At 43.5% G+C, this 70,432-nt stretch overlaps 4 protein-coding genes across 8 annotated transcripts in view; all 4 read left to right on the forward strand.

Moving 5' to 3' along the window:
- LOC112312916 (zinc finger protein 256) overlaps window positions 1–7,562 on the forward strand; it is a 9,845-nt gene extending 2,283 nt beyond the window's left edge. Inside the window, exon 3 of the mRNA XM_024569502.3 lies at window positions 3,963–7,562. Coding sequence (XP_024425270.3) covers window positions 3,963–5,848 — 1,886 coding nt within the window. The 3' untranslated portion in view covers window positions 5,849–7,562. The remainder of the gene's footprint in view (window positions 1–3,962) is intronic.
- A 14,799-nt stretch (window positions 7,563–22,361) lies between these two features.
- Window positions 22,362–38,137, forward strand: LOC112312816 (zinc finger protein 418). 2 transcript variants are annotated; one of them, XM_053914485.1, is made up of 3 exons: window positions 22,362–22,841; window positions 23,714–23,840; window positions 28,762–38,137. In XM_053914485.1, exons 1-3 carry the CDS (start codon window positions 22,644–22,646, stop codon window positions 30,750–30,752), a joined length of 2,316 nt encoding a protein of 771 aa, XP_053770460.1. In that variant the 5' UTR covers window positions 22,362–22,643; the 3' UTR covers window positions 30,753–38,137. The 2 variants fall into 2 exon arrangements, with proteins under 2 accessions (XP_053770460.1, XP_053770461.1); XM_053914486.1 differs by having other exon boundaries at window positions 22,817–22,938.
- A 3,972-nt stretch (window positions 38,138–42,109) lies between these two features.
- LOC112312815 (zinc finger protein 256) lies at window positions 42,110–55,484 on the forward strand. 2 transcript variants are annotated; one of them, XM_053914488.2, is made up of 4 exons: window positions 42,110–42,409; window positions 43,176–43,302; window positions 47,531–47,620; window positions 48,927–49,036. In XM_053914488.2, exons 1-3 carry the CDS (start codon window positions 42,323–42,325, stop codon window positions 47,554–47,556), a joined length of 240 nt encoding a protein of 79 aa, XP_053770463.2. In that variant the 5' UTR covers window positions 42,110–42,322; the 3' UTR covers window positions 47,557–47,620; window positions 48,927–49,036. The 2 variants fall into 2 exon arrangements, with proteins under 2 accessions (XP_053770463.2, XP_024425152.3); XM_024569384.3 differs by lacking the exon at window positions 47,531–47,620 and having other exon boundaries at window positions 48,927–55,484.
- Window positions 55,485–61,655: 6,171 nt separating this feature from the next.
- The window catches only part of LOC112312841 (zinc finger protein 418-like), a 14,207-nt gene continuing 5,430 nt past the window's right edge, over window positions 61,656–70,432 (forward strand). Inside the window, exons 1-4 of one of the 3 annotated variants that reach the window (XM_053914487.1) lie at window positions 62,749–62,869; window positions 63,957–64,057; window positions 67,774–67,862; window positions 69,207–70,432. The exon at window positions 69,207–70,432 is cut by the window's right edge and continues 5,430 nt beyond it. In XM_053914487.1, coding sequence (XP_053770462.1) covers window positions 63,963–64,057; window positions 67,774–67,862; window positions 69,207–70,432 — 1,410 coding nt within the window. In that variant the 5' untranslated portion in view covers window positions 62,749–62,869; window positions 63,957–63,962. Of the gene's footprint in view, window positions 61,917–62,742; window positions 62,870–63,956; window positions 64,058–67,773; window positions 67,863–69,206 lie in introns of those variants that run through there. The other 2 variants (XM_045202895.3, XM_045202854.2) reach the window with 2 other exon arrangements.

Below are 70,432 nucleotides of genomic sequence, written 5' to 3' on the forward strand. Positions count from 1 at the left end.
CATCTGTCCTAGTGCAGTCTGTTTACATTTGCTTTTTTGCCTAGTGGTGGTTTTCACATTTAAAAGATTATTTCAAAAACAAATCTTCAGCCCTGACTGCTGTGGCTGAGTCCTGCAAACTGGAAGGTCGCCTGTTGGATTCGAGGTCAGGGCACATGTTGGGTTGCAGTCCGGGATCCCAGTTGTTTGCGTGTGGGAGGCAACAGATTGATTTTTCTTTCTCACATTGGTGTTTCTCTCCCTCTTTCTATCTCTCTTCCCTTCTTTTGAGAAGGAAAGTTAGTAAAAATCTTTTAAAAAATAATTTTTGATTTTAAAAAAGCAAATGTCTAAAACTTCTCTAGGTTGTTTGAAGAAGTTTTAAGTTTCAGGACTGACATTGAATTTTCCATGAAGTTTGAGCTCCTTCTTACCAGTGGTGTCCAGTTTTGTTGTTTTACATGTGAATGTCCGTTTTTCCCAACACTATTTACTAAGCACACTGTTTTTTCTTTCTCATATGTCTTGCGTTTTTTTCTCAAAAATTACTTGAACGTCAGTGCCTGTGTTTAGTTCTGTGTTCCTGTTCTATTGGTCTTTGTTCATTTTAATAACACACGGTTGGATGTCTGTGGCTTTGTTGTAGACTGAAGTCAGGAATTGTTATGGCACCGAAATTTGCTTTTGCTATTTGAAGTCTTTTGATGGTCATATACATTTCAAGATTCTTTTGTTATTTCTGTGTAAAATGCCTTTGGAATTCTCACCAAAATTGTGTTTCATCTGTAGATCGATTTGGGTCGTACAAACATGGTAATGATATTAAACTTTAAAATCCAAGAACACTGACTGTCTTAGCACTCATGGGACTTTTCTTCCTTTTCTTTTATGCCTGACTCATAGTGTTCAGGTGCATCCATTTCTCCCTATTGATTGAATCTATTTGTACATATTTTGATGCTATTATAAAGTGGTCTGCCTTCTTCATTCCTTTGTTTACTTTTGAATCCTGACCTGAGGATATTTATATTGACTGTAGAGAGAGAGGGAAAAAGAGTCAGAGAGAGAGAATCATGGATGTGAGAGAAAATTGCTTTGTTGCCTCCTATATACACCCTAAACTTGCACCGAACCAGCAACCTACTTGTGTGCTCTGACCTGGAATGAAACCCACAATCTTTTGGATATTCAGGATGATGTTCCAAGTGACTGAGCCACCTGGTTATGACTCTTCATTTCTTTTTTCTTTTTTCCAATTAAAGGTTTTATTTATTTAGTTATAGAGAGAGGCGAAGGGAGGGAGAAAGAGAGAGAGAAACATCAATATGTGGTTGCCTCTCACATGGCCCCCACTGGGGAGCTGGCCCTCAACCCAGGCGTGTGCCCTGACTAGGAATCCAATTGACAACCTTTCAGCACACAGGCCAGCATTCAATCCACTAAGCCACACCCATCACTGCTGTTTCATTATTTAAATTTTTCCTGTACCTGATATTCTCCTATTGTTCTCATGCCCATTTCTTCTTTAAGGTGGTTCCCTTTGTATTCTCTGGTGGCTCATGGATGTTTTTGAAAGTAAATATTTTGTATTCCTTATCAGGCTGTACTTTGAAATCCATTTTTTCGTTATCAATTATGGGAAATTGTTATGCTGTGTTGGTAATGTCCTTGTTTTTACTATTTCTTTTAATCCTCTATTAATGTGTATGCATTTGATGAAGGAGTAACTCCTTTCAATTTTATGGACCAATTCTGGCCAGAGAGATAGATTCACCTACATGTGGATTTCAGGGTGGGCTGAGTCTGTGTTGTGTCTCAGTCTTGAGACAAGTCCCACCAACCTAGTCTCCTTGGTGCTACATGACTCTGAGGTCAGAGTATCAAAAAAATGGGCAGGTCAACCGTTGCTTTGGCAGCATTTCTTTTCAGTGACAGTAAAGGATTTTGAAGTCTTTGGTGGCACTGAATTTTTGGTTCTTCCTGGAGTAGGTTGTGGACAAAGGGATGTGTTTTGGGTTTTCTGCTGAGAAGCTCTGTAGGGTCCTCTGATTTGTAAAGCAGGGGGAGTTCACAGATGTCACAGAGGCTTCTCTGGTTCTTCAGAACAAAAATTTCCAGTGTCTTTCACAGAACAGTCCACTAAGGCCAACCTGGTGCAATCACAGCAGTTGATAGGAGTAACTGTGACCCTTGTTTTTGACCCTTGCTATCTTCAAACTTGTTTGGTAACCCATCCTCCCTGTGTCTTTTCTGTGCTATTCTATGTTTTTTGCACATCTCTTTGCTGCTTGTCTTATGTGTTTGTTTTTTTGTTTATTAATTGATTTTAGAGTGACTAGGGAAAGGGAGAAAGAGGGAAAATCATCACTTTGTTGTTCCACTTATTTATGCATTCACTGGTTGCTTCTTATATGTGCCTTGACCAGGGATCAAACCCACAATCTTGGCTTAGGCGGTCGATGCACTAGCCCAGCAGTCTCCAACCTTTTTTGCACCTGGAACCTTTTTACCAGAAGGTGGGGTGTGTGGCATGGCAGTGGAGGGGAACTGGGATGTGCAGCTCAAGTGAGCTTCTTGCTCACCCACTGTGGAAGGGATGCGGAGGAGACAGGAGGCCGAGCTCAGGGGAGCTTCACTTGCAGCCCAGTTCCTAACAGGCTGCTGAGTGGTATAGGTCTGTGGCCCCAGTTTGGGACCACTGCTCTAACCAACTGAACTACCTGGTCAAGGCTGATTTTCTATTTGTCTTAATTAGATTTATATTCCACTCCTACAGGATTGATTTTGTTTGTGGATATCCGTCTACTTGTGGAAGAAGGGAGAATTCTCTTAGGTCTTTATTCATCCATTTTGCTGAAGTCACTAACATAGACCTTTTCTCTGTGGTCTCTTATGCTTTCTTGTTCTACCACAATGTAGGCCATCCATCTCTTCAGTTTTTGTCTTTGAATTTGTATCTTCTGTATTGCATGTAATGGCTCCTGTGGGATTTAAGGGGACGTTTCATTTGAGCATTCGAGGAGAAACACAACTGTTTCCATGAGAGAGTGGACGCAGAGCTGTCACGTTTTGGTGAAGGACTATTGGAGAGGGTTTGGTGCATGGGCTTTGTTAAAGTCATAACTAGGAGCCCATTTTGTTCATTAGTATTGTGTTACCATTGCCAGTTCTTCACCCCATTCTACTTATGCTTGTTTATTGTTGACACAGTGTCAACCATTCAATTCTGAGTTATCATTTCTACTCAGATTTCCAGCCCACAGGTAATCTTCACCTATCTAAACTTTGCTCCTCAACCATTTGTTTTTTTAAGATTCTATTTATTTTTAGAGAGAGGGGAAAAAGAGAGAGAGAAATATGTGAAATGTGAGAGCTACATTGATGTTGCCTCTCATGCGCCCGCACCGGGCCCTGGCCCACAACCCAGGCATGTGACCTGATTAGGAATCAAATCATTGACCTTTTGGTTAGCCATCTGGGGCTCGGTCCATTGAGCCACACCAGCCAGTGCCTCAATTCTGTCTATTACAGGGTTTGTTTTATTTTATTTTTTTACTTCACTCTAACTTTGGCCAATTCTTATGGACCCATGGAGTGGACACACATCATTACATTGACCTTGAACATTACAGGCTCTCGTACAACTGATCTAGTTGAGGTTGAGCTCCTTCAAATTATTCTACACAGCCTCACCTCACTAGTGGGAAAGGTCCTACAGGAAGCCATTTGTGGAAGAATAGCAGTACACCCTATCTTCTTCGTGTTTCATCTTATACTTGTGTCTCTTCTTTGTTGAGGTCACCAACACTGCCATACTTTTTGGCCAAGTAATGTATAAAAGCCACTTCTTCAGGGTGTAACTCACATCTCTTGAAAATGATTCCATTGCATCTTGCCTAGATGTGAGAGCTGGCCATTTGTGATGAAGATATTCCTTCTTCCTAAGGTCAACATATACTTCACCAATGTTTCCTTTTGTTCAGGTTGCTGCTGTGGAGCAGATGACGTGGAAGAACTGATTGAACAAAACATTTCTGTAAGAGTGGTACAGACAGAGAATCCCAAGGTGGCTTTGTGTTCCTGGAAGAGTCACCCATGTGAGAGGTGTGGGCCAGTGCTGAGATACATTTTCCACTTGACTGAGGAGCAGGAAACACAACACAGCCAGAAACTGTTGCGGTGTGGGGCATGTGCAAAACGATTTTACTTCAATACAAAGTGTCACCAGCAGCAAGAGCACCACGGGAGAGAGAAGCCTTTCAGAAGAGGTGTGGACAGGATCCTACTTGCTGAGGCCTATAATGTCAGTGTGTCCCAGGAGCTTTTTACCTGTGGGGAGGTTGGACCAGACATCCTTACCAGGTCAGAACATCTCCAACGAGAGGCTACTCACACCAGGGACAGGCCAAATGAGATCTCACCATCTGGAGAGACTATCCAAAGCAGAGAAAATTACTTCACCCTGAGTGAATACGGAAAAGCCATTGACTGCAACCACACATATGTTCAAAAGCAGGGTGGAAGACAGTGTTTTGTGTGCCGTGGTGGTGGAAAACATTTCTCCAGAGTTTCTAGCTATTGTTATTGTCAGAGAGTTCCCAGTGGAGAAAAGCCACATCAGTGCACTGAATGTGGGAAATCTTTTAAAAAACTGTCTCAACTTCGTTGTCATCAGAGAGTTCACACTGGAGAAAGGCCCTATCAGTGCATCATATGTGGGAAGTCTTTTAAAACAAGAAGTAGCCTTTATTTACATGAGAAAATTCACACTGGAGAAAGGTCTTATCAATGTAGTGAATGTGGGAAATCTTTTACTGATAGCACTCGCTTCCATTGTCATCAGAGAGTTCACACAGGGGAAAGGCCTTATGCGTGCAGTGAATGTGGGAAATCTTTTACCAGAAGTGATATCCTTCTTTCTCATCAGAGACTTCACACTGGAGAAAGGCCTTATGAGTGCAGTGAATGTGGGAAATCTTTCTTCCGAAGGAATTCACTTCATTGTCATCAGAGAGTTCACACTGGGGAAAGGCCTTATGAATGTGGTGAATGCGGGAAATCTTATCGCAGTAAACCTGGTCTTCGCTCTCATCAGAGTTTTCATACAGGAGAAAGGCCTTTTGAGTGTAATGAATGTGGGAAAGCCTTCTTCCGAAAGAATGCGCTTCATTGTCATCAGAGACTTCATACTGGAGAAAGATCTTATGAATGCAGTGAATGTGGGAAATCTTTCACCAAAGGCACTCACTTCCATTATCATCAGAGAGTTCACACAGGAGAAAGGCCTTATGTGTGCAGCGAATGTGGGAAATCTTTTACCAGAAGCGATCACCTTCTTTCTCATCAGAGAGTTCACACTGGAGAAACACCTTATGAGTGCAGTGAATGTGGGAAATCTTACCAGAGTAAAACTGGCCTTCGCTCTCATACGAGTCTTCACACTGGAGAGAGGCCTTATGAGTGCAGCGAATGTGGGAAATCTTTCTTCCGAAAGAATGCACTTCTTTGTCATCAGAGAGTTCATACTGGAGAAAGGCCTTATGAGTGCAGTGAATGTGGGAAATCCTTTTTCCAAAAGAGTGCACTTCGCTCTCATCAGAGACTTCACACTGGAGAAAGGCCTTATGAATGTAGTGACTGTGGGAAATCTTTCTTCCGGAGGAATGAACTTCGTTGTCATCAGAATATTCACACAGGAGAAAAGCCTTATGAGTGCAGTGAATGTGGGAAATCTTATCACAGTAAAACTGGCCTTCGTTGTCATCAGAGTTTTCACACAGGAGAGAGGCCTTATGAATGCAGTAAATGTGGGAAATCTTACCGTAGTCGTGCTGGCCTAAATTATCATCAGAATACTCACACAGAGTAAAAGCCTTATGAGTGCAGTGAATGTGGGAAATCTTATCACAGTAAAATTGTCCTGTGCTCTCATGAGAGATTTCACACAGGAGAAAGGCCTTATTAGTACAGTGAATGTGCAGAAGGTCTTAGATGTTAGGACATGTACAGTATTTTTCTTTCATGTTAACTATAGCAGGGAATTCTGTGAAGCTTTGTCTGAATCAAATCTCATACAGCCAAGCATCAACAGTAAGGAGGTTCCCATGATTACCTTTCATATGTGAAACATGTGTGTCCATGTTGCACTTTCTTGATTTACCCAAGTGGTTTGCCAGATTCATGTCACTGCATATTTCTGTTGAAGGTATATCCTGTGCACCACTTGTAAGGTTCCAAGAGATTCCATGAGTCATAATGCTTGATGTGCACAGAAAAGGTAACTTCTGTGATTTGTTGGAGGAAATTAGGAGTAGCCTTTCTTTTTAGGTCTTTTATCCTTGCACTCTCACTACTTGGCACATTGACTTGACTCAATTTTGGCCCAGGAAACATCATCTGAATTCAGCTTGTAGGAGGACTACACTTTTGAGGGACGTGCTTTCTGCACATAACCAATGATCATTTTTGAGTGTCCAAATCACCAATGCTGGAATTGCCAAGCTGATCTCCCTTGGTTTGCTAATATAATCGAGGACTTTTTCTCAAGTCTTATTTAATCTTGGGTGCTCTACTTATTGTGTGGGGGGAGTTAATAAGCAGTTTGGGTCCCATGAGCATCAAGACCTGAAGAATTTCTATGTGTGTGTCAACTTTCTCTGCCTCCGTGGGGACAGTTTGGTGCAGAAATCAACTCAGTGGTGTTTGCCAGACTTGCATTCCTGCTCGTGTCCCCGAGGCAGGACTGTGGGCTTTGTAGTTGTTATGAGAAGCTTCAATGCTGTGAGTGTCAGGAGACATGGAGATCACTGCAAGGAGGGGGTCACTATGACAACCTCAGTATGTCTGGGAGCAGCATGAATTTTTTTCTTGTAAAGGATGGCAGTATTTTTGCAGGGAATCTCTGGCCCAGGCCTTGCAAAGGGCCATGTGCCATAATGTCTGCAATTCCCTGGGGGATGGTCAAGTGGTAGCACCCTAGAGGGGAGGGAAACTGTGATCGCAAGAGAAACACTGCTGTGACAGGTGCTGGAGGAGACTGAGGCAACAAGATGGAATGTGCATTTTCTCTGCATGCATCCAGACACGTTTCTGAGAAAAAGACCGCAGGATAGGTGTGTACACAAACACAGATCATGATGTGTCATGGTGTGTTCCTCCTTGGGTTCAATTTTTTTGGAACTCTCTGAGCTTCCTGGACTTCCTGGAAGTCTCTTTCCTTGGTCACATTGGGGACATTTTCCTTCACGACTTTTTCCAAACACAGGATCTGCAGGAATATTTATCTCTGTTGACTCAGTCACTGCCATTGAATATAATCAAAAGGTTTTGTGGCCCTGGCCAGGTAACTCATTTGGTTAGAGTATCATCTTGACACGTCAAGGTTCTGATTTCAATTCTTGGTCAGGACACGGACAAGAAACAACAAATGAATGCACATGTAAGTGGAACTACAAATCCATATTTCTTATTCTCTCTCCCCCTCCCTCCCTCTCTCTGTTTGCCTGACTCTTTTCTCCCTCTCCTCTGTCTCACCCACTTTCTGTTTCTCTCTAAAATGAATAAAAAATTTTAAATTGTTTGGATTTCTGTCATCTGTCAGATGTTCATGTCAGAGCCACTGGTCCCCTGGTAGAAAGAAAAATTAGGGAAAATGAATCTGTATTCAGGGATGCAGGTACTTTGATGCAGCAGTGCTATTGCTTTCAGGGAGTTTTTCATTTTTTTCTTTATTTGCTGTTACGGAGGCAAAGCATCACCCAGAGCACATGAGAACGTGGATGGAGCATAGAGTTGCTAAACCTATTTTCAAAATGAGTTGCGTGTACACATTTTAAAAATCTTGATCCACTTTTAAAATGTTAAAGTTAGTAAACATATTTCAAGTATAGTAATTGATCAGTCGTAGTACTGACCACTACTGTCACTGGAAATTTTTGTCATGGCCATTTTAATCTGTCCTGCCCTACACAGCTCTGGAAGTAAACAATGATTAACATTCCATTCTAATAGATAACTTAGCAATATATTAGATTTAGATGATGTGAATAAAATTACTTCTGCTTTCATATACATTGCATTTATATTTGGAGATTTATTAATGATATATTAGTACCTCATCTGTTTTTGCTGAGAAATAATTCTTTTTTTAAAGTATATTTTATTGATTATGCTATTACTGTTGTCCCATTTTTTACTCCCCTTTCTCCCCCTCTGTCCTGCACCCCACTCTCACCAGCATTCCCTCTCCCCCTTAGATCATGTCCATGGGTCGTACATATAAGTTCTTTGACTTCTCCATTTCCTATACTATTCTTAGTCTCCTTCTGTGTGTCTATTTTGTACCTAGCATTTAGCCGCCTTCTTCCCTGTACCTTTCCCCCCATTCTGCTCCCTCCCCTTCCCTGCTGATAACCCTACATGTGAACTCCATTTCTGTAATTCTGTTCCTGTTCTCGGTGTTTGCTTAGTTTTTGTTTTTAGGTTCAGTTGGTGATAGTTGTGAGTCTGTTGTCATTTCACTGTTCATAGTTTTGATCTTTTTTTCTTAGATAAGTCCCTTTAACATTTCATATAATAAGGGCTTGGTGATGATGAAGTCCTTTAACATGACCTTATCTGAGAAGCACTTTGTCTGCCCTTCCATTCTAAATAATAGCTTTGCTGGATAGAGTACTCTTGGGTATAGGTCCTTGCCTTTCATGACTTTGAATATTTCCTTCCAGCCCTTTCTTACCTGCAAAGTTTGTTTTGAGAAATCAGCTGATAGTCTTCTGGGAACTTCTCTGTAGGTAAGTTTTTGCTTTTCTCTTGCTGCTTTGAGGATTCTCTTCTTATCTTTAATCTTGGATAATTTAATTATGATGTGTCATGGTGTGTTCCTCCTTGGGTTCAATTTTTTTGGAACTCTCTGAGCTTCCTGGACTTCCTGGAAGTCTCTTTCCTTGGTCACATTGGGGACATTTTCCTTCACGACTTTTTCCAATAAGTTTTCAATTTCTTTCTGTTTCTCTTCTTGCACCCCTATAATTCAGAGAGTGGGACATTTAAAGTTGTCCCAGAGCCTCTTCCTCATTTTTTTGAATCCTGTTTTTTCCTCCTGTTACAGTTGAATGTTTATTTTTTCCTTCTGTTTCAAATCATTTCGTTTGAGTCCCAGTTTCCTTCCCCTCACTGTTGGTTCCCTGCATGTCTTTCTTTATTTCACTTTTCTTAGGCTTCACTTCTTTCTTTTGCGACCATACTCAGTCTCTTCTGTGAGCATCCTGATTACCAGTGTTTTAAACTCTGAAACTTGTGGATTAGCTATGTCCTCATCGCTTAGTTCTTTTCTGAAGCTTTGATGTGTTCCTTCATTGGCGCTATATTTCTTTGTCTTGGCCCCAGTGTTACATGGTAAGGGTCAGGGCCTTAGGTATTCACCAGGGCAGAGTAACCCACTTCACCATGTTGTAAGTGCTGTCTATGAGGGAGGGGTTGAGAGTGAACAATGTGGCCTGCTTGACTCTCCTTCCACTTTCAGTCACTTATCCCACTACCCACCAGAGAATTGGGCCCTTATGGTGCTGACTCCCAGGTGGGTGGGTTTGTGTTCATCCTAGGGCATCATGCATCCCTCCATTGGACTCTCCTGTGAGACTGGGAGTTACTCCCGCCATTGCAACATGCACAGTTTTCTACAGCTGGAGTTCTTGAGATTTTAGGCCCATATTGGAGCCCTTGATTGTGCTGTGTGTCGCCCTGCAGTTGCTCTTCCTGGTTTATCTGCACATGAATGCTGGACCTTCATTCTGCCAATTTCAGCCTGCCCGCACCGTCTCCAACTGCCTTACTGGGCATCCTTTCTGCCCCAGCTTTCCGTCTCTGCCCTTCCTACCAGTCTGGATGAATGTTTCTTTAACTCCTTGGTCGTGAGAACTCCATACAGTTCGATATTTGACAGTTCTGATTATTTATTTGTTTTTATATTTGTTGTCCTTACATTTGTGTGAGGAAGCAAAATGTATCTACCTACGCCTGTATCTTGGCCAGAAATTGTGGGGAACTGTTTCAAGTGTGGGAAATGTGGCTCAGCCCCCACTTGGAAAAGCCAGTGGGGAGGGAGGTTGGCAGGTAGGACCCACATCCATGGATAAGTTCTCCAGTGGGAAATCAGGCCTGCATTGTACCTAGACTGCTATGAGACTTGCTCTTGCTAAAACTCCCTCACCCTGAGGCAAGCAAATGTTTACTGAGTATCTTTATCTTCTTAAAATCTGGGCTAGACCTTCCAGGTAGGGAACCTAGCCCTTTGGACCACTTCTCCCTTTACATTGCAAATATCCTCCTTTGATGTATTCAGCGACACCCTCTCCTGTGTCTGCAAAGATAACCACCCAAAACAAACCTTTGCATAGTAAAGGATGACCTTCTTTGATGAAAGGGGCCTAGAAAAAAAATAAAAGCCTGTCAAGGCAAGGGTCAGTGCCCTCCCTTCTTGAGGGAGTGGCCGAGGTGCTCAGGGGCACTCTCCTCTTGAGAGAGTGGCCACGCCGTCCCTTTTCCCCCACAGGACCTCTGTAGTCCGTGTGTATTTGAATGCTGCTACCACAATGGATCCTGCGGGCCAGGATCCGCGTCAAGAAATCAGAAATATTCTTATCTTTGTAGATAGCACTATGCATTTATCCATTCAATTTGGTTATTTCTTATTTTTGACTATTCAAAACTAAGCTGGTATAAATATTTGTTACAATTCTTTATATAGACATAACTTTAGTCTACCTTTGTCCGTAACTCAGTGCACAGTCTGAGTCATAGGGCAGGTCAGTGCTTAACTTAAAGAGATAAGCAGTTTTTGATCTAAACTGATTGTACCTTTTTGCATTCTTCCAGCAGTGTGTGAGAGATTCTATTCCTCCACGTCCTAGAGAGTATTTGGTTTGGTCAGTCATGTTTTGATGTAAACTTTCTTTCTTTCTTTCTTTCTTTTTTTTTTTGACATTGTACTGCTATCTCACTGTTGTTTCCTAATTATGTTTCTAAGGATTCATGATGAGCCCTTTCTCAGATGTGCGTTTGCTGTCTGTATCCTGCTAAATGTCTGACCCTATGTTCTAGCTAATGTGATAGGAGTTTCAGCAGTTTTCTATAACAGAAGGACAGAGAAACAACAAAGATGCATGATGGAATTTCACTCATTTCTGACCTTTCTTGCTTTATGAAATAAAACTTTTTTTGTATTGGAATCAAGTTTTAATGTTTTTTCTCTATATTTTGTACAATGCATTGGACACTTTTCATTTTAGCCTTCAGTATTAACATTCTTTATCAGGTGAAACAGTCCAGTCATTTGATAAAGCAATCAGCCCTTGTGTTGCAGTGTGATGTAATCCCATCTTTCTGGTCTCCTATCGTGGGGGCTCTTTGGATGGAACAGGTTTCTGAAGGAGACCCGATGGCATCAGGATGGGCAGGGTGTTTTGGAATCTGGCCACTCAGTGCACAGTGAAACAGGTGGGCAGTGATCAGACTTCCCATGGCCCGGGTGAGGCACCTTGCATTTGAATCCCTGATTCTCAAATGGTACCCACAGTCACCTTGTTACAGGAGGGAACCCACATGGAGCGTGTCCCCCTGAGGCAGCCTGTAGTGTGTGGGGCTTTGACTTTGTGCAGGAAAGATTTCACAACATGAGTCCGGGTGATTTTCAGAGTATGTTTATGAAGGCTGAGGACAGTGCAACCAAGGAAGGACTTAGGGTAGAGGATGTAACAGGAGAGTAGGTGGTGCTCTACTTTGGCTCCTTTGAAAAGTTGTAAGAATGGGGTGATCCACAGCAATGCTGCTTTTAGCTTGCAGGGAAGTCAGAGAAAAGGAAGCTTTGCAGACAGATTCAGAGGGTAGTTTAAAGTCAAGGTGTCACTGGCTGCAAATCTTGTGCAGACATGTAGTGATTAGGAGGAAGTACGAAGTTCATACCAGGGAATGGGCATGATGTGCTCCAGAACCAGCCAGCCCTGAGCCTTTGTCCTAAGAGCTTTTTATTTCTCTTTGCTCTGTGACAATCTTAGGAGAACGTTTGGGAATATGTTTTGGTGTGCTATAGAGAACTGATCCACGTGTGGGACATTTAGCCCAGCTCCCACTCGGAAAAGCCAGTGGGACCGAGGTCTGGCAGGCAGAACCCACGCCCATGGACAGGTTCTCCCGTGGGGAATCAGGCCTGCATTGTACGTAGGCTGCTATGAGACTTGCTTTGGCTGAAACTCCCTCACCCTGGATTGAGGCAGCAAATGTTTACTGAGTACCTTTAACTTCCTGAAGTCTGTGCTAAACCATCCAAGTATGGAGTGTAACCAGTTCAACCACTTTCACCCTGGAGCTGTAACATCCTTCTCTTTGAAGTCGTTAGCAGCATTCTCTCCTTAGTTATCTGTAAAAAGTAATCACCTGCAGTGAACCTGTGCATAGAACATGAGGACCTCCCCAATGTAATGTGCCCAGAAAAGCAATAAAAGCCTGTCCGGGGAAGGGGTCAGGCTTTCTCGGGGGCTCTCTCTGGCCCTCACGCCCTCTCTCACTTAGAGAGTGGCCATGCCGTCCCTTCTCTGCACAGGATTTATGTAGTCCGTGTGTATTGGTCTATTGCCACCGTAGCACCCGGATCCCATGGGCCGAGATCCGCATCAGTGTGCTAGGGTGTTTTCCTTTATCTTGAAAGTGTCTGGCTTCAATGGATTTTTTGTTATTCCCCTGACTTCATCTGTCCTTGGGTAGCTGGCACAAATGACAATTGGATCTCTGTTCTCTGTTTTCCGGATAGGGATATTGAAGCTGTGTATTCTCAGGTCAGGGAGGGGAGATACAAACCATTTGTGCTCAAGTGTCCTTGGTTAGGGGAGATGGGGTCTTGTGGTTCACCCGCTGGCTGTAAGTTGCTCAAACTGTTTGACTGTTTCATTTTCTTGTCTCAGTTTTCCTAGTCCACTGGCTCTGGAGTTTTCCTAGCTCCTTACCACATAGAAAAAGGAATATATATGCGAATAATTCTTTACCAGCCTCCCTATTTGCTGCTTCCCTCAGAGGTGACATGTTAGGGTTTGGGTGATAATGATTTCTGCTCCCGGAGTGGCAGGTCTGTAAACAGGGGCAGGCATGGACAGATCTGCTTCAGAGGAGCAGAAATTAAACAGCTGCTGCTGCTGTTTGGGGAGCAGCAGGGGAGTGACCCGGGTAGCAGGCTGTCTGCACTCGCCATGGGTTTTGTTTGATCCTCTAGAGACATAGGCCGGTCTCATACCAGGGCTGCGAGCAAGGTGTTCTCTCAGTCATCTCTCTTTGTGGCAACACACATTCTACAAGACTTCCTTAATCCCTGTCTTGTGAAGGGCCATGGACATCTGAGTATAAGGTATTTCTTCCATTGCCTTCCTTTTTGCAAAACAAATCTAGTTGGAGATTAGTGTTACAAATCAGAGATCCAATTACAGGCCTGACTTTTCTGTCCTTGAGTTTATAATGAGGCCAGTGGCATTGAAAGGAAAATGAGGCATTTTTTCTCCTGATCCTTGCCCTTAAGTTCGACCAATTGTCAAGGAGACACCTTGAGGAGCAGGGAATCTCAGGGGATGCTTTGGCGCTGCCCATTTCGTCTCTGTTTTGCCTGGTGGGTGCAGCTGATGACTGAGACTCCCTGTGCCAGGACTGGCAGCAGATGCAGGGCCTGTTCAGTCATTGCTTAGAGTTCTATAAACTTGTCCTGTTCAAGGGTATGATCTGAAATTTTATTTTTAGAAAATGTGATTTGGAATAGGTCAGAGCTGTTCTGTGGATTTGTAAACGTGAGACTTATTTGTAAACGGATCAGAACAAAACAGTGACTGGTTTTAGATGACAAAAAATGAATGACCCGCTCACAGGTCTGATCCCAATGGGTTCTTATGGATCCCCCTCCTTTGCACACGACACCATATCCAAGGCATCTTCCGAATGTAGATGAATGTGTGTCAGCAGTGGTGTAGACTCTTGGAGACTTTTACACACCCTCTAGAATGTTCACTTTAGTAATAAATATATGTCTGTACAAGTAGAACCTAGTTAATCTCTCTTTAATTAGCAACGCTTTTCATGTGCTATAAGCATATGAAATACACCCAATTTATCCAAAGTTTCTCTTTTGTAAGGAGAAAGAATAAATCCTTGAGATATTTCAGGGGCCGTCTGAAGCATTTCCCAAGACATTTCTAGGTTAAGAAGAACTCTTTTAAAATTTCAATTTTGAGATGATTGTCAAACATATTTGACCTAAGGATTATATCTTGATATGAAATAATATTTGATTGTATAGTTAAGGTGATAATATGTATGAAACATTAATAAATGATTGGAAGTTTCATGGAGAGAAATGATTTTCTTGCAATTTGATCAAGTGTTATATGACCACAATGTGACACATAAATGTTCTAATAAAACAGAATCTGACCTTTCTAGGCAGATACAAGAACTTTTTCCCACTTAACATACTGAAATAGAGCCATACAAATTCTGTTTTAGTTACTTTTGATATTTAGATTCATTTACCTAATTGAATTCATTATTAAGCTTATGTATATAATTTCCAGATCTCTTTATAAACCTCCTTTAACTTATATAAACCATGTTCCACTTACACAGTCCTTTTGCTGTGTTTCTTCTTTGGTCATCGAGAAATAACCAACTTTATAACCAATTCTTTCTCTTCCTTCAACAAGTACTCTGACATTTTGTCTCTTTTATTGCCAAACCATATGTTACTCAGGAGTCCAACCAGGCAGCTACACCGCACTTGTGTTTGTGATATTCTGAGAAACACCTCCCGGAGGAGCAGCACAGGTGAACGTGCTGTGGACATGACATTTGTTACTCACAGTACAGGGGAGCTCACCGATGGGGCAGATGGTTGCAAGATGGGCTGAACCCTGCATCCAGCTGTGGTGCTACTTAGAGGTCTAGAAAGGGAGCAGTGGCAGCAGGGAGGGAGCCACGGTAGCCTGTGAGAACGCTACAGGGTTGGGATAAACACAGGGGCCTTCAGAGGCTGGGAGATCCAGACTGTTGTCCCTGCTCCTTATGGCTGCTGGCCAGGCAGCCTCCTCTTCTCTGAGGTGAAGGGACCATATCTTGAGCTACCCCACACACCACACAGACATTACCCCTCCACCTCACAATCTTTGCATTAGCTGTTTTGGAGGAGAAGTCCCTGGGTGGTGAGAGCATCAGTGTGTTGAATCGACCTCCTACAAGTACAGTACCAGCTATACCCCAAGAGGAGCAGAAGAAGGCAAATGCTGAGAAAGCCAAGGAGGACATGGCTTTTGTCTTTCCCTGACCAGACAATGCCCAAGATTTTGACAAAGAAACCAGGTCCCTGCCTGTGTAGGGCACTGAAGTCTCCCTGCCTCAAGGAAGGGAGACAAGGGAATGGGATCTGAGACTGGAACAGAGCGACTGTTAGCTGATTCTCCCAAAGGAGGGGTAGGCTGGAATCCCCAAAGCACCATCACCTTGATAGGGAATTTTTGTGTCCAGCCCAACCATCTTGTCGTGACAAGTGCATTCAGGCAAACAATTGAGTCTCACTTCAGGAGGTGGAGCTGCAGACAGGCTTCTAAAGTGAGTGCTGTGTTGTGTAAACAAGCATTCTTTAGGTTGGCAAATATATTTCAGAACTTCTAGAAACTCAGGGTCCTCCATTGGCAAAAACATTTATAATTTTAAGACAAATATTTCACTCTTTAAAAATATTTCATTTATTTGTTTTTAAAGAGAAGGGAAGGGAGGGAGAGAAATATCGGTGTGTCGTTGCCTCTCATGCACTCCCTACTGGGGACCTGGCCCACAACTGAGGCATGTATCCTGACTGGGAATCCAGCCTGCGACACCTTGGTTCCCAGGCTGGCACTCTGTCCACTGAGCCACACCAGCCAGGGCAGAGACATATTACTAATAAAGAAGAAGACATTGATTGACAGCCTCAAACTTATTTTCTTCTTTCTCTGTAATAAAAAGTTAAAAGTAGGTGAACTGAAGACTTGCCTAGGAATTAACATGTTGGTATTTATGTTAATAACTTTGAAAGATATTAGCCAAACGTAAACCAGCTTCAGTATCAAATATTCTCCCAGACCACAGGGTCATGAAAAAGACTTTGAGATAGTTGTTTATTCTTTACCATACCCATAAACAGTATTATTAATGATTGTAGAAAAAATCGATTTTTTCTCCTTTTTATGTGTCCTTGCCAACTTTAAGGAGGCTGCAGAAGAGGAAGACAGGGGAGCTATCAAGCTTGGGGGTATTTCAGCTGCTTCAGTTTTAAAATTTGCCTGTCTTTTCTCTCCCATTGGAGGGAGGGGCAATCACCTCTGCTGCTTCCACAGCCTGTACAGGGTTTGGGGTGTTTAAAAGACTCACTATATATTTTTATTCAATTGCCCAGTAGGAAGATTTGTTAAGACTCTCAATGAAAGTTTTAAAGGTCATGAATGAGTTGTGGAAACAAAAAAAGTCTTGGCCTAATTTAAGCAATTACAGATGTAACATCGCTAAAAGCATTCAAGTGGGAGAAAGAGAAACCCAGCAACAAGAGATGAGATGTGTCGTGAGTGGAATGAGGTTGTCAAAATTGGTGCAATAAACTCTTTAGCTAGAGGACTGTGAGTTATAGAACAAGTAGAGAGATGTGCTGTGGGCGTGGCTACCCCGTGCCCTCAGGTGGCCTCACCAATGACCTTGGCTAGATTATCTGGGGATGATATTCCCCACTCAGACAGAGGACTCAACCCCACACTGGCAGATAAAGAAATACAAGGAGAAAGTGCGTGGTAGTCTCATGGACCTGTCTAAGTCGTGCCCTGAAAGTGGTTTTCCCATCAACCGGGACATTGGCTAGATGCCCCAGGAATGGATTCACCCCACTCAGGCAGGAGCATCAATTCCAGAAGGGCACAGAGAAGAACACAAATAGAAAGCACGTCCGCCCTGTGGTCATGTGTACTACGAATCCTATACTGCACGCAGGCCAGCACAGAGAATGGTAAGGGACCCCTTTGGACTTCAGGGGTGATCAGCTCCTGGCTCATGGGACCCCTTCTCCCAGGTGTCACCTGAGGGCAGTGATGTGGTGACATGACTCCATGTCCAGAGGGCAGCCTTACCTTCAGTCTCAGCATTGACTTTTTTGATGAGGGACTTCCTCTGCAGCTGACAGGTAGGTTTCCTCCACAACGAGGATGAGAAGAGCCAGGAGGATAAATTGAAGTGGGAGAGAGAGAAAATAAAGAAAACACCACCAGTGCCCTACATTGGACACCAGAATGTTACTGTAGGGGAACCGGCCCAGAGCTGGTCTGTCTCAAACAAACTAGCACGTAGTGTGTGGATTCTTGACTTTGAGTAGGAAAGATTTCACATCACGAGTCCAGGTGGTTTTGAGAGTACGTTTGGTGGTTTTGAGGCTGGTAAACGAAGGAAGGCCTTAGAGTAGAAAAACTAACAGGAAAGAGGCCAGGTGGTGCTTTGCTTTTGCTCCCTGGAAACATTATAGGAAAGTAGTGAGCTAAAGCTGCTGTTGGCTCACTGGGAAGTCAGAGAAAATGGGGCCATGGAGACAGCATCAGTGGGTAAGCCTGGGTTGAGCTGCTACTCTTTGCTTCTACCTGGGCTGCAAGCTTGTGGGAACCCTGAGAATTTAGCAGGAAGTAAAAAGTTCATGCCTGGAAGGGCCATGGGCATGCTCTGGACTGAGCTGGCTCTGAGTTCTGTCCTGTTGTAACAGAACCACTGGGTTCTATTGCTCTGGGTTCTGTTGCCTGCCGCCCATAAGAACCATGACTCCCAATACCAGAATCTTATGAAAAGGAATGGAGCTATTTGTTTAAAAGTTATACAAGTTTAGAATAATAGCGGAATTCTGCTGTTATATCTCACTCCTTTAATATTTTTAAAAGACTTTATTTATTTTTAGAGAGGGGGGAATGGAGGGAGAAAGACAGGGAAAGAAACACCAATATGTGGTTGCCTCTCATGTGCCCACCACATGGGACTGGGCCTACAACTCTGACTGGGTATTGAACTGGCCATCCTTTGGTTCACAGGCCAGTGCTCTATCCACAGAGCCACACCAGCCAGGACTCACTCCCTTTAGAAACAAAGAAACACCCACAAGGTCATAGTCCTGCCCCCACTCCACATCCCCTCCACCCGCTGCCACAGTCACAGCTGGGCAGTCACAGGTCCCGTATCTCAGGAAGACAAACAGAGACTAGCTTAGCTGGGCAGATTCCTATCTGTATTCCAGCTCCGTATAGTCATCCATGCTCGACCAGGCTCCTACTCTTAATCCATAATCACATCCTCATGGTAGGCTCCGGGAATTCTTCATCCTTTCAAACTATATGGCCAAGACTCCCATCTCTGCTCCCAAGCTTCGTGGTTAAGAGTACGTACCAGAGAGCATTGCTCATGGCTGTCTTACTCTCCTTCCCACGAAGTCTAGAGCTCTAGCGTGGCAGAGAGGGAGAGAGGGAGACTCGGAGACAGGGAGACAGGGAGAGAGGGAAACAGGGAGACAGGGAGACATGGAGAGAAGGGGAGAAGGAGAGAGAGAGAAGGCACGATCCTGGCTGCTGATGCACTTGGGTTTAAATCCAGATGAGGATCATCCTCAGTAATTCAATTTCCCACTCCTCCCACAAAGGTCACCTGCCAGCAGTCTGGTCTCTTCTGCATTTCCTAGTTGCTGTGATTAGTCTAAGCAAGCGATACCCAGTGACTTAGAGCTAACCACCTTCCTGCACTCTCCCAAATACAGCAAGCCCGTCCTGCTCCGTTGCATCAGGGATTAGAGTCAGGCCCATCTCCCTGGTTCTGAGCAGGCACAGCCTTTAACATTTGTAAAACAATGGCCAAGTAATTCAGCTATGTGCAGTAACTCTCAATGGCCATCTCTGCTTCACCCCTCCCCCAAGCAATAGCTTGGGGGCTTTGAGATTTTGGGGGATCTCTAGCTCAGCACCTAATTAAACTCTGGGCTGTTTATCTCTCTTTTGTGGGTAAGAATCTTAGGGGAGGGTTTGAGCAGAATATTCACTAGCTTTCCACTTGCATTGTTAATATGCTGATGCATCAAAATGAACACGGGGGCATTTTAAGGAATATTCTTCCTCTACTCTTTTTTTTTACTTCCATCTTGGGTCCGTCTGGCTTATAAAAGGGTACTTCTTACTTGTTCACCCCACTTTATCTGTCCTTGTGTTTAGCTGGCACAAATGACATTACTTATGTCTCTGATCTCTATTTCCCAGACTACGTTGACTCAAACCATGGATTCTCTGGTTAAGGAGGAGAGGCATAAACCATTTCCTCTGAGTGTCCTTGGTTAGGGGAGATAAGTTCTTGTGATTCACCAGCTGGCTATAACTTGCTCAAACTGTTTGGCCTTGTTTCATTTTTTTTGTCTGTTTCCCCATTTCTCCAGCCCGGAAATTTTCCTGGCTTCTCCCTGTTCTTTCACAAAATGAACTCTTTGCTTGTTCTGGGCTTTAGTTTTCTCGTCTGTAAAGTGAGTACAAGGAATGTTTTATTTCTAGGCTGTTGGAGGCCAAGTGCTGAGGTTCGCATTCGCAGGGCTGCGGATGTGCCTGCAGCCTGCCCAGGTCAGGCAACTCCCACCTCAGCCTGCAGAATTATTCCCAGGACAGGCACCCCTCACTCCCCCAGTACTCACAAGCACCTTTGTTTTGCAGTGTGTCTGTGAATGTAATCAGGCTTGAAACAATCCTCTGACCCACGTGCAGGGAGGCAGGTGCTGTGGGCACTGAGGCCTCTGTGTGGGGTATCAACCTGGGAATCTGTCTCCTGGTGACTCGCTAGATAGAGCTCCCTGAATCTCATCTGGCTGAAGGTGACCTGCAGGTCCTATATCCCATCTGGGTCTTCCTTGGTATTTGTTTTGCAACACCAGAAAATATTTGTTTTCCTCCATAACATGTCTTAATGTATTTTGGGGATGTGGTTTGTATTTTCTAAGAATAGAACGTATATCTGGGAGTACAGTCCTTTAGCAAATTTACATTTGCTACCAAGATGTCTACAAAGGTTGTCCCCCATGAAGGTGTTGCGAGGGGGCATCTGACTCCGAAAAAAGGCTTTGGATCCAAAGATCTCATCTCTTTGCCAGGAAATAATGATCATTTCATCTGTATTTGCATATGGCATTTCTCATTGAATTTTCTAGACGAGGACTATTCCAAAAATCTAAGAGTATGACATGTAACTGGAAGCAAGGACAATGTACCAAATTTATATTCAGTGCCAGGATGGCTGCAGTGTTGACATCTGTGTGGTTTGGGAATGTGGGCAGCTGAATCTGAGAGAAACGTTTTTCACTTCAGGATTTCACCCCTTGCCGGTAAATGATGACAGACCCGTTAATGCAGTGACAGTGTCTCCATGGGCCTGGAGATTCTCTCTGGCATAAAAGTTAGGGTGAGAGCACTGCAGAAGGGTATGAATGATGATTAGGAGAGTTATAAAAACAGCATTTTTCATTTTTTCAATTTCTCACTTTTCAGTATTCTTTATTTTTCCTTTTCTGAAAGGTTTTGATCAACTTATGCCAAATCTCTAAAGATTTTTTCTCTTTTCTTCTTTAAAATATTTTTTCAAATTTTATTGACTTTTTGCATTGTTATTTAACCCCATTATACCCACCTCCCCCTAAATGAGCATTTTTAAATAGCTATAAGACAACAGGTCTCAGGGGGTGGTCATTAATGGACAGTGAGTTCTAAGAGGTAGGAGTGTTTGCTTGAAACTTGGCTCCTTGAAAGTCTTGTTTCTACAAAGTGTGAGTCCTTTCTATTCATTAGAATTTGAGGGATAAAAAGTGAAGTGAAAAAGATACAGTAAGGTGTGAAGAACAAACTTGGAATTGTAGAAAATAGCCATGGCACTATGTTTCATTGCTTTAATAACCACTTACTAATGATCTCACTGCTTCAGAGGCTGAACTGGGTGTGTGTGATACAGCAGCGATTAAAGAAATGTGATCACAACCAGGGTTGTTCCAAGGCTTTATTGAAGGAGCAGCCCACAACTCAAAAAGAAAATCTTCCACGGTATAATACATGTTAGCTGATCTATTATGGGGACACATAAACTGACCAGCACTCAGGAGTGAGGAGCATGTGGACCCTGAGGAGTTTAAGAGCACACATTGAAAGGAGGGAAAGGGATTTGATTTAACGGGAAAGGTGTTTCATGTCCAAGAAAACACTGTAGAGTCTCCCATGCCAGTCGTTCGCCAGCAGTGTCAGGCCACTCCTGTGCTCACTGTGCCATTTCCAGGGTGCTGGGGATTATGTTCATGTACAAGTGATGTTTATCACTTCTGGTAAGTTTTTTGATTTTTCCCAACTCTGGTACATTACTTAGTTCAATTTTTTTTCAAATTTTAGTTTCTATTTCAGTGTGATATTTGCTCTGAAATTTTATTTAAAAAATAGATTTTATTTATTTATTTTAGACGAGGCAAAGGGAGGAAGAAAGAGAGGGAGAGAAACATCAACATGTGGTTGCCTCTTGCACATCCCCAACTGGGGACCTGGCTGTCACCCCAGGCATGTGCCCTGACTAGCAATTGAACTGGCCACCCTTTTGTTCACAGGCTGGCACTCAATCCACTGAGCCACACCAGCTAGGGTGCTGTGAAATTTTCAATAGGAAATGCTTCTTACCTAATTATAATGAAATTTAATGTTTATTGCACATATGCATACCCATAATTACTTGTTACAGATAATGGGTCATGTGATTTTTGAAGTGTCTGAGCTATAGGTAGATCAAGTATCATTAGAAATATATGCTTCTTTTACCCTAACTATAATGTACACACATGTCTGTAATATGAGACATTGAGAATGTGTGAGATATCATTTCACCTCGTCTTAATTATATCGGTAAAGAACAAATCTTCTTTATGATAAAACCAAATCCATTTACACATTAACAAACACACCAATCACTGTCGGAATTCAATTCCCTCCCTTAAATTATTTACCTTAATTGATAAATTGATGTTCAAGTTATAACTGAACAATAGGATTCCATTTACTGTTTATATTATTAGTCTTTATTCTTTCAAAGGCTTGTGCTACAGTCTCGTGTTATACTTGTCACATACATATATGGTGGTGTAAGTAGTCATTTGTGTAAATATTTTCAGGACTCTGCCATGCAGGTATACCTTTTGTATTATGACTCCCTGTGTTGGGATAAGAGATAATTTAATTAACAAGGGCTCAAGCCCCTGCACAAGGAAAAGATGATGACTTTCTTTAGCCATATTCAAGAAGAGTTCTTCATGGGAACCCGACATTTCCCAGCCCCTTTAGTGAGGTCTTGGTCATTTCTACTGCAGTGACGTGCGAGAACCCCGTGTCACTGCCTTGGAGTCTCAGGATCCGACCCACGGAATACGGCCCCGTCCACCCAGTGAGGGGGGCGGGGTCATAGAAATCATTTCCGTTAGGACACACTTGCAGAGGCGGGACTTCCGGCGTCCTCCTAGTCGCGGGCAAATTGCTTCAGCCAGACCACATTCAGTTACGCGCTCAGAAGGTCCAGTTCACTGGGTGCTGGTGGAGATGCCGGGGCGGGGAAGGCGCCAGAGTCGCGGTCCACAAAGCTCTCCCGAGAGGAAGAAGTTGGGCGACGCTGCCCGGGTGGCCAGCGCCAGGGCCGAGACAGAGGTCGCCATCGCCGGGGCAGCCTCCTCTCCGGCCGGCTCCGCAGGTCCTGGAGCTCAGAGTGCGTTGGCGGCCTCCCGGAGGCGCCCGGCTGAGGTGAGTGCGCGTTCCCCCCCACCTCCGCCCACCTCAAGCGCCTCACCACCCCGAACCCCGCATCCCTGTGCCGACGCCCTGCAGCCCAGCTTCGCAGGTGAGTCCGAGACGAAGGCTCACTGCAGAGAGCAGTGCTGTGGTTTCTGAGGGCGCAGCCGGTACAGTGCAGCATGGACAGGGCTTATTCGTATCTGAAACTCCTCGCGGATCCGGGTGGTGCCTGTTGAAGCAAAGAGCAAAGGGGACGCAGGGTGGACTTCAACGCCAATCATTCGGTGTTTTCCCAGCAGGAAACTGGGTTTGTGCTGGGTCCTGCTGGAACATAACAGGCACTCTTTGGCTGCCTTGTGCCTGGTTCATGGGTGGGTCCAGAGAGATGCCCGTGTGGTGTGGCAGAACTGCGACACAACACGGCACAACACAGCAGGAAGGTGGCAGAACTGCGGGAGTGGACCTGGGTTGTGAAGATGTGAAGGAGGCAGACATTCCACAATGGTGTGCAAAGCTAGAGGGAGTGTGAGCTGGAGATCCTGGGCCGTGGTGGCAGGATATGGGGGCGGCGGGGATCATAAGCTCATGTTTGGCTGTGCCTCGGAGGCCTGATCTGGGAGACTGGCAGGAAGGATGGGAGGCTGTAGTCATGGCCCAGGGCTTCCATGACCTTTGTTCGTGATTCCCCACATTGCTGTCGCTGACCGAGCTAACAGTAATTAATGGGACTGTGAAGAGAGCAGCCAGCGCAGGCATTAGGCCTGATGTCCACACTTAACTGGGGAGCCCTGGAGGAAATACAGGGAGGGAAAGATTTGTAAGAAGTAATATCGCAGTTCTCAGATAGACAGCCCTCCATTCATTTGTCTCCATTGTGACAGGTCGGTGTGGCCTTTGCGGACATTGCCCTGTACTTCTCCAGGGAAGAATGGCGTCTCCTTGATGAAGCTCAGAGATGCCTGTACCTGGATGTGATGCTGCAGAACTTTGAACTTGTATCTTCACTGGGTAATGCCTTCACTCTGCCAGTGGTGTGGAGCAGGCTTTGCATTTCCTTATGCCCCCTGTTTTGTAGGGGGTGCTCTCTCCTCATACGTGGAATATAAGCACTGCTCGATTTTCCAGGTTTCAGGGTAGTTGCTTTCCTTGGAAGCATTGGTTTATTTGCAGCACTATTTTCTCCTGCTGCAATACCAATCCATGTTGTACTGAAGGCACAGGGAGGGATTTGTGGTTTGTAATGTGGCATGGACACTAATAAATACCACCTTGATTCATGACAAAAAGTATTTTTTCTCTTCCTGTTCATCTTTTGCATATATATATATATATATTTTGAAATAGTGTCTCTGTAATTTTGGTTAATGTGTCTTTTGAATCCCTTTTTATATTTTATATATTAATTCCTTTTCACCTACTGGTACACAGCTTTTCTCATTTGTTTAATTTTGCTTTGCAGATACTGCTTTTTTTTGTATATTTTTTTAGAATTTCAGTATGGCAACGTTGCATTCAGCAAGTGTGATGATTTTCCCAGAGTTTCATCAGGCTCAAATAGTGGTTACCAGTGTTTAGCGATAAATTTTTTTTTCTCTTTTTTATTTTTTTTTAATTTTTATTGTTATTCAATTACAGTTGTATGCCTTTTCTCCCCACCCCTCCACCCCACCCCAGTGATAATTTATTTTTAAGTAAGTTATGTAGAGGGTTTTTTGTTTTAACTAAGATGTTACTTTGTTAATAGCCTTCATAAATTTATGTGACTTTTTCTGACCTGAGCCCACAATATGTCCAAGCCATATTTTTATATGGAGTCCAAGTATGTTCTCCCATTCTGAGGTTACCGTTTTTTCTTTTTTGTTGTTATTATTTTTTAAAAATATTATATTGAGTTTTATTTTTAGATAGAGGAAAAGGGAGGGAGAAAAACAGTGATGTGAGAGAGAAACATTGCTCCTTCCCCTCTCTCTCCTGTCCCTATCAGGTACTGAACCCCCCCATCCAGTCGTGTGCCCTGACAGGGAATCCAACAGGCCACCTTTAGCTTTGAGGGATGATGCCCAACACGCTGAGCCACACTAGTCAGGGCTGCCTTTTCATTTCATTATGTTAAGTGCTGACCTGTGAAGAAGTTTTTTCATCTGTCCTAGTGCAGTCTGTTTACATTTGCTTTTTTGCCTAGTGGTGGTTTTCACATTTAAAAGATTATTTCAAAAACAAATCTTTAGCTCTGACTCTGTGGCTGAGTCTTGCAAACTGGAAGGTCACCTTTTGAATTCGAGGTCAGGGCACATGTTGGGTTGCAGTCGGGGATCCCAGTTGTTTGCGTGTGGGAGGCAAGTGACTGATTTTTCTTTCTCACATTGGTGTATCTCTCCCTCTCTTTCTCTCTTCCCTTCTTTTGAGAAGAAAAGTGAGTAAAAATCTTATAAAAAATAATCATTTGATTTTTAAAATAGCAAATGTCTAAAAAACTTCTCTAGGTTGTCTGAAGAAATTTTAAGTTTCAGGACTGACATTGAATTTTGCATGAAGTTTGAGCTCCTTTTTACCAATGGTGTCCAGTTTTGTTATTTTATATGTGAGTGTCCATTTTTCCCAACACTATTTACTAAGCACACTGTTTTTTCATATGTCCTGTGTTTTTTTGTCAAAGATTAGTTGAACATCAGTGCCTGTGTTTAGTTCTGTGTTTCCCACTGTGTTCTATTGGTCTGTGTTCATTTTAATGACACACGGTTTGGTGGCTGTGGCTTTGTTGTAAACTGAAGTCAGGAAGTGTGATGGCACGGAAATTTGCTTTTGCTATTTGAAGTCTTTTGATGGTCATATACATTTCAAGATTCTTTTGTTATTTCTGTGTAAAATGCCTTTGGAATTCTCACCAAAATTGTGTTTCATCTGTAGATCGATTTGGGTCATACTAACATGTTAAGATATTAAATTTTAAAGTCCCAGAACACTGACTGTCTTAGCACTCATGGGACTTTTCTTCCTTTTCTTTTATGCCTGTCTCATAGTGTTCATGTGCATCCATTTCTCCCTATTGGTATTTATTTGTACATATTTTGACTTTGATGCTATTTTAAAGTGGTTTGCCTTCTTCATTCCTTTGTTGACTTTTAAATCCTGACCTGAGGATATTTATATTGATTGTAGAGAGAGAGGGAGAAAGAGTCAGAGAGAGAGAATCATGGATGTGAGAGAAAATTGCTTTGTTGCCTTCTACATACACCCTAAACTTGCACCGAACCAGCAACCTACTTGTGTACTCTGACCTGGAATGAAACCCACAATCTTTTGGGTGTTCGAGATGATAACTCTACCTGGTTGCTGACTGAGCCACCTGGTTACGACTCTTCATTTTTTTTTTTTCCAAATAAAGATTTTATTTATTTGTTTTTAGACAGAGGCGAAGGGAGGGAGAAAGAGAGGGAGAGAAACATCAATGTGTGGCTGCCTCTCACGTGGTCACCACTGGGGAACTGGCACTCAACCCAGGCGTGTGTCGTGACAAGGAATCCAACTGACAACCTTTCAGCGCACAGGCCACCACTCAATCCACTGAGCCACACCCATCAGTGCTGTTTTATTATTTAAGTTTTTCTGTGTGCCTGATATTCTCCTATTGTTCTCATGCCCGTTTCTTCTTTAAGGTGGTTCCCTTTGTATTCTCTGGTACTCGTGGTGGCTCATGGATGTTTTTGAAAGTAAATATTTTGGATTCCTTATCAGGCTGTACTTTGAAATCCATTTTTTCGTTATCGATTATTGGGAAATTGTTATGCTCTGTTGGTAATGTCCTTGTGTTTACTATTTCTTTTAATCCTCTATTAATGTGTATGCATTTGATGAAGCAGTAACTCCTGTCAATTTTATGGACCAATTCTGGCCAGAGAGATAGATTCATGTACATGTGGATTTCAGGGTGGGCTGAGTCTGTGTTGTGTCTCAGTCTTGAGACAAGTCCCACCAACCGAAGACTCCTTGGTGCTACATGAGCTGGGGTCAGAATAACAAAAAAATGTGCAGGTCAACTGTTACTTGCCAGCATTTCTTTTCAATGACACTCAAGGGTTTTGAAGTCTTTGGTGGCACTGAATTTTTGTTTTTTTCTGGAGTAGGTTGTGGAAAAGGGATGTGTTTTGGGTTTCATGCTGAGAATCTCTGTAGGGTCCTCTGATTTCAAGCATGGGGAGTTCTCAGATGTTGCAGGGGCTTCTGTGGTTTTTTAGAAGAGAATTTCCACTGTCTTTCATGCAACATTCCACTAAGGCCAACCTGGTGCAATCACCGATGTTGTTAGGAGTAACTATGACCCTTGTTTCTCACCCTTGCTATCTTCAAACTTGTTTGTTAACCCATCCTCCCTGTGTTCTTTTCTATGATCTTTTATGTTTTCTGCACATAGCTTTGCTGCTTGTCTTTTGTATTTGCTTGTATGTATGTATGCTTGTTTATTGATTTTAGACAGAGAATGGAAAGGGAGAAAGAGGGAAAATCATCACTTTGTAGTTCCAATTATTTATGCATTCATTGGTTGCTTTTTGTATCTACCTGACTGGGGATCGAATCACCAATGGCTTATGGATTCAATCACTAGCTCAGCAATCTCCAACCTTTTTTGCACTGGAAACCTTTTTACAGGAAGGTGGGGTGGGTGGCATGGCAGTATAGGAGGTTTAGGGGAGGGGGACTGGGAGGTGCAGCTCAAGTGAGCTTCTTCCTCACCCACTGTGAAGGGCCGGGGAAGAGACAGGAGACTTAGCACAGGGGTGCTTCAGTTGCAGCCCGGTTCCTAACAGGCCGCAGAGTGGTATGGGTCCATGGCCCGGGTTGGGGACCACTTCTCTAACCAACTGAGCCACCTTTTCAAGGTTGATTTTCTATTCGTCTTAATTAGATTTATAGTCTCATCCTCCATGATTGATTTTCTTTGTGGATAGCCATCTACTTGTCTGGAAGAAGGGAGAATTTTCCTATGTCTTATTCGTCCATCTTGTTGAAGTCACTCACATAGACCTTTTCTGTGTGGTCTCTTCTGCTTTGTTATTCTACCACAATGTTGGCCATCCATCTCTTTAGGTTTTTTCTTTAAATTTATATCTTCTGTAATCCATGTAATGGCTCTACTGGGATTTAAGGGGACATTTTTTTGCATTCTTGGATAATTTCTACTCAGATTTCCAGCCCACCAGTAATCTTCACCTATCTAAACTTTGCTCGGTGATTTTTTTTAAAGATTGTATTTATTTTCAAAGAGAGGGGAAAGAAGGGACAATAAGAGTAAGAAAAACATCCAACGTGTACGAGGTACATCTATTGGTTACCTCTTGTGCACCCCCATCCAGGGGCCTGGCCCGCAACCCAGGCATGTGCTCTGACTAGAAATTGAACCAGCAAGCTTTTGGTTTGCAGTCTGTGCTCTATCCATTGAGCCACACCAACCATGACCTCAACTGTTTCTATTACAAGTTTTATTTTTGTTTTGTTTTTTTACCTCCCTCTAACTTTGGTCTATCCTTATAGACCTTTGCAGTGCACACATATCATTACATTGATGCTGAACATCACGGGTCTAGTACAATTGATCTTGATGAGGTTGAGCTCATTCACATTATTTTATACAGCCTCCCCTCACCAGCAGGAAAGTCCGACAGGAAGCCATTTGTGGAAGAATAGCAGTAGTCCCTGGCTATCTACTTTGTTTTTCATCCTATGCTCGTGTCTCTTCCTCGGTGAGGTCACCAACACTGCTGTACTTTTTGGCCAAGTAATGTATAACAGCCACTTCTTCAGTGTGTACCTCACGTCTCTTGAAAATGATTCCATAGCATCATGCCTAGCTATGAGACCTGGCCATTTATAATGAGGATATTTCTTCCTTCTGAAGTCAACATATACTTCACCAGTGTTTCCTTTTGTTCAGGTTGCTGCTGTGGAGCAGAGGACGTGGAAGAACTGATTGAACAAAACATTTCTGTAAGAGTGGTAAAGGCAGAGATACCCAAGGTGGCTTTATGTTCCCGGAAGAGCCACCCGTGTGAGAGGTGTGGGCCAGTGCTGAGATACATTTTCCACTTGACTGAGGAGCAGGAAACACAACACAGCCAGACACCATTGCGGTGTGGGGCATGTGCAAAACGATTTTACTTAAGTACGAAGTGTCACCAGCAGCAAGAGCACCACATGAGAGAGAAGCCTTTCAGAAGAGGTGTGGACAGGATCCTACTTGCTGAGGGGTGCAATGTCAGTGCATCCCAGGAGCTTTTTACCTGTGGGGAGGTTGGACCAGACATCCTTACCAAGTCAGAACATCTCCAACAAGAGGCTACTCACACCAGGGACAGGCCAAATGAGATCTCACCATCTGGAGAGACTATCCAAAGCAGAGAAAATTACTTCACCCTGAGTGAATGTAAAAATGCCATTGGCTGCAACCACGCATATGTTCAAAAGCTGGGTGTGCATACTGGAAGACAGTGTTTTGTGTGCCGTGGTGGTGGAAACAATTTCTCCACAATTTCTAGCTTTTGTTATTGTCAGAGAGTTCCCAGTGGAGAAAAACGACATCAGTGCAGTGAATGTGGGAAATCTTTTAAAAAATTGTCTCAACTTCGTTGTCATCAGAGAGTTCACACTGGAGAAAGGCCCTATGAGTGCATCGTATGTGGGAAGTCTTTTAAAAGAAAAAGTGGGCTTTGTTTACATGAGAAAATACACACTGGAGAAAAGTCTTATCAATGTAGTGAATGTGGGAAATCTTTCAGCGAAAGCACTCGCTTCCATTATCATCAGAGAGTTCACACAGGGGAAAGGCCTTATGTGTGCAATCAGTGTGGTAAATCTTTTACCAGAAGTGATCACCTCCTTTCTCATCAGAGAATTCACACTGGAGAAAGGCCTTTTGAATGCAGTGAATGTGGGAAATCTTTTTTCCGAAGGAATTCACTTCATTGTCATCAGAGAGTTCACACTGGAGAACGGCCTTATGAATGCAATGAATGTGGGAAATCTTATAGCAGTAAAGGTACTCTTCGCTCTCATCAGAGTTTTCACACAGGAGAAAGGCCTTATGAGTGTAGTGAATGTGGGAAATCCTTCTTCCGAAAAAATGCACTTCGTCGTCATCAGAGCCTTCACACTGGAGAAAGGTCTTATGAATGCAGTGAATGTGGGAAATCTTTTCAGAGTAAAAGTAGCCTTTGCTCTCATAAGAGTCTTCACACTGGAGAAAGGCCTTATGCGTGCAACGAATGTGGGAAATCCTTCTTCCAAAACAGTGCACTTCGTTATCATCAGAGAGCTCATACTGGAGAAAGACCGTATGAGTGCAAGGAATGTGGGAAATCCTTCTTTCAAAAGAGTGCACTTCATTGTCATCAGAGACTTCACACTGGAGAAAGGCTGTATGAATGCAGTGAGTGTGGGAAATCTTTCTTCCGAAAGCATGAACTTCGTTGTCATCAGAATATCCACACAGGGGAAAAGCCTTATGAGTGCAGTGAATGTGGCAAATCTTATCACAGTAAAAGTGGCCTTCGTTTTCATCAGAGTTTTCACACAGGAGAAAGGCCTTATAAGTGCAGTGAGTGTGGGAAATCTTATCACAGTAAGACTGGCCTTCGTTGTCATCAGAGTTTTCACACTGGAGAGAGGCCTTATGAGTGCAATGAATGTGGGAAATCTTACTGCAGTTACTCTGGCCTACGTTATCATCAGAATTCTCACACAGGAGCAAAGCCTTATGCATGCAGTGAATGTGGGAAGTCTTACCGCAATAAAATTAGCCTTCGCTCTCATCAGAAATTTCACACAGGAGAAAAGCCTTATGAGTGCAGTGAATGTGGCAAATCCTATTGCAGTAAAATTAGCCTGCGCTCTCATGAGAGATTTCACACAGGAGAAAGGCCTTATTAGTACAAGGAATGTGCAGAAGGTATTAGATGATAGGACATGTACAGGATTTTCCTTTCATGTTAACTATTGCAGGGAATTCTGTGAAGCCTTGTGTGAATCATATCTCATACACCCAAGCATCAACAGTAAGGAGGCTCCCATGATTACCTTTCATATGTGAAGCATGTGTGTCCAAGTTGCACTTTCTTGATTTACCCAAGTGGTTTGCCAGATTCATGTCACCACATATTTCTGTTGAAGGTATATTCTGTGTACCACCTATAAGGTTCCAAGAGTTTTCGTGAGTCATCTTGCCTGATCTGCTCAGGAAAGGTAACTGTTCTGTGATTTGTTGGAGAAAATTAGGAGTAGCCTAGCTGTTTAGGTCTTTTTTTCCTTCTGCTCTCACTACTTGGCGCAGTGACGTGAATTAGTTTTGGCCCAGAAAACATCATCTGAATTCAGATGTCAGCTTGTAGGAGGACTGCATTTTTGAGGGACATGCTTTCTTTACATAATCAGTGATCATTTTTAAGTGTCCAAATCACCAATGCCGGAATTACCCAGGTGATTGCCCTTGGCTTGGTAAAATATTGGAGGACTTTTTCACAAGTCTTTTTTATCTTGGGTGCTCCACTTACTGTGTGGGGTAGTTTATAAGCAGTCTGGGACCCCTCAGGCATAAAGACCTGAAGAACTTTCATGTGTGTGTCAACTTTCTCTGCCTCCGTGGGGACAGTTTGGTGCAGAAATCAACTCAGTGTTGTTTGCCAGACTTGCATTCCTGCTCGTGTCCCCCAGGCAGGACTGTGGGCTTTGCAGTTGTTATGAGAAGCTTCAATGCTGTGAGTGTCAGCAGACATGGAGATCACTGCAAGGAGGGGGTCACTATGACAACCTCAGTATGTCTGGGAGCAGCATGAGTTTTTTTCTTGTAAAGGATGGCAGTATTTTTGTAGGGAATCTCTGGCCCAGGCCTTGCAAAGGGCCATGTGCCATAATGTCTGCAATTCCCTGGGGGATGGTCAAGTGGTAGCACTTGGAGGGGAGGGAAACTGATTGCCAGAGAAACGCTGCTGTGACAGGTGCTGGAGGAGACTGAGGCAACTAGACGGAATGTGCATTTTCTCAGCGTGCATCCAGACACGTTTCTAAGAAAAGACTTCTGGATCGTGTGTACACAGATCACAGGATCTGCGTGAATAGTCACCTGTGTTGATTCAGTCACTTTCATTGAATGTAATCAAAAGGTTTTGTTGCCCCGTACATGTAGCTCAGTTGGTTAGAGTATCATCTTGATAAGCCAAGGTTCTGATTTCAATTCTTGGTCAGGACCCGTACAAGAAGCAACAAATGAATGCAAGCGTAAGTGGAACTACAAATCCAGATGTCTTTTTCTCCCCCTCCCCCCCTCTCTGCCCATCCCTTTTCCTTCTCTCTCCCTCCCCCTCTTTCTTCTATTTCTCTCTAAAATGAGTAAAAATTTTTTAAAAGTTTGTGGATTTCTGTCACCTCTGAGATGTTCATGTCAGAGCCCCTGGTGCCCTGGTAGAAAGAAAAATGAAGAAAAAGTGAATCTTTTCAAGGATGCAGCTCTTTTGAGCCGGCCAGCAGTGCTGCTGCTTTCAGTGAGTTTTTTATTTTTTTCTTTATTTACTGTTACTGAGGCAAAGGGTCACCTAGAGTGCATGAGAACGTGGGTTGAATATAGAGTTGCTAAACCTATTTTCAAAATGAGTTGCATGTACACATTTTAAAAATCTTGATCCACTTTTAAAATGTTACAATTAGTAAACATCATATTTCAAGTATCATATTTGAGCGGTCTTCACTTACACATGACATTTAAACCATCACCCTTGTCATAGTACTGACCATTACTGTCACTGGGGATTTAATTCATGGACATTTTAATCTCTCCCATGCCTCACAGCTCTGGAAGTGTTCAATGATTTATGTTCCATTCCATTAGATAGCTATGCATTTCCTTAATTTTATATGATGCAAATAACATTCTATCATTATATAGGTTGCATTTATATTTGGAGATTTATTATGATATATTAGTGAGTCATCTGTTTTTGCTGAGAAAATATCTTGTTTTATGTATATTGATTATACTATTACAGTTGTCCCATTTTTTTCTCTCCTTTCTCCCCCTGTGCCCTGTACTCCACTCTCACCAGCATTCCTCCTGCCCCTCAGATCATGTCCATGGGTCATACATATAAGTTCTTTGGCTTGTCCACTTCCTATTCTATTTTTAGCCTCCCTCTGTGTGTCTATTTTGTACCTACCATTTATGCTTCTTATTACCTGTACCTTTGCTCCCATTTGATTCCTCCCCTCTCCCCCTCCTCACTGGTAGCCCTCCATGTGATCTCCATTTCTGTGATTCTGTTCCTCTTCTAGGTGTTTGCTTAGTTTGGTTTTGTCTTTAGGTTCAATTGGTGATAGTTGTGAGTCTGTTGTCATTTTACTGGTCATACTTTTGATCTTTTTTTCTTAGACAAGTCACTTTAATAGTTCATATAATAAGGTCTTGTTGATGAGGAACTCCTTCAACTTGACCTTATCTGAGAAGCACTTTGTCTTCCCTTCTATTCTACATGATAGCCCTGCTGGATAGAATAATCTTGGATGTAGGTGCTTGCCTTTCATGACTTTGAATACTTCTTTCCAGTCCCTTCTTATCTGTAAGGTTTGTTTTGAGAAATCAGCTGATAGTGTATGGGCACTGCTATGTAGGTAAGTTTCTGCTTTTCTCTTGCTGCTTTGAGGATTCTCATCTTTAATCTTGGATAATTTTATTCTGGTGTGATTTATGTGGTCCTTGGTTCCAATTTCTTTGGGACTCTCTGAGCTTCCTGGACTTCCTGGAAGTCTGTTTCCTTGTCCAGATTGGGGAAGTTTTCATTCATTACTGTACAAATACGTTTTCAATTTCCTGCTGTTCCTCTTCTTCTGGCACCCCCATGATACAGACAGTGGAAAGGTTAAGTTATCTCAGAGGTTCCTTGGCGGCTTCCTCATTTTTTTGAATCCTGGTTTTTCCTCCTGTTCCAGTTGAATGTTTTTGTTTTTGTTTTTATGTTTCAAATGGTTGTTGGAGTCCTGGTTTCCTTCCCCTCACTCTTGGTTCCCTGCATATCTTTCTTTATTTCACTTTTCTTAGGCTTCATTTCTTCCTCTGTTTTGCAACCATACTTAGTCTTTTCTGTGAGCATCCTCTTTACCAGTGTTTTGAACTCTGCATCTTGTGGGTTTGCTGTCTCCTCATCTTCAGTTCTTTGTCTGGAGCTTTGAATTGTTCTTTCATTGGTCCTATATTTCTTTGTCTTGGCACCAGTGTTACATGGTAAGGGTCAGGGCCTTAGGTGTTCACCAGGACAGAGTAACCCACTTCACCATGTTGTAAGTGCTGTCTATGTGGGTGCATCTGAGAGGGAGGAATGTGACTTGCTTGGCTCTCACTCTACTCTCAGTCACTTCCCCCCATACCCACCAGAGAATTCAGCCCTTGTGGTGCTGACTCCCAATTGGCTGGGTATGGGTACTTTCTAGGGCTTCATGTATTCCTCCATTGGACTATCCTGTGATACTGGGAGTTACTCCCACCACTGCAACATCCACAGGATTTTACAGCCAGAGGTTTTGAGGCTTTAGTTTCCCACATTGGAACCCTTGGTTGTGTAGTCTGTCTCACCGTCCACTTGTTCCTCCTGGTTTATATGCACACGAATGTTGGACCTTCATTCTGCAAGCCAGAGCCTGGCCTGCACAAGTCTGCAACTGCCTTCTGGGTGTCCTCTCCACCCCAGCTGCCTGTCTCTGACACTCGTACCACTCTGGATGAATGGTTCTTTAACTCCTTGGTTGTCAGATTTCCATGCATTTCAATTTTTGGCAGTTCGGGTTTTCTTTTTTTATTTTAAATTTGATGTCCTTTCAGTTGTGCGAGGAATCAAAGTGTATCTACCTATGCCTCTATCTTGGCCAGAAGTCAGAGATATTCCTATTTTTGTAGGTAGCACTGTGCATTTATCCATTCAATTTGGTTATTTATAATTTTTGATTATTTAAAATTAGGTGGGTATAAATATTTGTTATAATTCTTTATATAGACATGAGTTTGTTTATCTTTGTCCATAACTCAGTGCACAGTCTGAGTCATAGGGCAGGTCAATGCTTAACTTACAGAGATTAGCATTTTTTGATCTAAACTGATTGTACCTTTTTGCATTCTTCCAGCAGTGTGTGAGAGATTCCATTCCTCCACATCCTAGAGAGTATTTGGTTTGGTCAGTCATATTTTGATGTAAACTTTTTTTTTTTAACATTGTACTGCTATCTCAATGTTGTTTCATAATTATGTTTCTAAGGATTCATGATGAGCTCTTTCTCAGATGTGCATTTGCTGTCTGTATCTTCGCTGTGTGTCTGACCCTATGTTCTAGCTAATGTGATAGGAGTTTCAGCAGTTTTCTATAACAGAAGGACAGAGAAACAACAAAGATGCATGATGGAATTTCACTCATTTCTGACCTTTCCTGCTTTATGAAATAAAAATTTGTATTGGAATCGAGTTTTAATGTTTTTTCTCTATATTTTGTACAATGCACTGGACACTTTTCATTTTAGCCTCCAGTATTAACATTCTTTATCAGTGTAAACAGTCCAGTCATTTGATAAAGCAATCAGCCCTTGTTTTGCAGTGTGATGTAATCCCATTTTTCTGGTCTCCTATCATGGGGGCTCTTTGGATGGAACAGGTTTCTGAAGGAGACCCTATGGCATCAGGATGGGCAGGGTGTTTTGGAATCTGGCCACTCAGTGCACAGTGAAACAGGTGGGCAGTGATCAGACTTCCCATGGCCTGGGTGAGGCACCTTGCATTTGAACCCTGATTCTCAAATGGTACCCACAGTCACCTTGTTACAGGAGGGAACCCACATGGAGCGTGTCCCCCTGAGGCAGCCTGTAGTGTGTGGGGCTTTGACTTTGTGCAGGAAAGATTTCACAACATGAGTCCGGGTGATTTTCAGAGTATGTTTATGAAGGCTGAGGGCAGTGCAACCAAGGAAGGACTTAGGGTAGAGGAAATAACAGGAGAGTAGGTGGTGCCCTGCTTTGACTCCTTAGAAAAGTTGTAAGAAAGGAGTGAGCCACGGCAAGGCTGCTTTTAGCTCATAGAAAATCCAGAAAAAAGCCTTGCAGAGAGATTCAGAGGGTAGTTCGTGGTCAAGATGCCACTGGCTACAAGTCTTGGTTGGACACGTAGAGATTAGGAGAAAGTACAAAGTTCATGCCAGGGAATGGGCATGATGTGCTCCAGAACCAGCCAGCCCTGAGCCCATGTCCTGAGATCTTTTTATTTCTATTTGGTCTGTGACAATCTTAGGGGAACGTTTGGGAATATTTTTTGGTGTGCTATGGTGTTTTATTTTTATTTTGAGTGTGGCTGGCTTTAATGGGATTTGTTGTTATTTCCTTCCCTGACTTGCATCAGTCATTGGTTTAGCTGACACAATGACAATTGGGTCTCTGTTCTCTGTTTTCCAGACCACAGAGATTGAAGCTATGTATTTTCTGGTCAGGGGAGGGAGATATGAACCATTTTTGCTCAAGTGACCTTGGTTAGGGGAGATACGGTCTTGTAATTCACCCGTTAGCTCTCAGTTGCTCAAACTGTTTGACTTTAATTTTCTTGTCTCAGTTTTCCTATTCCACTGGCTCTGGAATCTTCCTAGCATCTTACTACATAGAAAAATGAACATATATGCAAATAATTCTTTACCAGCCTCCCCATTTGCTACTTCCCTCAGAGGTGATATGTCAGGGTTTAGGTGATAACAATTTCTGTTCCTTGAGTCACAGGACTGTAAGCTGGGGCCAGTGCAGGTAGTTCTGCTTTGGAGGAAGAGAAGTTAAACAGCTGCTGCTGCTGTTTGGGAAGCAGCAGGGGAGTGACCCGGGTAGCAGGCTGTCTGCACTCGCCATGAGTTTTGTTTGATCCTCTAGAGACATAGGCCAGCCTCTTACCAGGGGTGTGAGGAAGCTGTTCTCTGAGTCATCTCTCTTTTAGGCAACACACATTCTACAAGACTTTCTTAATCCCTGTCTTGGTAAAGGGCCATGAACTTCTGAATATAAGGTATTTCTTCCATTTTCCTTAATTTTTGCAAAACAAATCTAGTTGGAGATAAGCGTTACAAGTCAGAGATCCAATTACAGGTCTGACTTTTCTGTCCTTGAATTTATATTGAGGCCAGTGGCATTTCAAAGACAGTGAGGCATTTTTTTCTCCTGATCATTGCCCTTAAGTTGGACCAATTGTCAAGGAGACACCTTGGGGTGGGGGTAATCTCAGGAGATGTTTTGGCATCGCCCATTCATGTCTGTTATGCATGGTTGGTGCAGCTGATGACTGAGGCTCCCTGTGCCAGGACTTGGGGCCGCAGGTGCAGAGCCAATTCAGTCATTGCTTAAGAGTTCTATAAACTTGTCCTGTTAAATGGTATAATCTGAAATTTTATTTTTAGGAAATGTAATTTGGAATAGGTCAGAACTCTTCCATGGATTTGTAAACATTGAGACTTGTTGTAAATGTATCAGAGCAAAATAGTGACTGCCTAGATGACAAAAAATGAATGACCCGCTCACAGGTTGATCCCAATGCGATCCTCATAGGTCCCCATCTACACATGACACCACCTCCAAATCACCCTCCAAATACAGATGAATGTGTGTCAGCAGTGGTGTAGACTCTTGGAGACTTTTACACACTCTTCAGAATGTTCACTCTAGTAACCTAGTAACTCTTTAATTAGCAAAGCTTCTCATGTACTATAAGCATATGAAATAGGCCTAATTCATCTAAAATTTCTCTTCATAAGGAGAAAGAATAAATCCTTGCGATATTTCCAAGGCCCACTGAAGCCCCTGAAATGTGTCCAAGACATTTCTAGGTTAGGAAGAAGTCTTTTAAAATTTCAATTTTGAGACACTTATCAAACATATTTGACCTAAGGATTATATATTGTTATGAAATAATATTTGATTTTTTATTTAGTTAAGATGATAATAAAATGTATGAAACATTAGTATATGCTGGAAAAATTTCAGTTCCAGAATGGAGAGAAATGATTTTATTGAAATTTAATCAAGTATCTTACTACCACACTATTACACATAAATGTTCTAATAAAACGGAATCTGACTTTTCTAGGCAGATACAAGAACATTTTCCTGCTAAATATACTAAATAAAGCCATATAAATTCTGTATTAGCTTAGTTTTGATATTTAGATTCATTTACCTAATTGAATTCATTTTTAAGCTTATGTATATGGTTTCCAGATCTCTTTATAAACCTCCTTTAACTTATATAAACCATGTTCCACTTACACAGTCCTTTTGCTGTGTTTCTTCTTAAGTCATTGAGAAATGACCAACTTTAGAACAAATTCTTTCTCTTTCTTCAACAAGTACTCTGACATTTTGTATCTTTTATTGCTAAACCATATGTTACTCAGGAGTCCAACCAGGCAGCTACACCGCACTTGTGTTTATGATATTCTGAAAAACACCTTCCGGAGGAGCAGCACAGGTGAACGTGCTGTGGACATGACATTTATTACATTACAGGAGAGCTTACCTATGGTGGCTGATTGTTGGAAGACAGACCGATCCCTGCATCCAACTGTGGTGCTACTTACAGATATAGAGAGGGAGCAGTGGAGCGGGGAGGGAGCCACAGTAGCCTGTGAGAATGCTACAGGTTGTAATAAACAGGGACCTTTAGATGGGAGCATCAATTCCAGAATGGCACAGAGAGGAACACAACTATAAAGCAGGTTTGCCCAGTGGGCATGTCTACCACGCATCCTAAACTCCACTCAGACCAGCAAAAGGTGTGGTAAGGGACCCCTTTGCACATCAGGGCTGATCAGCTCCTGGCTCATTGGACCCCTGCCAGGTGTCACCTGAGGACAGTGATGTGGTGACATGACTCCATGTCCAGAGGGCAACCTTACCTTCAGTCTCAGCATTGACATTTTTGATGAGGGACTAACTATGAAGCTGACAGGTAGGTTTCCTCCACAATGAGGATGAGAAGAGCCAGGAGGATGAATTAAAGTGGGAGAGAGAAAGAAGATAAAATAATACCGGTGCCTCACATTGGACACCAGAATGTTACTGTAGGGGAAGCAGCCCAGAGCGGGTCTGTCTCAAACAAACTAGCACGTAGTGTGTGGATTCTTGACTTTGAGTAGGAAAGATTTCACATCACGAGTCCAGGTGGTTTTGAGAGTACTTTTTTTAAGGCTGGTGACAGTGAAACAAAGGAAGGCCTTAGAGAAGAAAACGTAACAGGAGAGAGCCCAGGTGGTGCTCTGCTTTGACTCCCTAGAAACATTATAGGAAAGGAGTGAGCCAAGATGGAGTTGCTGTTGGCTTACTGGGAAGCCATAGAAAATGTGGCCATGGAGACAGCATCAGTGGGTAAGCCTGTCTACTCAGGTCAAGCTGCTACTCTTCTGCTGCCTGGGCTGCAAAGCCTCTGGGGACCCTTAGAATTTAGCAGGAAGTAAAAAGTTCATGCCTCGGAGGGCCATGGGCATGCTCTGGACTGAGCTGGCTCTGAGTTCTGTCCTGTTGTAACAGAACCACTGGGTTCTATTGCTCTGTGTTCTGTTGCCTGCCGCCCATAAGAACTGTAACTTCCAATGTCTTATGAAAAGGAAAGGAGCTATTTATTCAAAAGTTAAAGAGGTTTAGAATAAAAGTGGAATTCTGCCATTATATCTCACTCCCGTAATTTTTTTAAAAGATTTTATTTAGTTAGTTTTAGAGAGAGGTGAAGGGATGGAGAAAGAGCAGGAAAGAAATACCATTGTGTGGTTGCCTCTCATGCATACCCCAAGGGGACTGGGCCTACAACCCCAGCATATACCCTGACTAGGTATTGAACTGTGACCCTTTGGTTCACAGGCCAGTGCTCAATCCACAGAGCCACACCACCCAGGGCTCACCCCCTTTGGAAACAAAGAAACACCCACAAGTGCATAGACTTGCCCCACCCCGCCACCCCAGCCAAACCTGTCGTCAGAGATGTGGTCTGTCAGGAAAAGAAACGATTCCAGCTCCATAGAGTCGTCTGTGCTTGGCCAGGCCCCTGCTCTTAATCCATAACCACATCCTCATGGTAGGCCCCAGGAATCCTTCATCCTTTCAAACCACATGGCCAAGATTCCTGTCTCTGCTCCCAAGACTCATGGTTAAGAGCACACATGAGAGAGCGTCGCTCATGCCTGTCTTACTCTCCTTCCCACAGGAACAAGTGCTCTAGCATGGCAAAGAGAGGGAGAGAAGGCACTCGGGGGTACGTTCCTGGGCTTAAATCCAGGTGTGGATCTTCCTCAGTAACTCCATTTCCTACTCCTCCCACAAAGAGTTACACCTACAAGCAATCTGGTCTCTTCTGCCTTTCCTGGTTGCCATTGTTAGTCCAGGCAAGGGAGTCCCTGTGACTTAGAGCTAACAACCTTCCTGCACTCTCCCAAGTGCAGAGGGCCCTCCAGCTACATACCATCAGGGATTAGGGTCAGGCCCATGTCCCTGGCTCTGAGCAGGCACAGCCTTTAACATTATTAAAACACTGGCCAAGTACTTCAGCTATGCAAAGTAACTCTCAATGGCCCTCTCTGCTCCCCCCGCCACTGCAAGCTATAGTTGTAGGGGTTTGGGATTTGGGGGAATTTGTGGGGTTTTGGGGATTTTGCTACCAAGATGTCTAGAAAGGTGGTCATCCATGAAAGTGTTGCAAGTTGGCATCTGATTCCAAAAAAAGGTTTTGGATTCAAAGATCTCATCTCTGCCAGGAAATAAAGATCATTTCACCTGTATTTGCATATGACATTACTTACTGAATTTTCTAGAGAAGGTCTATTCCACAAACCTAAGAGTATAACATGTGTTTGGAAGCAAGGACAATGTACCAAATTTACATTTAGTGCCAGGACGGCTGCAGTGTTGTGTGGTTTGGGAATGTGGGTATCTGAGTCTGTGAGAAAAGTTTTTCACTTCAGGATTTCACCGCCTTTCCTCATAAATGATGACAGTTACATTGGTTAATGCAATGACAGTGTCTCCATGGGACTGGAGATTCTTACTGGCAAAAAAGTTAGGGTGAGAACACTGCAGATTCTCAACTCTGGTACATTACTTAGCTCAGTTATTTCAAATTGTGGTTTCTATTTCAGTATGATATTAGCTCTTAAATTTTCCGTTTTTCAACAGATTTTATTTTTTTATTTTTAGAGATTTGTGAGGGAGGGAGAGAGGGAGAGAAACATCAATATGTGGTTGCCTCTTGCACATCTCCAGCTGGGGACCTGGCTGTCACCCCAGGCATGTGCCCTGACTAGCAATTGACCTGGCCACCCTTTTGTTCACAGCCTGGCACTCAATCCACTGAGCCACACCAGCTAAGGCTGCTGTGAAATTTTCAATAGGAAATGCTTCTTACCTAATTATAATGAAATTTAATGTTTATTGCACATATGCATACCCATAATTACTTGTTACAGATAATGGGTCATGTGATTTTTGAAGTGTCTGAGCTATAGGTAGATAAAGTATCATTAGAAATATATGATTCTTTTACCCTAACTGTAAGGTACACACATGTTTGTAATATGAGACATTGAGAATGTGTGAGGTATCATTTCACCTCATGTCTTAAATATGTTGGTAAAAAACAAATTCTTTCGTTTGATAAATACAAATGCATTTACACATTAACAAACACACCAGTCACTGTCAGAATTCAGTTCTCTCACTTAAATTATTTACCTTAATTGGTAAATTGATGTTTAAGTTATAACTGAACAACAGAATTCCCCTTACTGTTTATATTATGCATTTAGTTCTTTTTTCTTTCAAGGCTTCTCCTACAGTCGTGTGTTATACTTGTACGTACATATATGATGGTGTAAGTAGGTCATTGGTGTAAATATTTTCAGGACTCTGCCATGCAGGTATACCTTTTGTATTATGACGCCCTGTGTTGGGATAAGAGATAATTTGTTTTAATTAAAAAGGACTCAAGCCCCTTCACCAGGAAAAGATGATGACTTTCTTTAGCCATATTCAAGAAGAGTTCTTCATGGGAACCCGACATTTCCCAGCCCCTTTAGCGAGGTCTTGGTCATTTCTACTGCAGTGACGTGCGAGAATCCCTGGTCACCGCCTTGGAGTCTCAGGAGCGGGTGCACGGAATACTGCCCCGCCTACCCAATGACGGGTGGCGGGGGGGGGGGGGGGGGGGGCGGGCAGGGGGTAATAGAAGTCATTTCCGTTGGGACACACTGGCAGCGGCCGGACTTCCGGCGTCAACCTCCCTGTGGCGGGCAATTTGCTTCCGCCAGAATCCTCTCAATTAAGCGCTGAGAACGGTTCGCTGGGTGCTGGTGGAGACACCGGGGCGGGGAAAACGCCAGAGTCTCGGTCCACAAAGCTCTCCCGAGAGGAAGAAGCTGGGCGACGCTGCCCGGGTGGCCCGCGCCAGGGCCGAGACAGGGGTCGCCATGGCCGGGGCGGCCTCCTCTCCGGCCGCTACCGCCCTGCCTGGAGCTCGGAGTGCGTTGGCGGCGTCCCGGAGGCGCCCGGCTGAGGTGAGTGCGCGTCCCCCCACACCTCCGCCCACCTCAAGCGCCTCACCACCCCGAACCCCGCATCCCTGTGCCGACGCCCTGCAGCCCAGCTTCGCGGGTGGGTCCGAGACGAAGGCTCACTGCAGAGAGCAGTGCTGTGGTTTCTGCGGGCTCAGCCAGTACAGTGCAGCGTGGACAAGGCTTATTCGTATCTGAAACTCCCACGCGGATCCGGGTGGTGCCTGTTAAAGCAAAGAGCAAAGGGGACGCAGGGTGGACTTCAGCGCCAATCATTCGGGGTTGTGCCGGGTGTGGGATCCAAGAGAAAACTGGGGTTGTGCTGGGTCCTGCTGGAACATCATTAACAAGCACTCTGTCTGCCGTGTGCCTGGTTCATGGGTGGGTCCAGAGAGATGCCCGTGTTGTGTGCAGCCGGAAGGTGGCAGAACTGAGGGAGTGGACCTGGGGTGTGAAGATGTGAAGGAGACAGACATTCCACAATGGTGTGCACAGCTAGAGAGAGTGTGAGCTGGAGATCCTGGGCCGTGGTGGCAGGATATGGGGGGGAATCATAAGCTCATGTTTGGCTGTGACTTGGAGGCCTGTTCTGGGAGACTGTTGTTGATCGTGCTAACAGTAATTAATGGGAGCAGTGCTGTCATTAATGCCTGGTGTATACACTGAACTGGGGAGCCCTGGAGGAAATACAGCCAGGGAAATATTTGTAAGAAGTAATATCGCGGTTCTCAGATAGGCAGCTATTGATTCATTGTGTCGATTCTGACAGGTCGGTGTGGCCTTTGCGGACATTGCCCTGTACTTCTCCAGGGAAGAATGGCGTCTCCTTGATGAGGCTCAGAGACGCCTGTACCTGGATGTGATGCTGCAGAACTTTGAACTTGTATCTTCACTGGGTAATGCCTTCACTCTGCCCGTGGTGTGGAGCAGGCTTTGCATTTCCTCATGCCCCCTGCTCTGTAGGGGGTGCTCTCTCCTCACACGTGGACTGTAAGCTCTGCTGGATTTCCCAGTTTCCTGAGCAGGGGCTTTCCTTGGAAGCATTGGTTTGTTTGCAGCACTATTTTCTCACGCTGCAATACCAATCCATGTTGTACTGAAGGCACAGGGAGGGATTTGTGGTTTGTAATGTTGCATGGACACTAATAAATACCACCTTGATTCATGACAAAAAAGTATTTTTTCTCTTACTGTTGGTCCTTTGTATATACATATTTTGGAAAAGTGTCTCTACAACTTTGGCTAATGAGTGTTTTTAATACCTTGTATATTTTATAAATTCCTTTTCACCCACTGGTACGCAGCTTTTCCCATTTCATTAATTTTGCTTTGCAGATACTGCTTTATTTTTTATTTTTTATCTTTTTACCACTTTCAATATGGCATCCCTGCATTCAGCATGTGTAATGTTGACAATTTTTCATCAGGCTGAAATGCTGGGTACCAGTGTTTAGGGATAAATTATTTTTAAGTAAGTTATGTAGAGGGTTTTCCTTTTTGTTTATTAAACTAAGGTGTTACTTTGTTAATAGCCTTCATAAGTTTATGTGACTTTTTCTGACCTGAGTCCACAATATCTCCAAGCCATATTTTTATATGGTTTGAAAGTATTTTGTCCCATCCTGAGATTGCCTTATTTCTTTTTTATTATGATGATTATTATTTTTATATTATATTGACTTCTATTTTTAGCTAGAGGAGGAGAGAAGGAGAAAAACAGTGATGTGAGAGAGAAACATTGCCCCTTCCCCTCTCTCTCCTGCCCTCATCAGGGACTGACCCTCCCATCCAGTCGTGTGCCCTGACAGGGAATCCAACAGGCCACCTTTAGTTTTGAGGGATGGTGCCCAACCCCCTGAGCCACACTGGTCAGGGCTGCCTTTTCATTTCATTATGTTAAGTGCTGACCTGTGAAGAAGTTTTTTCATCTGTCCTAGTGCAGTCTGTTTACATTTGCTTTTTTGCCTAGTGGTGGTTTTCACATTTAAAAGATTATTTCAAAAACAAATCTTCAGCCCTGACTGCTGTGGCTGAGTCCTGCAAACTGGAAGGTCGCCTGTTGGATTCGAGGTCAGGGCACATGCTGGGTTGCAGTCCAGGATCCCAGTTGTTTGCATGTGGGAGGCAACAGATTGATTTTTCTTTCTCACATTGGTGTTTCTCTCCCTCTCTTCCCTTCTTTTGAGAAGAAAAGTGAGTAAAAATCTTTTAAAAAGTAATTATTTGATTTTAACAAAGCAAATGTCTAAAACTTCTCTAGGTTTTCTGAAGAAGTTTTAAGTTTCATGACTGACACTGAATTTTTCATGAAGTTTGAGCTCCTTTTTATCAGTGGTGTCCAGTTTTGTTGTTTTACACGTGAATGTCCATTTTTCCCAACAGTATTTACTAAGCACACTGTTTTTCCTTCTCATATGTCTTGCGTTTTTTGGTCAAAGATTAGTTGAACATCACTGACTGTGTTTATTTCTATGTTTCCTACTGTGTTCTATTGGTCTGTGTTCATTTTAATGACACATGGTTTGGTGGCTTGTCGGGGAGCTTTAACACAGCCGCCCGGTCTGCCATGGATGAAGAATAAATCTACTAAGACATGATCTGCTTGGGGAGGAGAGGTGGCCGATCTCTCAAAGGAGAAGGGCCCAGAGCCTTTCCCTCCATGGGCTTTTATTAGGTTCTTTCCGCATAGGAATGCAGATAAAGCTCATCAATCATTGTCAGCCAGTAAGGATTAAACAATACAGGATTTACAGAGAACCTTGAGGGCTTATTCTGAGTTACAGCCAATCAGCTAGAGGGCCATAAAACTTTAGGGCCAGACTCATCTCAGGTCTGGACCCTTATCTTTTAAGCTGAGTGTACAAATTAAGTAGGTTTCACAAGAATGTAGTACTTTTCTTAGGCCTGATTCCCCAGGGAATCCTCCCCTCCCAGCACAGGACTGCACCGCCCTCTGTTACCGCTTTAGGCTTAAGTCAGGCAAGGGAAGTAAAGTAGCCAAGAGACTACTTGCAGACAGAATGAGGACTCAGGCTATTTCAAAGCCGAGGGGCGAGGGTCCATCACCCACTTTTGCCACAGCCCCCCCCCCCCAGGTCCTTCCCTGCGAGCTTATCCCTGGTGACCAGAGCCTGTCTTAGGTTGATCCTCCCTTGAGGATTCTTACCCGTCATTGGCTAACTGGTTAATCTCAGGGCCAAGCAGGGTGAAGTGGGCAGAGGTGGCACTTCTGCCAGGGAGATAAGCTTTGTCTCCTTAGTGGCTTATGGTCCCAACTCTGACTCAGCCTTAACCATGGGGGGTTATAGCCTCTGAAACCAGGCAGGGCAGTTCCCAACAGTGGCTGTGGCTCTGTTGTAGATTGAAGTCAGGAAGTGTGATGCCATCACAATTTGCTTTTGCTATTTGAAGTCTTTTGATGGTCATATACATTTCAAGATTCTTTTGTTATTTCTGTGTAAAATGCCTTTGGAATTCTCACCAAAATTGTGTTTCATCTGTAGATCGATTTGAGTCGTACAGACATGGTAATGATATTAAACTTTAAAATCCAAGAACACTGACTGTCTTTGCACACATGTGACTTTTCTTCCTTTTCTTTTATGCCTGACTCATAGTGTTCAGGTGCATCCATTTCTCCCTATTGGCTGAATTTATTTGTACATATTTTGATTTTGATGCTATTATAAAGTGGTCTGCCTTCTTCATTCCTTTGTGTACTTTTGAATCCTGACCTGTGGATATTTATATTGATTTTAGAGAGACAGGGTGCAAGAGAGAGAATCATGGATGTGAGAGAAAATTGCTTTGTTGCCTCCTATATACGCCCTAAACTTGCACCGAACAAGCAACCTACTTGTGTGCTCTGACCTGGAATGAAACCCACAATCTTTTGGATGTTCGGGATGATGCTCCAACTGACTGAGCACCTGTTTACGACTCCTCATTTCTTTTTATCTTTTTTTCAATTAAAGATTTTTATTTATTTGTTTTTAGAGAGAGGCAAAGGGAAAGAGAAGAGAGGGAGAGAAACATCAATGTGTGGTTGCCTCTCACATGGGCCCCACTGGGTACCAGGCCTTCTACCCAGGCATGTGCCCTGACTAGGAATTGAACTGACAAATGTTTGGTCCACAGGATGGCATTCAATCCACTGAGCCACACCCATCAGTGCTGTTTTATTATTTAAATTTTTCTGTCTACCTGATATTCTCCTATTGTTCTCATGCCAGTTTCTTCTTTAAGTTGGTTCCCTTGTATTCTCTGGTGGCTCATGGATATTTTTGAAAGTAAATATTTTCGTTCCTTATCAAGCTGTACATTGAAATCCATTTGTTTGTGATTGATTATTGGTAAATTATTATGTTCTGTTGGTCGTGTCCTTTCTTTTGGTATTTGTTTTAATCCTCTATTAATGTCTATCCTTTAATGAAGCAGTAACTCCTTTCAATTTTATGGACCAATTCTGGCTAAAAGGGGTAGATTCATCTACATGTGGATTTCGAGATTGGCTGAGTCTTTGTTGTGTCTCAATCTTCAGACAAGTCCCACCAACCTAGTCTCCTTGGTGCTACATGAGCTGAGGTCAGAATAACAGAAAAATGTACAGGTCAACTGTTGCTTTGGCAGCATTTCTTTTCAGTGATAGTCAAGGGTTTTGAAGTCTTTGGTAGTTTTTGGTTCTTCCTGGAGTAGGTTGTGGACAAAGGGATGTGTTTTGGGTTTCATGCTGAGAAACTGTAGGGTCCTCTGATTTGTAAAGCATGGGGAGTTCACAGATGGTACAGAGCTTCCCTGGTTCTTCAAAACAAAAATTTCCAGTGTCTTTCACAGAACAGTCCACTAAGGCCAACCTGGTGCTATCACAGCAACTGATAGACGTAACTGTGACTCTTGTTTTTGATCCTTGCTGTCTTCAAACTTCTTTGGCAACCCACCCTCCCTGTGTTCTTTTCTGTGCTCTTCTATGTTTTTTGCACTTCCCTTTGCTCCTTGTCTTTTGTCTTCATTTGTTTATGAATTGATTTTAGAGAGTAAGGAAAAGGTAGAAAAATGGTAAACCATCGGTTTGCTTTTCCTATGATTTAGCATTCACTGTTTTTTTCTTGTATGTGCCTTGACCAGGGATCAAAACCACAACCTTGGCTTAGGGGGTCGATGCACTAACCCAGCTGTCTCCAACTTTTTTGGCACTAGGATCCTGTTTACCAGAAGGTTGGTGGGGGGGAATGGGGGAGCATGGGAGTGCAAGGCGTTGAGGGGAGGGGAACTGGGAGGTGCAACTGAAGTGAACTTCTTGCTCACCTGCTGTGGAAGGGGCAGGGAGGAGACAGGAGGCTGAGCTCAGGGTACCTTCACTTGCAGCACAGTTCCTAACAGTCTACAGACTTGTACGGGTCCATGGCTCAGGTTCGGAACTACTGCTGTATCCAACTGAGCTACCTGGTCAAAGATGATTTTCTATTTGTCTTAATTAGATTTATTTTCCTCTCCTCCATGATTGATTTGGTTTGTGGATAGCCATCTACTTGTTGTGGAAGAAGGGAGAACTATCCTATGTCTTATTCTCCATCTTGCTGAAGTCACTCACAAACCTTTTCTCTGTGGTCTCTTGTGCTTTGTTTTCTACCACAATGGTAGCCATCCACCTCTTCAGTTTTACTCTTTAAATTTATATCATCTGTATTGCATGCAATGGCTGCACTGGGATTTAAGGGGATGTTTCATTTGAGCATTCCAGGAGAAACACAGCTCTATCCATGACAGAGTGGACACAGGGCCTGTCACGTTTTGGTGAAGGGCTGTTGGAATAGGTTTGGCACAGGGGCTTTAAAGTTTATATATATTTTTAGAGAGTGGGGAAGGAGGGACAATAAGAGGGAGAGAAGCATGTGACGTGTGAGAGGTACATCAATTGGTTGCCTCTTGTGTGCCCCCAACCAGGGGCCTGGCCCGCAACCTACATGTGTTCTGACTAGGAATTGAATCAGCGACCTTTTAGTTTGCAGTCTGGCACTCGATCCACTGAGGCACACCAGCCAGACCCTCAACTCTTTCTATTGCAGGTTTTATTTTGTTTTGTTTTTTTACTTCACTCTAACTTAGGTCCATGCTTACAGACCCTTGGAGTGCACACATATCATTACTTTGATGTTGAACATCACAGAATCTAGTACAATTGATCTTGGTGAGGTTGAGCTCATTCGAATTATTCTATATAGCGTTACCTCAAATCAGGAAAGACCATACAGGAAGCCATTTGTGGAAGAATAGCAATAGACCCTGACTATCTACTTTGCGTTTCATCCTACGCTCATGTCTCTTCCTTGGTGAGGTCACCAACACTGTTGAACTTTTTGGCCAAGTAATGTATAACAGCCACTTCTTCAGTGTGTACCTCACATCTCTTGAAAATGACTTCATAGCATCATGCCTAGCTGTGAGAGCTGGCCATTTATGATGAGGATATTCCTTCTTCCTAAGGTCAACATATACTTCACCAGTGTTTCCTTTTGTTCAGGTTGCTGCTGTGGAGCAGAGGATGTGGAAGAACTGATTGAACAAAACATTTCTGTAAGAGTGGTACAGACAGAGAATCCCAAGGTGGCTTTGTGTTCCTGGAAGAGCCACGCGTGTGAGAGGTTTGGGCCAGTGCTGAGATACATTTTCCACTTGACTGAGGAGCAGGAAACACAACACAGCCAGAAACTGTTGCGGTGTGGGGCATGTGCAAAACGATTTTACTTCAATACAAAGTGTCACCAGCAGCAAGAGCACCACGGGAGAGAGAAGCCTTTCAGAAGAGGTGGGGACAGGATCCTACTTGCTGAGGGCTGCAATGTCAGTGCATCCCAGGAGCTTTTTACCTGTGGGGAGGTTGGACCAGACATCCTTACCAAGTCAGAACATCTCCAACGAGAGGCTACTCACATCATGGACAGGCCAAATGAGATCTCACCATCTGGAGAGACTATTCAAAGCAGAGAAAATTACTTCACCCTGAGTGAATGTAAAAATGCCATTGGTTGCAACCACACATATGTTCAAAAGCTGGGTGTGCATACTGGAAGACAGTGTTTTGTGTGCCGTGGTGGTGGAAACCATTTCTCCAGAGTTTCTAGCTGTTGTTATTGTCAGAGAGTTCCCAGTGGAGAAAAACGACATCAGTGCAGTGAATGTGGGAAATCTTTTAAAAAATTGTCTCAACTTCGTTGTCATCAGACAGTTCATACTGGAGAAAGGCCCTATCAGTGCAGTGAGTGTGGGAAATCTTTTAAAGCAAGAGGTAGCCTTTATTTTCATGAGAAAATTCACACTGGAGAAAGGTCTTATGAATGTAGGGAATGTGGGAAATCTTTCACCACTAGCACTCGCTTCCATTGTCATCAGAGAGTTCACACAGGGGAAAAGCCTTATACGTGCAGTGAATGTGGGAAATCTTTTACCAGAAGCGATCACCTTCTGTCTCATCAGAGACTTCACACTGGAGAAAGACCTTATGAGTGTAATGAATGTGGGAAATCTTTTTTACCAAAGAATTCACTTCGTCGTCATCAGAGACTTCACACTAGAGAAAGGTCTTATGAATGTAGTGAGTGTGGGAAATCATTCACCAAAGGCACTAACTTCCAATATCATCAGAGATTTCACACAGGGGAAAGGCCTTATGCTTACAGCGAATGTGAGAAATCTTTTACAAGAAATGATCTTTGTTCTCATCAGCAACTTCACACTAGAGAAATGCCTTATGAGTGCAGTGAATGTGGGAAATCTTTCTTCAGAAAGAATTCACTTCGTTGTCATCAGAGAGTTCACACTGGAGAAAGGCCTTACGAATGCAGTGAATGTGGGAAGTCCTATCGCAGTAAAAGTGGCCTTCGCTCTCATGAGAGTTTTCACACTGGAGAAAGGCCTTATGAGTGCAGCGAATGTGGGAAATCCTTCTTCCGAAGGAATACACTTCATTCTCATCAGAGACTTCACACTGGAGAACGGCCCTATGAATGCAGTGAATGTGGGAAATCTTTCTTTCGAAAGAGTGAACTTTGCCGTCACCAGAATATTCACACAGGACATAAGCCTTATGAGTGCAGTGAATGTGGCAAGTCTTATCACAGTAAAACTGGCCTTGTTTGTCATCAGAGTTTTCACACAGGAGAAAGGTCTCATGAGTGCAGTAAATGTGGGAAAATTTACCGCAGTCGTGCTGGCCTACGTTATCATCAGAATAGTCATACAAGATAAAAGCCTTATGAGGGCAGAGTGTGGGAAAACTTACCACAGTAAAATTAGTCTGTGCTCTCATGAGAGATTTCACACAAGAAAAAGGCCTTATTAGTACAGTGAATGTGCAGAAGGTCTTTGATGTTCGGACGTGTACAGGGCTTTTTTTTTTCTTTTTAACCATAACAGGGAATTCTGTGAAGCCTTGTCTGAATTAAATCTCATACAGGCAAGCATCCACAGTAAGGAGGTTCCCATGATTACCTTTCATATGTGAAGCATGTTGTACATGTTGCACTTTCTCTATGTGCCCAGGTGTTTTTCTGTATCCATGTCGCTGTATATTTCTGTTGCTGAAGTTATTTACCATGTACCATCTATAAGCTTCAAAGAGATTACATGAGTCATCTTGCCTGATCTGCTCAGAAAAGGTAACTGTCTGTGATTTGTTGGAGAAAATTAGGAGTAGCCTAGCTCCTTAGGTCTTTTTTCCCTGTGCTCTCACTACTTGGCTCATTGACGTGGCTCAATTTTGTCCCAGAAATCATCATCTGAATTCAGATGTCAGCTTATAGGAGGACAGCATTTTTGAGGGACATGCGTTCTTTACATAACCAGTGGTCATTTTTGCATGTCCAAACACCAATTCATGTACTGCCAAGCTGATGTCTTTGGCTTGGTAAAATAATGGAGGACTTTTTCACAAGTCTTTTTTATCTTGGGTGCTCCACTTACTGTGTGGGGTAGTTTATAAGCAGTCTGGGACCCCTCAGGCATAAAGACCTGAAGAACTTTCATGTGTGTGTCAACTTTCTCTGCCTCTGTGGGGACAGTTTGGTGCAGAAATCAACTCAGTGTTGTTTGCCAGACTTGCATTCCTGCTCTTGTCCCCCAGGCAGGACTGCGGGCTCTGTAGTTGTTTTGAGAAGCTTCAATGCTGTGAGTGTCAGCAGACATGGAGATCACTGCAAGGAGGGGGTCACTATGACAACCTCAGTATGTCTGGGAGCAGCATGAGTTTTTTTCTTGTAAAGGATGGCAGTATTTTTGTAGGGAATCTCTGGCCCAGGCCTTGCAAAGGGCCATGTGCCATAATGTCTGCAACTCCCTGGGGGATGGTCAAGTGGTAGCACCCTAGAGGGGAGGGAAACTGATTGCAAGAGAAACGCTGCTGTGACAGGTGCTGGAGGAGACTGAGGCAACTAGACGGAATGTGCATTTTCTCAGCGTGCATCCAGACACGTTTCTAAGAAAAGACTTCTGGATCGTGTGTACACAGATCACAGGATCTGCGTGAATAGTCACCTGTGTTGATTCAGTCACTTTCATTGAATGTAATCAAAAGGTTTTGTTGCCCCGTACATGTAGCTCAGTTGGTTAGAGTATCATCTTGATAAGCCAAGGTTCTGATTTCAATTCTTGGTCAGGACCCATACAAGAAGCAACAAATGAATGCACGTGTAAGTGGAACTATAAATCCAGATGTCTTTTTCTCCCCCTCCCTCCCTCTCTCTCTGCCCGCCCCTTTTCCTTCTCTCTCCCTCCCCCCCTTTCTGTTTCTCTCTAAAATGAGTAAAAATTTTTTAAAAGTTTGTGGATTTCTGTCACCTCTGAGATGTTCATGTCAGAGCCCCTGGTGCCCTGGTAGAAAGAAAAATGAAGGAAAAGTGAATCTTTTCAAGGATGCAGCTCTTTTGAGCCGGCCAGCAGTGCTGCTGCTTTCAGTGAGTTTTTTATTTTTTTCTTTATTTGCTGTTATTGAGGCAAAGTGTGACCCAGACCACATGAGAACGTGGGTTGAATATAGAGTTGCTAAACCTATTTTCAAAGTGAGTTGCATGTACACATTTTAAAAATCTTGATCCACTTTTAAAATGTTACAATTAGTAAACATCATATTTCAAGTATCATATTTGAGCGGTCTTCACTTACACATGACATTTAAACCATCACCCTTGTCATAGTACTGACCATTACTGTCACTGGGGATTTACTTCGTGGCCATTTTCATTTCTCCCACACGTCAGAGCTCTGGAAGTAAACAATGATCTATGTTCCATTCTAATAAATAGCTGTGCAATTTCTTAGTTTTAGATGATACAAATAACATTCTGCTATGATATATATTACATATATATTTTGGGATTTATTAATGATATATTAGTGACTCATCTGTTTTTGCTGAGAAATAATTCTTTTTAACATATTTTGTTGATTTTCCTATTACACTTGTCCTATTTTTTTCTCCCCTTTTCTTCCTTTGACCTGCACCCCACTCTCATCAGCATTCCCCCTCCCACTTAGGTCATGTCCATGGGTCATACATATAAGTTCTTTGGCTTGTCCATTTCCTATACTATTTTTAGCCTCCCTCTATTTGTCTATTTTGTACCTACCATTTATGCTTCTTATTCCCTGTACCTTTCCCCCCATTTGATTCCCTCCCCCTCCCCACTGGTAACCCTCCGTGTGATCTCCATTTGTTATTTTGTTCCTGTTCTAGCTGTTTGCTTAGTTTGTTTTTGTTTCTAGCTTCAGTTGGTGATAGTTGTGAGTCTGTTGTCATTTTACTGTTGATACTTTTGATCTTTTTTTCTTAGATAAGTCACTCTAATAGTTCATATAATAAGGTCTTATTGATGAGGAACTCCTTCAACTTGACCTTATGTGAGAAGCACTTTGTCTGACCTTCCATTCTAAATGATAGCTTTGCTTGATAGAGTAATTTTGGATATATGTCCTTGCCTTCATGACTTTGAATACTTCTTGTCTGTAAGGTTTTTTTTTGAGAAGTCAACTGATAGTCTTATGGGAACTATTTGTAGGTAAATTTTCTCTTTTGTCTTGCTGCTTTTAGGGTCTCTTATCTTTAATCTTGGATAATTTAATTATGATGTGTCTTGGTGTGCTCCTTGGGTCCAATTTCTTTGGTACTCACTGAGCTTCCTGGACTTCCTGGAAGTCTATTTCCTTGGTCAGATGGGGAAGTTTTCCTTCATTACTTTTTTCAATAATTGTTTTATTTCTTGCTATTCCTCTTCTGGTACCCTTATGATTTCAACAGTGGAACGTTTAAAGTTGTCCCACAGGTTCCTAAGCCTCTTGCTCATTTTTTGGAATCCTGTTTTTTCCTCCCATTCCAGTTGAATGTTTATTTTTTCCTTCTGTTTGAAATCATTGTTGGGGTCCTAGTTTCCTTCCCCTCACTGTTGGTTCCCTGCATATCTTTCTATCACTTTTCATAGGCTTCTTCCTCTCTTTTGCGTCCATACTCAGTCTTTTCTGTGAGCATCCTGATTACCAGTGTTTTGAACTCTGCATCTCGTGGGTTAGCTATCTCCTCATCACTTAGTTTTTCTGGAGTTTTGATGTGTTCTTTCATTTGGACTATATATCTTTGTCTTGGTGCCGGTCTTACATGGTAAGGGGTGGGGCCTTAGGTATTCACCAGGGCAGAGTAACCCACTTCAACATGTTTTAAGTGCTGTATATGAGGTAGGGGTCTGAGAGGGAGGAATTTTAGTTTGTTTGGCTTTCGGTCCACTTTCGGTCACCTCCGCTGATACCCACTAGTGAATTGAACCCCTGTGGTGCTAACTCCCAGGTGGGTGCGCTTGTGTACATTCTAGGGCCTCGTGCATCCCTCCATTGGACTGTCCTGTGTGACTGGGAGTTACTGTCACCACGGCAACACCCATAGCTTTTTACAGCCAGAGGTTTTGAGGATTTAGTTTCCCACATTGGAACCCTTGGTTGTGCGGTCCGTCTCACCCTCCAGTTGTTCCTAATGGTTTATGCGAACATGAATGTTGGTCCTTCATTCTGCCATCCAGAGCCTTCCCTGCACAGTCTGTAACTGCAACAGTCAGCTCTGCCCCAGCTGCCTGTCTCTGCCCCTCCTACCACTCTGCATGAATGTTTCTTTAACTCCTTGGGTGTCAGACTTTCACACAGTTCATTTTGGCAATTCTGGTTATGTTTTTGTTTTTAAATTCGTCCTTTCAGTTGTGTGAGGAAGCAAAGTGTATCTACCTACCCTTCTATCTTGGCCAGAAGTCAGAAATATTCTCATCTTTGAAGGTAGCACTATGCATTTATCCATTCAATTTGGTTATTTCTAATTTTAGACTATTTAAAATTAAGCTGGTATAAATATTTGTGGTTTTTTAAGTGTATTTTATTTATTTTTAGAGGGAGGGGAAAGGAGGGAGAAAGAGAGGGAGAGAAACATCAATGTGTGGTTGCCTCTCCTGTGCTGCCTACTGGGGATCTGGCCTGCTACCCAGGCATGTGCCCTGACTGGGAATTGAACCAGTGACCCCTCGGTTTGGAGGCCGGCACTCAATCCACTCAGCCACACCAGCCAGGGCTAAATATTTGTTATAATTATTTATATAGCCATAACTTTAGTTTACCTTTGTCCGTAACTCAGTGCACAGTCTGAGTCATAGGGCAGGTCAATGCTTAAGTTACACAAATTAGCAATTTTTGATCTAAACTGATTGTACCTTTTTGCATTCTTCCAGCAGTGTGTGAGAGATTCCATTCCTCCACATCCTAGAGAGTATTTGGTTTGGCCAGTCATATTTTGATGTAAACTTTTTTTTTACATTCTATTGCTATTGAACTGTTGTTTCCTAATTATGTTTCTAAGGATTCATGATGAGCCCTTTCTCAGATGTGCGTTTGCTGTCTGTATCCTGCTAAATGTCTGACCCTATGTTCTAGCTAATGTGATAGGAGTTTCAGCAGTTTTCTGTAACAGAAGGACAGAGAAACAACAAAGATGCATGTTAGAATTTCACTCATTTCTGACCTTTCTTGCTTTATGAAATAAAAATTTTTTGTATTGGAATCAAGTTTTAATGTTTTTTCTCTACATTTTACACAATGCACTGGACACTTTTCATTTTAGCCTCCAGTATTAACATTCTTTATCAGTGTAAACAGTCCAGTCATTTGATAATGCAATCAGCCCTTGTTTTGCAGTGTGATGTAATCCCATCTTTCTGGTCTCCTATCGTGGGGGCTCTTTGGATGGAACAGGTTTCTGAAGGAGACCCGATGGCATCAGGATGGGCAGGGTGTTTTGGAATCTGGCCACTCAGTGCACAGTGAAACAGGTGGGCAGTGATCAGACTTCCCATGGCCTGGGTGAGGCACCTTGCATTTGAACCCTGATTCTCAAATGGTACCCACAGTCACCTTGTTACAGGAGGGAACCCACATGGAGCGTGTCCCCCTGAGGCAGCCTGTAGTGTGTGGGGCTTTGACTTTGTGCAGGAAAGATTTCACAACATGAGTCCGGGTGATTTTCAGAGTATGTTTATGAAGGCTGAGGGCAGTGCAACCAAGGAAGGACTTAGGGTAGAGGAAGTAACAGGAGAGTAGGTGGTGCCCTGCTTTGGCTCCTTAGAAAAGTTGTAAGAAAGGAGTGAGCCACGGCAAGGCTGCTTTTAGTTCACAGGGAGTCAGAGAAAAGGAAGCCTTGCAGATTCAGAGAGTAGTTTGGAGTCAAGATGCCACTGGCTGCTAATCTCGTGGGGACAGGTATAGTTTAGGAGGAGGTACAAAGTTCATGCTAGGGTAGGGGCATGGATGTGCTCCAGAACCAGCCAGTCCTGAGCCTTTGTCCTGAGATCTTTTTATTTCTATTTGGCCCATGACAATCTTAGGGAAAAGTTTGGGAATATTTTTTTGCGTGCTATGGTGTTTTATTTTTATCTTGAGTGTGGCTTGATTTAATGGGGTTTGTTTTTATTTGCTCCACTGACTTCATCCTTCTCGGTTAGCTGGCCCAAATGACAATTGGATCTCTGTTCTCTATTTTCCATACATTGGAGATTAAATCTGTTTATTCTCTGGTCAGGGAGGGGAGTTATGAACCGTTTGTGCTCAAAGTGTCCCTGGTTAGGGTAGGTAAGGTCTTGTGATTCAGCCGCTGGTTGTAAGTTGCTCAAACTTTAATTTTCTTGTCTCAGTTTTTCTATTTCACTTGCTCTGGAATTGTCCTAGCTTCTTACTTACATAGAAAAGGTAACACATACGCGAATAATTCTTAACCAGGATCCCCGTTTGCTACTTCCCTCAGAGGGGACATGTTAGGGTTTGGGTGTTACTGAGTTTCGCTCCTGGTAGTGGCAGGACTGTAAACCTGGACAGGTGCGGGCAGTTCTGCAGCTGAGCAGGAGAAATTGAACAGCTGCTGCTGCTTTTAGGGAAGCAGAAGTGGAGTGAGCCAGGTATCAGGCTGTTCTGCACTCGCCACAGGTTTTGTTTGACTCTCTAGAAACATAGGCCAGCCTCTTACCACCGCGCTAAGGAAGGTGTTCTCTCAGTCATCTCTCTTTGTGGCAACACACATTCTACAAGACTTTCTTAATCCCTGTCTTGGTATAGGGCCACGAACTTCTGAGTTTAAGGTATATCTTCCATTTGCCTTCTGCAAAAATCTAGTTGGAGATTAGCATTGCAAGTCAGAGATCGAATTACAGGCCTGACTTTTCTGTCCTTGAGTTTATATTGAGGCCAATGACATTGCAAAAGAAAATGAGGCTTTTTTTCTCCTGATCTGCGCCCTTAAGTTGGACTAATTGTCAAGGAGACACCCTGGGTGGAGGGAATCTTGGGGAATTCTTAGGTGCCACCCATTTCGTGTCTGTTTTGCCTGGGGGGTGCAGCTGATGACTGAGACTCCCTGTGCCAGGACTGGCAGCAGATGCAGGGCCCGTTCAGTCATTGCTTAGAGTTCTATAAAATTGTCCTGTTCAAGGGTATGATCTGAAATTTTACTTTTAGAAAATGTAAATTGGAATAGGTCAGGGCTCTTCCATGGATTTGTAAACAGTGAGACTTATTTGCAAATGTATCAGAACAAAATAGTGACTGTCTTTAGATGACAAAAAATAAATGACCCGCTCACAGGTCTGATTCCAGTGCGATTCTCATGGAACCCGTCCTTCGCACACGACACCACATTTGAATCATCTTCCGAATGTAGATGAATGTGTGTCAGCACTGTTCAACTCTTAGAGAATTTTTTCACACCCTCTAGAATGTTTGCTTTACTAATAAAAATGTGTATACACATAGAACCTAGTTACTCTCTCTTTAATTTGAAAAGCTTCTCATGTGCTTTAAGTATAGGAAATAGGCCTAATTCGTCCAAGATTTCTCTTTGGTAAGGAGAAAGAATAAATCCTTGAGATGTTTCAGGGGCCCACTGAAGCATCTCCAAGACATTTCTAGGTTAAGAAGAACTCTTTTAAAATTTCAATGCTGGGATGCTTTTCAAACTTATTTGACCTAAGGATTATATATTGTTATGAAATAATATTTGATTTTTATTTAGTTAAGATGATAATAAAATGTATGAAACATTAGTACATGCTGGAAAAATTTCAGTTCCTAGGATAGAGGGAAGTGATTTCTTTGAAATTTGATCAAGTATCTTATGACCCCAATATGACACATAAATGTTCTAATAAAACAGAATCTGACCTTTCTAGGCAGATACAAGAACTTTTTCCCACTTAACATACTGAAATAGAGCCATATAAATTCTGTATTAGCTTAGTTTTGATATTTAGATTTATTTACCTAGTTAAATTCATTATTAAGCTTATGTATATAATTTCCAGATCTCTTTATAAACCATGTTCCACTTACACAGTCCTTTTGCTGTGTTTCTTCTTAAGTCATTGAGAAATGACCAACTTTAGAACAAATTCTTTCTCTTTCTTCAACAAGTACTCTGACATTTTGTATCTTTTATTGCCAAACCATATGTTACTCAGGAGTCCAACCAGGCAGCTACACCGCACTTGTGTTTGTGATATTCTGAAAAACACCTCCCGGAGGAGCAGCACAGGTGAACGTGCTGTGGACATGACATTTGTTACTCACAGTACAGGGGAGCTCACCGATGGGGCAGATGGTTGCAAGATGAGCTGAACCCTGCATCCAGCTGTGGTGCTACTTATAGGTCTAGAAAGGGAGCAATGGCAGCAGGGAGGGAGCCACGGTAGCCTGTGAGAACGCTACAGGGTTGGGATAAACACAGGGGCCTTCAGAAGGCTGGGAGATCCAGACTGTTGTCCCTGCTCCTTATGGCTGCTGGCCAGGCAGCCTCCTCTTCTCTGAGGTGAAGGGACCATATCTTGAGCTACCCCACACACCACACAGACATTACCCCTCCACCTCACAATCTTTGCATTAGCTGTTTTGGAGGAGAAGTCCCTGGGTGGTGAGAGCATCAGTGTGTTGAATCGACCTCCTACAAGTACAGTACCAGCTATACCCCAAGAGGAGCAGAAGAAGGCAAATGCTGAGAAAGCCAAGGAGGACATGGCTTTTGTCTTTCCCTGACCAGACAATGCCCAAGATTTTGACAAAGAAACCAGGTCCCTGCATGTGTAGGGCACTGAAGTCTCCCTGCCTGATGGAAGAGAGACAAGGGAATGGGATCTGAGACTGGAACAGAGCGGCTGTTAGCTGATTCTCCCAAAGGAGGGGTAGGCTGGAATCCCCAAAGCACCATCACCTTGATAGGGAATTTTTGTGTCCAGCTCAACCATCTCGTGACAAGTGCATTCAGCCAAACGATTGAGTCTCACTTCAGGAGGTGGAGCTGCAGACAGGCTTCTAGAGTGAGTGCTGTGTTGTGTAAACAAGCATTCTTTAGGTTGGCAAATATATTTCAGAACTTCTAGAAATCCGGCTCTTCCACTGGTAAACACATATTTACAATTTTAAGAGACATATTTCTAATAAAGAATATCACTTCTGTTGTATCCACACCTGCCCAGGTTTTGGGTGTTTAAAAGACTCACTATATATTTTTTATTCTAATTGCCCAGTGGGAATTAGACTCAAAGTTTTAAAGGCCATGAATCATTTGTTGAAACAAAGAAAGTCTTGGCCTAATTTAAGAAATTACACATGTAACATCTCCAAATGTGTTAAAGTGGGAGAAAGAAAAACAGTAACAGATGAGATGTGTCATTAGCAGAAAGAGGTTGTCAAAATTGGTGTAATAACTCGTTTAGCTAGAGGACGGTCAGTTATAGAAGGAGTAGAGAAATGTGCTGTGGACGGGGTTACCTCGGGCCCTCAGGGGTCCTGAGCAATGGCCCAGTCTAGATACCCTCAGGATAGATTTGCCCCATTCAGGCACGGGGTTCAACCCCACACTGGCAGATAAATACGAAGAGAAAGTGTGTGGTAGTCTCATGGACGTGTGTACCTTGTGCCCGGAGAGTGGTTTTCCCATCAACCAGGACATTGGCTAGTTGCCCCAGGGATGGATTCACCCCACTCAGACGGGAGCGTCAATTTGGGAATGGCACACAGAGGAACAAAAATAGAAAGCACGTTTGCACCGTGGGCACATCTACAACACATCCCAAACTCCACGCAGGCTACAAAAGGCTTAGTAAGGGGTCCCTTTGCACATCAGGGGTGATCAGCTCCTGGCCCACTGGACCCCATCTCCCAGGTGTCACCTGAGGACAGTGATGTGGTGACATGACTCCATGTCCAGAGGGCAGCTTTACCTTCAGTCTCAGCATTGACATTTTTGATGAGGGACTAACTATGAAGCTGACAGGTAGGTTTCCTCCACAATGAGGATGAGAAGAGCCAGGAGGATGAATTAAAGTGGGAGAGAGAAAGAAGATAAAATAATACCGGTGCCTCACATTGGACACCAGAATGTTACTATAAGGGAACCGGCCCAGAGCGAGTCTGTCTCAAACAAACTAGCACGTAGTGTGTAGATTCTTGACTTTGAGTAGGAAAGATTTCACATCATGAGTCCAGGTGGTTTTGAGAGTACTTTTTTTTAAGGCTGGTGATAGTAAACAAAGAAAGGTCTTAGAGTAGAAAAAGAGACAAGAGAGATTGCAGGTGGTGCTTTGCTTTGGCTCCCTAGAAACATTATAGGAAAGTAGTGAGCCAAGATAGGGCTGCTGTTGGCTCACTGGGAAGCCATGGAGACAGGATCAGTGGGTAAGCCTGAGTCGAGCTGCTACCTGGGCTGCAAAGCTTCTGGGGATCCTTAGAATTTAGGAGGAAGTAAAAAGTTCATGCCTGGAAGGGCCATGGGCATGCTCTGGACTGAGCTGGCTCTGAGTTCTGTTGCCTGCTGCCCATAAGAACCGTGACTCCCAATACCAGAATCTTATGAAAAGGAAAGGAGCTATTTATTTAAAAGTTATACCAGTTTAGAATAATAGTGGAATTCTGCCGTTATATCTCACTCCCTTAATATTTTAAAATATTTTATTTATTTATTTTTAGAGAGGGGGGAAGGGAGGGATAAGGGGAGGGAAAGAAACTCCACAGTCTGGTTGCCTCTCACGTGCCCACCACATGGGACTGGGCCTACAACCCTGGCATGTGCCCTGACTGGGTATTGAACTGGCGACCCTTTGCTTCACAGGCAGGCGCTCAACCCACTGAGCCACACCAGTCAGGGCTCACTCCCTTTAGAAACAAAGAAATACCCACAAAGTCATAGTCCTGCCCTCTCTGCGCCCCCTCCGCCCCGGGCCAAACCTGGGCAGTCAGAGGTTCCATAACTCAGGAAGACAAACAGAGACTGGCTTAGCTGGGCAGATTCCTGTCAGTATTCCAGCTCCCTATAGTCATCCATGCTCGACCAGGTTCCTACTCTTAATCCATAATCACAACCTCCTGGTAGGCTCCGGGAATTCTTCTACATCCTTTCAAACCACATGGCCAAAACTCCTGTCTCTGCTTTCTTTAGCCATATTGAAGAAGCGTTCTTTGTGGGGACCTGGCATATCCCAGCCTCTTTAGCGATGGGTCTTGGTCATTTCTACTGTAGTGATGTGTGACAAGCCCTGGTCACCGCCTTGGTGTCTCAGGATACCGGGCACAGAATACCGCCCCCTCCAACCGCTCCCCGAAGGACTCGGGAGTGGGGTGTGACACAAAAGTTATTTCCGTTGGGACACACTTGCAGGGGCGGGACTTCCGGCGTCCTCCTCCTGGCGGGCAATTTGCTTCCGCCAGGATCCGCTCAATTACGCGCTCAGAAGGTCCAGTTCACTGGGTGCCGGTGGAGATGCCGGGGCGGGGAAGGCGCCAGAGTCGCGGTCCACAAAGCTCTCCCGAGAGGAAGAAGCTGGGCGACGCTGCCCGGGTGGCCCGCGCAAGGGCGGAGATCGCGGTCGCCATGGCCGGGGCGGCCTCCTGTCCCGCCGCCTCCGAGGGTCCTCGAGCTCAGAGTGCGTTGGCGGCGTCCCGGAGGCGCCCGGCTGAGGTGAGTGCGCGTCCCCCCACACCTCCGCCCACCTCAAGCGCCTCACCACCCCGAACCCCCGCATCCCTGTGCCGACGCCCTGCAGCCCAGCTTCGCGGGTGGGTCCCAGACGAAGGCTCACTGCAGAGAGCAGTGCTGTGGTTTCTGCGGGCTCAGCCGGTACAGTGCAGCATGGACAGGGCTTATTCGTATCTGAAACTCCCACGCGGATCCGGGTGGTGCCTGTTGAAGCAAAGAGCAAAGGGGACGCAGGGTGGACTTAAGCGCCAATCATTCGGGGTTGTGCTGGATCCTGCTGGAACATAACAAGCACTCCTTGGCTGCCGTGTGCCTGGTTCATGGGTGGGTCCAGAGAGATGCCCGTGTTGTGTGCAGCAGGAAGGTGGCAGAACTGAGGGGAGTGGACCTGGGGTCTGTGATGTGAAGGAGGCAGACATTCCACAAGGGTGTGCACAGCTAGAGGGAGTGTGAGCTGGAGATCCTGGGCCGTGGTAGCAGGATATAGGGGCGGCGGGGATCATAAGCTCGTGTTTGGCTGTGCTTTGGAAGCATGATCTCGGAGACTGGCAGGAAGGATGGGAACCTGTAGTCATGACCCAGGGCTTCGATGACCTTTGTCTGCGATTCGCCTAGTTACTGTCGCTGACTGTGCTAACAGTAATTAATGGGACTGTGAAGAGAGAGCAGCCAGCGCTGGCCTCAGGGCCTGATGTCCACATTGAACTGGGGATCCCTGGAGGAAATACAGGGAGGGAAAGATTTGTAAGAAGTAATATCGCAGTTCTCAGATAGACAGCTCTTCATTCATTTGTCTCCATTGTGACAGGTCGGTGTGGCCTTTGCGGACATTGCCCTGTACTTCTCCAGGGAAGAATGGCGTCTCCTTGATGAAGCTCAGAGACGCCTGTACCTGGATGTGATGCTGCAGAACTTTGAACTTGTATCTTCACTGGGTAATGCCTTCACTCTGCCCGTGGTGTGGAGCAGGCTTTGCATTTCCTCATGCCCCCTGCTCTGTTGGGGGGGGGGGCTCTCTCCTCACACGTGGACTGTAAGCTCTGCTGGATTTCCCAGCTTCCTGAGCAGTGGCTTTCCGTGGTAGGGCTGGTTTCTTTGCAGCACTTTTATCTCCCGCTGCAAAACCTGTACCTGTTGTACTGAAGGCACAGGGAGGGATTTGTGGTTTGTAATGTCACACGGACACTAATAAATACCACCTTGATTCGTGACAAAAAGTATTTTTTCTCTTCCTGTTGGTCATTTATATATACATATTTTGGAAAAGTGTCTCTACAATTTTGGCGAATGAGTCCCTCGAATCCCTTGTATATTTTATATATTAATTCCTTTTCATCTACTGGTACACAGCTTTTCTCATTTGTTCAATTTGGCTTTGCAGGTATTGCTATTTTTTGTTTATTTTTTTTACACTTTCAATATGGCAACTCAGCATTCAGCAAATGTAATGTTGCCGATTTTTCATCAGGCTCAAATGCTGGTTACCAGTGTGTAGGGATAAATTATTTTTAATTATGTTATGTAGAGGGTTTTCCTTGTTTGTTTTGTTTCTTTTTTAATAGTAAGGTGTTACTGTGTTAATAGCCTTCATAAGTTTATGTGACTTTTTCTGACTTGAACACACAATATCTCCAAGCCATATTTTTATATGGTTTGTAAGTATTTTCTCTCATTATGAGATTGCCTATTTTTCTTTTTAATTATGATGATTATTATTTTTATATTATATTGACTTCTATTTTTAGCTAAAAGAAAAGGGAGGGAGAAAAACAGTGATGTGAGAGAGAAACGTTGCTCCTTCACCTCTCTCTCCTGCCCCCATCGGGGACTGAACCCCCAGTCCACTCATTGGCCCTGTCTGGTAATGCAATAGGCCTCCTCTAGCTTTGAGGGACGATGCCCATCCCTCTCAGCCATACTGGTCATGGCTGCCTTTTCATTTCATTATATTCAGTGCTATTCTGTGAAAAAGTTTTTTCATTTGTCTTAGTCCGGTCTCTTTATCTTTGCTTTTTTGGGTAGTGGTGGATGTCACATTCAGAAGACTATTTCAAAAACATATCTTCAGCCCTGACTGCTGTGGCTGAGTCCTGCAAACTGGAAGGTCACCTGTTGGATTCGAGGTCAGGGCACATGCTGGGTTACAATCTCGGATCCCAGTTGTTTGCGTGTGGGAGGCAAGAAATCGTTTTTTCCTTCTCACATTGCTGTTTCTCTCTTTCTCTCTCTCTTCCCTTCTTTGGAGAGGAAAAGTAAGTAAAAATCTTTTAAAAGATAATTTTATGATTTTTAAAAAAGCAAACATCTAAAACTTCTCTAGGTTGTCTGAAGAAGTTTTAAGTTTCAGGACTGACATTGAATTTTTTATGAAGTTTGAGCTCATTTTCATCAGTGGTGTCCAGTTTTGTTGTTGTACATGTGAGTGTCCATTATTCCAACACTATTTACTAAGCAAACTGTTTTTTCTTTTTCATATGTCTTGTGTATTTTGGTCAAAAATTAGTTGAAGCCACTGCCTGTGTTTATTCCTGTATTTTCTGTTGTGTTCTATTGGTCTGTGTTCATTTTAATGACACACGGTTTGCTTGCTGTGGCTTTGTTGTAGATTGAAGTCAGAAAGTGTGATGCTACCAAAATTTGCTTTTGCCTGTCTGATGGCCCCCACCCGGGAACTGGCCCTCAACCCAGGCATGTGCTGCCCTGACTAGGAATCCAATTGTCAACCTTTCAGCCTACAGGCCAGCACTCAATCCGCTAAGCCAAACCCATCAGTGCTGTTTTATTATTTAAATTTTTCTGTGTGGCTGATATTCTCCTATTGTTCTCATGCCTGTTTCTTCTTTAAGGTGGCTCCCTTCGTATTCTCTGGTGGCTCATGGATGTTTTTGAAAGTAAATATTTTGGATTCCTTATCAGGCTGTACTTTGAAATCCATTTCTCTATTATCGATAACTGGTAAATTATTATGTTCTATTGGTAGTTTCCTTGTGTTTACTGTTTCTTTTAATGCTCTACTAATGTGTATGCATTTGATGAAGTAGTAACTCCTTTCAATTTTATGGACTAATTCTGGCTAAAGAGATAGATTCATCTGCTTGTGGATTTCAGGGTGGGCTGAGTCTGTGTTGTGTCTCAGTCTTGAGACAAGTCCCACCAACCTAGTCTCCTTGGTGCTACATGAGCTGAGGTCAGAGGATCAAAAAAAAGGGCAGGTCAGAAGTTGCTTTGGCAGCATTTCTTTTCAATGACAGTCGAAGGTTTTAAAGTTTTTGGTGGCACTGAATGTTTGGTTCTTCCTGGAGTAGGCTGTGGACAAAGGGATGTGTTTTGGGTTTCGTGCGGAGAAACTCTGTAGGGTCCTCTGATTTGTAAAGCATGGTGAGTTCACAGATGTTGCAGAGGCTTCTCTGGTTCTTCAGAACAAAAATTTCCAGTGTCTTTCACAGAACAGTCCACTAAAGCCAACCTGGTGCAATCACAGCAGTTGATAGGAGTAACTGTGACCCTTGTTTTTGACCCTTGCTATCTTCAAACTTGTTTGATGACCCATCCTCCCTGTGTTCTTTTCTGTGCTATTCTATGTTTTTTGCTAGTTGCTTTGCTGCTTGTCTTTTGTGTGTGTTTGTATATGTGTGTGCTTGTTTATTGATTTTAGAGAGACAGGGAAAGGAAGAAAAAGGGAAAATCAGCACTTCGTTGTTCCAATTATGTATGCATTCATTGCTGGCTGCTTGTATGTGCCTTGACCAGGGATCGAACCCACAATCTTAGTTTAGTGGGTCAATGCACTAGCCCAGCAGTCTCCAACCTTTTTTGCACCTGGAACCTTTTTACCAGAAGGTGGGGTGTGTGGCATGGCAGTGGAGGGGAACTGGGATGTGCAGCTCAAGTGAGCTTCTTGCTCACCCACTGTGGAAGGGATGCGGAGGAGACAGGAGGCCGAGCTCAGGGGAGCTTCACTTGCAGCCCAGTTCCTAACAGGCTGCTGAGTGGTATAGGTCTGTGGCCCCAGTTTGGGACCACTGCTCTAACCAACTGAACTACCTGGTCAAGGCTGATTTTCTATTTGTCTTAATTAGATTTATATTCCACTCCTACAGGATTGATTTTGTTTGTGGATAGCCATCTACTTGTGGAAGAAGGGAGAATTCTCTTAGGTCTTTATTCATCCATTTTGCTGAAGTCACTCACATAGACCTTTTCTTAAAAATATATTTTATTGATTATGCCATTATGGTTGTCCCATTCCCCCCCCTTTATTCCCCTCCATCCTGCACACCTCCTCCCACCAGCATTCCCCCACTTTAGTTCATGTGCATGGGTCATACATAAAGTTCTTTGGCTTCTACATTTCCTATACTATTCTTAACCTCCCCATCTGTTTTCTACCTACCATTTATGGTATTTGTTCTCTATACCTTTCCTCTCTCTCTCCCCCTCCTACTCCCTTGTTGATAATCCTCCATGTGATCTCCATTTCTGTGGTTCCGTTCCTGTTTTAGTTGTTTGCTTAGTTTTTGTGGTTCTTTTAGGTTCGGTTGTTAATAGCTGTGAGTTTGTTGTCATTTTAGTGTTCATATTTTTGATCTTTTCTTAGATAAGTCCCTTTAACATTTCATATAATGAGGGCTTGGTGATGATGAACTCCTTGAACTTGACCTTATCTTGGAAGTACTTTATCTACCCTTCTATTTTAAATTATATCTTTGCTGGATAGAGTAATTTTGGATGTACGTCCTTGCCTTTTGTGACTTCGTATACTTCTTGCCTGTGATGGTTCTTTTGAGAAATCAGCTGATAGTCTTATGAGAACTCCCTTGTAGGTAACTCTCTCCTTTTCTCTTGCTGCTTTTAAGATTCTCTCCGTATCTTTAATCTTGGGTAATGTAATTATAATGTGACGTGGTGTGTTCCACCTTGGGTCCAACTTCTTTGGGACTCTCTGAGCTTCCTGGACTTCCTGGAAGTCTATTTCCTTTGCCAGATTAGGGAAGTGCTCCTTCATTATGTTTTCAAGTAAGTTTTCGATTTCTTGCTCTTCCTCTTCTCCTTCTGGCACCCCTATAATTCGGATGTTGGAACGTTTAAAAATGTCCTGGAGGTGCCCAAGCCTCTCCTCATTGTTTTTGAATTCTTGTTTCTTCATTCTGTTCTGGTTGAATGTTTCTTTCTTCCTTTTGCTCCAAACAGTTGATTTGAGTCCTGGTTTCCTTCCCATCACTGTTGGTTTCCTATAGATGTTTCTTTATTTCACATAATGCAACCTTCATTGCTGCCTAGGTCTTTTTTATGCTGTTGAAGTACCCAGTGAGTTGCTGGAGCATCCTGATAACCAGTGTTTAGAACTGTGTACCTGATAGGCTGACTATGTCTTTGTCACTTATTTGTATTTTTTCTGGAACTTTGATCTGTTCTTTCATTTGGGCCTTTTTTTTGTGTGTGTGTGTCTTGGTGCTCCTGTTACGTAGTAGGGGTGGAACCTGACTACGATATTCACCAGGTGTTCACCAGCATAGGGCAAGCCATGTTGCTGCATTGTGACGCTGTATGTGGGGAAGGTGTCTGAGAGGGAACAGTGCCATTTGCTCCACTCTCTGATGAATTTCAGTCACTTCCCCCGCTACCCACAATCAAATTGGGCCCTTCTGGTGCTGATTCCCAGGTGGGTGGTTGTGTGTATGTTCTAGGCCCCTGTGGGTGTCTCCAACGAAGTCTCCCGTGAGGCTGGGAGTTTCTCATGCTACCGTGTCAACCCCAACAGCTGTTTTCAGTGAGAGGCTTTGAGGCTTTATGTCCCCCCTCTGAAACTCTGGGTTGTGCGGTGTGTTTCATTCCCTAGTTGTTCCTCCTGGTTTATCTGCACGCGAATGTGGGACTGCCGACTCCACAAGCCACTGCCTCACCCGGTCCACCAGCCATGGCCTTGCCGTGAGTCCTCTCTACCCTGTCTCTGCCCCTCCTACTGGTCTGGATGAATGTTTCTTCTTTAACTCCTTGGTTGTCGGACGTCAAAACATTTAGATTTTCTATCAGTTCTGGGTGTTTTTTGTTTTGAAATTGGTTGTAGTCCTTGTTTTGGTAGAGCGAGGAGGCACAGTGTGTCTACCTACGCCTCCATCCTGGCCAGAAGTCCCCCCACATAGACCTTTTCTCAGTGGTGTCTTGTGCTTTCTTGTTCTACCACAATGTTAGCCATCCACCTCTTCAGTTCTCCTTTTTGAATTTATTTCATCTGCATTCCATGCAATGGCTCTGCTAGGATTCAAGGGGACGTTTCATTTGGGCATTCTGGGAGAAACACAACTCTATACATGCCACAGTGGATGCAGAGGCTGTCACATTTGGGTAACGGGCTGTTGCTAAAGGGTTTGGCGCATGGACTTTGCTAATGTCATAACTAGGAACCCAGTTTGTTGATTAGTATTTTGCTACCATTGCCACTTCCTCACCCCATTCTATTTATGCTTATTTAATGTTGACAAAGTGTCAACTACTCAGTTCTGAGTTATCATTTCTACTCAGTTCATCAGCCCACAGGTAATCTTCACCTATCTAAACTTCGCTCCTTGACCTTATTTTTTTTTTTAAAGATTGTATATATTTTTAAAGAGTGGGGAAGTAAGGACAATAAGAGTAAGAGAAGCGTGTGACGTGTGAGAGGTACATCAATCGGTTGCCTCTTGTGCACACCCAGCTGGGGGCATGGCCCACAATGCAGGCATGTGCCCTGACTATGAATCAAACCAGTGACCTCTCAGTTTGCAAGCTGCCACTCAATGCATTGAGCCACACCAGCCAGGGCCTCAACCCTTTCTATTACAGGCTTTCTTTTGTTTTATTTTTTACTTCACTCTAACTTTGGTCCATGCTTACAGACCCTTGGAATGAACACATATCATTACATTGACCTTGAACATCACAGGATCTAGTACAATTGATCATGCTGAAGTTCAACTCATTCAAATTGTTCTATACAGCCTCACCTCACCAAAGGGAAAGATCCTACAGGCAGCCATTTGTGGAAGAATAGCAGTAGACCCTGACTATCTACTTCATGTTTCATCCTACACTCGTGTCTCTTCTTTGGTGAAATCACCAACACTGCCATACTTTTTGGCCAACTGATGTATAACAGCCATTTCTTCACTGTGTAAATCTCTTGAAAATAACTTCATCACATTATGCCTCACTGTGAGAGCTGGCCATTTATGATGAGGATATTCCTTCCTCCTGAGGTCAACATATACTTCACCAGTGTTTCCTTTTGTTCAGGTTGCTGCTGTGGAACAGAGAACGCGGAAGAACTGATTGAACAAAACATTTCTGTAAGAGTGGTACAGGCAGAGAATCCCAAGGTGGCTTTGTGTTCCCAGAAGAGCCACCCATGTGAGAGTTGTGGGCCAGTGCTGAGATACATTTTCCACTTGACTGAGGAGCAGAAAACACAACATAGCAAGAAACCATTGCGGTGTGGGGCATGTGCAAAACGATTTTACTTCACTACAAAGTGTCACCAGCAGCAAGAGCACTACGTGAGAGAGAAGCCTTTCAGAAGAGGTGGGGACAGGATCCTACTTGCTGAGGGCTGCAATGTCAGTACATCCCTGGAGCTTTTTACCTGTGGGGAGGTTGGACCAGACATCCTTACCAGGTCAGAACATCTCCATCGAGACGCTACTCACACCAGGGACAGGACAAATGAGATCTCACCATCTGGAGAGACTGCTCAAGGCAGAGAAAATTACTTCACCCTGAGTGAATGTAGAAAAGCCATTGGCTGCAACCACTCATATGTTCAAAAGCAGGGTGTGCATACTGGAAGACAGTGTTTTGTGTGCCGTGGTGGTGGAAACCATTTCTCCAGAGTTTCTAGCTGTTGTTATTGTCAGAGAGTTCCCAGTGCAGAAAAGTCACATCAGTGCACTGAATGTGGGAAATCTTTTAAAAAGTTGTCTCAACTTCATTGTCATCAGAGAGTTCACACTGGAGAAAGGCCCTATCAGTGCATCGTATGTGGGAAGTCTTTTAAAAGAAGAAGTAGCGTGTATTTACATGAGAAAATTCACACTGGAGAAAGGTCTTATGAATGTAGGGAATGTGGGAAATCTTTCAGCGAAAGCACTCGCTTCCATTATCATCAGAGAGTTCACACAGGGGAAAGGCCTTATGCGTGCAGTGAATGTGGGAAATCTTTTACCAGAAGTGATATCCTTCTTTCTCATCAGAGACTTCACACTGGAAAAAGGCCTTATGAGTGCAGTGAATGTGGGAAATCTTTCTTCCGAAGGAATTCACTTCATTGTCATCAGAGAGTTCACACTGGAGAACGGCCTTATGAATGCAATGAATGTGGGAAATCTTATAGCAGTAAAGGTGCTCTTCGTTCTCATCAGAGTTTTCACACAGGAGAAAGGCCTTATGAGTGTAGTGAATGTGGGAAATCCTTCTTCCAAAAGAGTGCGCTACATTATCATCAGAGAGCTCATACTGGAGAAAGA

The sequence above is a fragment of the Desmodus rotundus genome, chromosome 12 (assembly GCF_022682495.2).
Source record: "Desmodus rotundus isolate HL8 chromosome 12, HLdesRot8A.1, whole genome shotgun sequence".
In the NCBI taxonomy this organism is placed as follows: domain Eukaryota; kingdom Metazoa; phylum Chordata; class Mammalia; order Chiroptera; family Phyllostomidae; genus Desmodus; species Desmodus rotundus.

What these genes read in the sequence shown, in the direction of transcription:
- LOC112312816 (XM_053914485.1), top strand. Translation starts at nt 22,644, where the DNA reads ATGCCGGGGCGGGGAAGGCGCCAGAGTCGCGGTCCACAAAGCTCTCCC. An exon ending in CCCGGAGGCGCCCGGCTGAG is followed by an intron (nt 22,842 to 23,713) that starts GTGAGTGCGCGT and finishes CCATTGTGACAG; the next exon opens with GTCGGTGTGGCCTTTGCGGA. An exon ending in TGAACTTGTATCTTCACTGG is followed by an intron (nt 23,841 to 28,761) that starts GTAATGCCTTCA and finishes CCTTTTGTTCAG; the next exon opens with GTTGCTGCTGTGGAGCAGAG.
- LOC112312815 (XM_024569384.3), top strand. Translation starts at nt 42,323, where the DNA reads ATGGCCGGGGCGGCCTCCTCTCCGGCCGCTACCGCCCTGCCTGGAGCT. An exon ending in CCCGGAGGCGCCCGGCTGAG is followed by an intron (nt 42,410 to 43,175) that starts GTGAGTGCGCGT and finishes CGATTCTGACAG; the next exon opens with GTCGGTGTGGCCTTTGCGGA. An exon ending in TGAACTTGTATCTTCACTGG is followed by an intron (nt 43,303 to 48,926) that starts GTAATGCCTTCA and finishes CCTTTTGTTCAG; the next exon opens with GTTGCTGCTGTGGAGCAGAG.